Source organism: Molothrus aeneus, chromosome 2 (assembly GCF_037042795.1).
Source record: "Molothrus aeneus isolate 106 chromosome 2, BPBGC_Maene_1.0, whole genome shotgun sequence".
Classification (NCBI taxonomy): domain Eukaryota; kingdom Metazoa; phylum Chordata; class Aves; order Passeriformes; family Icteridae; genus Molothrus; species Molothrus aeneus.
The window spans coordinates 19,892,034-19,964,122 of record NC_089647.1 but is presented as its reverse complement, the minus strand read 5'-3'; the positions used below and the strand labels follow the sequence as shown (position 1 = coordinate 19,964,122).

At 43.4% G+C, this 72,089-nt stretch overlaps 2 protein-coding genes across 2 annotated transcripts in view; both read right to left on the bottom strand.

Moving 5' to 3' along the window:
• The window catches only part of PLCXD2 (phosphatidylinositol specific phospholipase C X domain containing 2), a 24,665-nt gene extending 24,599 nt beyond the window's left edge, over positions 1-66 (bottom strand). The window contains exon 1 of the mRNA XM_066572037.1: positions 1-66. This exon is cut by the window's left edge and continues 37 nt beyond it. Within this exon, the coding sequence (XP_066428134.1) occupies positions 1-45 (45 nt within the window). The 5' untranslated portion in view covers positions 46-66.
• Positions 67-20,544: 20,478 nt separating this feature from the next.
• CD96 (CD96 molecule) lies at positions 20,545-50,768 on the bottom strand. Its single transcript, XM_066568866.1, is given in 11 exon segments — positions 20,545-21,228; positions 22,252-22,375; positions 28,308-28,379; positions 29,265-29,309; positions 31,101-31,154; positions 32,327-32,503; positions 32,883-32,973; positions 34,854-34,909; positions 47,380-47,805; positions 50,698-50,738; positions 50,740-50,768. Coding segments are annotated over 11 exon segments (1,209 nt in total). The 5' UTR covers positions 50,754-50,768; the 3' UTR covers positions 20,545-21,119.
• Positions 50,769-72,089: the final 21,321 nt, after the last annotated feature.

Sequence of the window (72,089 nt, the reverse complement as noted above, 5' to 3'; positions counted from 1 at the left end):
CGCGGGCGGTAGCGAGCCCATCCAGTCGGCGTTGCCGTCGGCCATAGCCCCCACGGCACCACCCCGCCGGCGCTCCCTCATGGCTGGCGGGCGGGGCAGCCGAGCCGGCACAAGGCCGGCACCCGCCGCCCTTATGTAATCGGGGTGACGTCAAGGGGCACGGCGGCTCACCATTGGCCGCCACCCCGCGCCCCGCCCCCAGCCCCGCGCCCCGGTGTGGTAGGTGGGCGGGGATTGCGGCGCTCGGGGAATCTCGGCGGGACGAGTCGGCTGTGGGGCAGTGCAGGGCTTTGTGCCCACTGCCCACCGCCCTGTTCCAGCAGGGACAGCTTGGGGCACACAGCACAGAATGGCGTCCTGATGGGTCTGGTATGCCTCCAGTATGCCACCCTGTGCGTGCAATCTACTCTAGTGCCCGGTTAGTGCACAGGAAGAAAGTTCTTTCTCCTGTTCAGGTGGAATTTCCTGGGACTCAGTTTCTGCCCATGGCCTCTGGTCCTGTTGCTGGGCACCACCGAGCAGAACCTGGCTCCATTCTGTTGACTCCCTTCCTTTAGATACTGATAGACATTGACGAGGTCCCCTCTCAGGCTGCTCCAGACCAAACAGGCCCAGTTCCCTCAGCCGTTCCACATCAGAGAAACACCCGTCCCCTAAAATTCATCCATTCCCTCTACCATAGCACCTGAGAAGCTACCCCTGACACAGAGGGCCAGCACCTTGGTTTTGTGATGCTGGCTGGTCAGTTAAGTGTGTTATCTGGAGAGATTTACACACTGTCTGGCAAGAGCCAACATGGCAGCAGAAGGTTTAAGGAGCAAGATAGCACAATCCCCCACTACCTGCTCTTCCACAATTCCCTTTCCTTGACAGTCTCACACTTGACCTTTCACTGCATTTAGTTATTGGGGAAAGAATTTTCTCCAAAATAATTTCTGGATTTGCTGTGATACACAAAATTGATCTTCTAAAATACACTTTTCCTCCCTTGCATTCTTATGTGACTTTGAAGGATAATGCTTTGTGAGCAAGTTTTCTTAACCACTCCTTAAAAATATGTACAAACATACTATTTCCCTACTCTTCCCATAGGATATAGAGATGACCAGGTATACAGCACTGAGACCTACTCCATCACGTTAGTAAAAAAAAAAAGAAAAACCCCACAAATGTAATTCTGAAATATAATTTTTCACTGTCAAATTACTAAAGGCTGAATACAAAACATGAACGATATGTATTTTGTAAGTCCTCTGTTTTGTCTGTAAGGAAGTATTTTTTAATTAGGCAGGTATTTTTCATTTGGTATATTACAGTTTGCACATTATTCACAGAATACTTTAATTGATATACAGTCAAACTGCTGGTTGAACTGTATATTTAAAATATACATAAACTTAATATATTTGTAAATACACATTAACTGTATATTTTCATAGAATACAACCAGAATTCTATTTCCTTCCATGAGTCAGCATTTTTCTTCTCAAGGAAGCCAACAAAGACATTTTGCTTTTAGATCTTTGATACTGAAGAGGCTTAAACCAAGTGTAATTTTTATTATAAATTTTCACAAGACACTCCTGACCCTCACACTCGAGGAAGAACATGGAGGGTAGCATCTCATGGCATGCATTTCATTGTCCTGCAGCCCTGCTCCCCCTTCCATTAAGACCACACTTGCCCTGATGTAGGAGACAGCAGTGTGTATGAGACCATGAACATTTTCTCTTATAAATAAATTTTTATCTTCAACTAAGAGAGTGGTTACATTATGTTACGTTACATAGGAGCTCCAAACAGTCCCTACCCCTGCAAGTTTATCTCCTTTAAAAATCTGTTCTGCTGTACATTATTCCCTCTGTCCTGCTCCTACCTTTGCAGCTTGTGGCTGTCCAGGAAAAGAGCACTTGTGAACACCTTGCATGCAGCTGGCAACCACAGCTGTGCCAAGTGTAGCTTTCCAGGATGAGAAAGCCTTGCAGTTCAGGGGTAATGACTTCTCGGAGGTTGGTATGTTCCCAGGGACATCTCTGTGCCTTTGGGCAGGGAAACTGTAAACACTGAAGTCTAGAACCAAAACTGTTAAGGCTGACTACTGACACAGTACTGCTGGGTGTCCTTGCCAGGCCCCATCCTGCATTTCTAACAATTTCTAATCTCTCAAAGGCCATAAATATGGGGTGTGTTTGACAGGCAACAGAGTCTGAAGAGGAACAGGAGGGTGTGCTGTGACATGGGAGAAGGAATCTAATCACATCTTCCATGAGAGCAGTCCTCTGCCATCAGATCAGCTAGAAAAGAGGGGTCTACAGCTGAAGCAGGAAGAATCTCAAACCTTCTCTCTTCACAGCCTCCCCAAAACCTCTGAGCATTTGCCTACACTCTTTCATGGTACTGGAGAATGTGACAGCATCAGGTACTTCCGTGCTATCACAGCACAGTGACTTTCTCCCTTGTGCACAGGTAGTTTCAACAACCCCGGGCTATGATGTGCAGGATGAGCACACCCTGGCTCTTGTGGTTAAGATGGTGCCTAGATCTCCAACCTGCAAAGGACATTTAGACTGCGTGGGACACCACCAACTTGCAACCAAGTGGTGAGGCAAGGAGGACATGCATCCATTCAGTATTGTGGGGTGAGACTTCAGCTGTGAGCATCAGATGTGATGCACAGACACTTGCCAGCAGTAACCACTAGCAAGACTTTCTTGTGGTCCAAAAAACCCTTCCTTTTCTAAGAAAGAAGAGTATTAAATTACCTGTTGCCTCCACAAAACCTCTTTCCATCTACACAAAACTTTGTAATTTTCTTCTGTAATCAGTACCAAACCTTGCAATCATGATCATTAATTGAGATAGCCAGAGGGAACAAATGGCATTAATAATACAATTTTATTTTCCAGGGACTAAACTCACAAATTATGTAGGGTCTTGTCACTTGAGACTAATCAAATGCTCCACTTCAAGCAAGAGTTTAAGTGGCAAAACAAACATGTTAAGCTGCAAAAATGAATGCCTAAGCAGACAACGAAAACACCACATTATTGACATTTTTTCATTCTGTATCAAGACGAGTAGGTTATTGTATTTTTCTGTGTTGCTGGAGCATTCCCATATGAATTACATTCAGCAGTGAAGATAGCCTAAAATTTTACTATCAATTTTCCCCCACAGATTTTATAGTCACATTTGTGCCTTATGTGGATTTACTGAGAACTCAGCTATTCCCTTTTGCCTGGGTGCAGAGCACAAGTCAATGTCACAGGCAGCCCAGACAATCTAGCAGCTCAAATCCCTCCTGTTTCAAATGCATAGTAAAAAGATTAGCTGTGCAGATCAGGCTGATGCTATTTAAGCACCAAGAGGCATATGGTTTTCACTGTTAGCTAATTCCAAGCACACAAATGTGATTTATTTCAATTTTAATATGTCAGCTGCCATATACAGAATATAAATCCAGAACAATGAACTTTTAAAAGAGCTTTAAAGGAACTGAAAATAAACTGATAATATCAGGTGCTACAGGGAGCTTAGCCTCTTTCTCCTTACCACATTGAATACCCTGATAACACATCCCATTCTTAAACAGGCCACATTTACACTGTTAGAAAGCTTTCTGTTAATGTTTTAAAAATCATCCTTTTCAGCCCAGTCTACAGTGCCCTGTAAATTCCAAATCCTTACAATGCAATTTATCAGCAGGCAAGAGATTAGTAAGTTATGGGAACAGCTTCTGTGTCTTCCATGTATTTGATAGGTCACTTTGCTGCTGATGAGAAGAAAACTGCAGGATTCATTTGCAGAGAGAGAAGCTAATTGCTAAACGTTTCATGTAAGTATACTCAGACTCTTCCAAGCTGTTCATTACCATTTTTACCCTGACTGCAACAGAATCGTTTAACATCTCAAACCATCAGACACACTCAATCACAAAGCTTGCAGACATCACTGCATTGAAAACGCCACTTCTTTCAAGTGCACCACAAGCAGTGGTGTTCCTTTTCCATTTTGCATCAAGTCAGAAAACCACTGTTACTATCACAGTTTTTGCACTTCCTAAGTCCATTGCAAATACTTAGATTTCTATCATACAAAATATACCCTGTGTAATATTGATTTCGCCTCTCTTTTCTGCCCACCACTCATAGCCTCAGTGTCAGTTCTATCAATATATTGCCTGCTTCTCTATCTCCCTTTGTTCGCTGTGAGCCAAGCCCTGGCATCTGCAAGCCATATGTTTGACAATAGCGAGCTATTCAATTCTTCGTTTACACCACATGAGGGTGTTTCAGGCTATGCAGCATGCCAGAATCAATCTGGAAGTCATCCCGTTTGGAAAGGAGCCAAGGGGGAAACAGATACATTACTTTTCCACTGGGCAAACTGGTACAGGAGACTTTGAAAGGAAAAAGATGAAGCATCATAAACTACAAACCTGATGGAAGAGTGTTATAAATGATCAATCGAAAGCCAAATTATCAAAAATGCAAAAAGATTTATTTATCTTTTTCTGCAACCTAAATATGGTCCTCAAAATCACCACAGCCAAAGAGACAGTGTCGAGCCTGGGATCGGTGCTGGGTGAGCACAGATCTGACCTCTAAAGCATCAGATCCCCCTCTGTTCACAAGAGCCGCTTCTAGCAAGGATGTTTTATACAGTTTATTATGCCCAAGGTGAAGGAGTCCCAGTTTCTTTTGTAACTCTGCATATTCATAGTTGGTTCTTTCACTGTGCAGAGCTGGACAATCACCTTTTCCTGGTTGATAGCCAGCGTTGATCAAATCCCAGGAAGTTGCGTATTCACATGTATCTTTCTGGCAACTTCATCTATCTTGATCGATATTATCAACAGGGCAATGATCGCTCTTGCTCTTAGGCATCTTCCATGGCTCAGGATGGCAGCCGATCCCCCGATCATCGATCATCGCGCTGGATGCGTCTATTCATAAGCTAAATGCCAATCGTTATCCTGCTGCCTTCAGGAATTTCAGAGTTTGAATAGACGTCTGCCTCTCAGGCTGCTTGTGGTCAGAGACTTGTTTGGATTTCACAATCTTTATAAAGTACATTCTTTTATAGCATGAATTATTTCTAACATATATTACAATCCCTCCCCTTTAATATCAACACATTAATTCATGCTCCCTCTACATCCCAAATTACTATTATCTATTTATTTCCTACATCTACCCTTCACCTTTAAGGGTCGCCTACAAAGAGAAGGCTTTATTAAATTCTCATGTCATGCTCTCCTTGCAGGATTACCTGATAACCATTCTAATTGTTCCCATTTGTTTTGACCTGTTTCTCAAATTTTGCCAAGACCTTGTCAGCATTGCTTGCACACTTCCATTCTCCCAGGCTCATGATCTTGCACACGTTGTTTCTGGGAGCCAACTCTGGGTCCACACACACTACAGCTATCTGCATATCCTGTACCACAGAGTGTATCAGTCTAATAAAACAAGGTATTAGACACGGGAGGAATATGACTCCTGCTACTGAACACAGCATGAAAAACATTATTTTGTTCCACCAGGCCCCATCAAATAATCTGTCCCACCAAGATGACTGCAAGATCAAATTCCATTTCTGAACTGGGACATGGGCCACTTTCTTAATTTCGGCTGCCAGTCCTCTTATGGTTTCCCCATCATCATCAATTTCAATACAACATTCTGATTCATTGAATTTTCCACACACTCCCCTTTCTTTGGCCAGCAAATATTCTAAAGCTATTCGATTCTGGTACACAAAAACCCATACCTGAGTGTGCTGCTGACTCAACAAGTCCAGGGCCTCTGAGGTGAGATTCGACACAATTTCCACCACTGCCTGCAGCCTGATCAACCGGTTCATTAGATAGATTGGAGTCCTGTATCCATAGCTTCCGCCCATGTGGCTGGCCCATAATAATCAATTATCCTTGCTGCTGGCCACTCCTCCTCCCCCCAAGTTTGCCTGCCACTCATGACAGGTATCATTTTCTTCAAGCTTCTTTGCTCCCTCCTCAGGGTCTCATACAGAGGAGACCCTAGTAGGTTGCTTTTTGTTCAAGGGAGAGTGAAGAGTACTGGCCCGATCATGCCCAAAGTGCCTGATTCTTTCCACCTTGGAGGTAACTCACTGTATGCTTTCTTTCCACAAATCCAATAAATTCCATCTGGGGCTTTCCATCTGATATCAGTTTTCCCTGGGTCTCCCCAGTATTCTCTTAGTCCTGCCAAGGATTGGTAAGGGTTAGTTCTGGGACTCTTGACCCAGCAAAGTCTATTTGACCATTCCAATCACAATTTGTTTCGTTCTTCTGACTCCAGTATCCTGTAGGAGGTTCTGGTTGCCAGACTTTGCTCTTGCTGTTTGAATTTACCGACGAAGTGGTTATACACAGCACATATCCCACCATTTCAGTATATTCTTTCCCTTCTCGACTGATGCAGATCATCCCAATCACTCATTGATCTAACACCCATCCCTCAGGTCTCTGTGCCAATCTTGAGACCCTTGGGTTGTCCCATTTCAAAAGCTGTTCGGGAGCCAAACCCTCACCCTTCCAAGGCCACTTCTCTGTCGATTTCAGCCCCCCGCAAATTCAACAGTTTGACAATCCCTATTCCGTGGCAATTTCCTGAACTAAATCAATGAGTAAGTTATGGTCTGGGGAAGGTAGTTCTCCATCAACATATTGTCTCTGAAGCTGTTCATACTGCTTGCCCAAAGTTTTCAATCTTTCCTGTTCCACCCTTTTCTTTCTCAGTTCTGACTCCCTCCTTTTCAGCTCCTAAGTAATCTCTTTAATTTTTCCCTCAGGATCTATTCCATCTTTGTTCCTTGCAAAACAGACAGCCCTATCATATTGCAGGCACACTCTATCATCATTTGCCTGTGCTAAGTCCAATATGATCGGCTCTCTGTTCAGGGTGAATTTACTATCAAATTTTATATTTCTTCACACCCAGTACATTTTCCTGTTCATCACGCACATTCACAGCTTCAAATTGTCATAACACAATGGATTCATCTGGTGATACGCTACAAAAATTGATTCTGTTTTTCCCCCAATCCACATTGTTCAGTTACTGCAAACAGCAATTGACATTGGTTCTACATTTCTTTTCGGTACTTGGTGTTGGTGCTTGCCTGACTGCCTGTTCTGCTTCCCAGCCTTCAGATCTAAACACAAAATCTCTTTGCCTGATCTGCGCAATTTGATCCGAGTGCCGTTTATCAAACAGTACCTTCCAGACCCCCAGATTTCTAGACGGGCTGATGAGACCCCTGACCCAGGAGTAGACCGAGGTGTGGAAAATCCTAAGTGGTGTGGGGAATGGGAGGATATGGGCCAAATCCTGAAGGAATTCTCTGACCCTATAGTCTGGGACTTTCCCCATGAACAAATTCAGAACCCAGCAGAGGTGGGGAAATACCTGAAAGAGAAGTACCAGGATGACCCTAAGGACAAAAAGATCATTGCAGTGAGCTGGGCCTTGGCCTATGCTTATCACACACTGCTAGATACTGTCAGGCAGCAGACAGAGGCATGGGGGCAGGGAGATAGATCAGCAGCTATCCCAGTCACTCAGGCTGCAGCCAACATCTCAGGCTCGAAGCCAGCAGCCAAATTAGATACTGAGCCTAAGCCAGCAGCTAAACCAGCAGACAATAAGCCTCAACCAATGGCTGTTGCTACTAGCACTAGAAGAGGGAAATGCATGGACAAGACTAATTGACCAGTGGAGGATGATGATGATGATGATGCAGGAGAAGGACCCTCAGCACCTCTTGACATAAGATCAAGAGTCAAAGCAGCAGGTGCAAGATCAGAAGCCAATACTGAGTCCTTTTCCCTGAAGGACCTTCATGGCCTAAGGAAGGATTACACCCGACGACCTGATGAATCCATAATTAGTTGGTTAGTCTGTCCTTGGGATGCTGAAGGCAAGGCTACAATTCTGGATGGCACTGAAGCAAGGCATTTGGGATCCCTGTCACATGATCCTGTCATCGACCGAGGAATGATGAGGGGGGCTAATCCACAGTGTTGCACAAAGATACCTGTGTGCAGATGATCTTTATATGCAGCAAACACACTGGAAGACCATAGAACAAGGGATCCAACACCTGAGAGAAATGGCAGTGGCAGAGATTATCTTCTCAGTGACATAACAACTAGGAACACAGACTTGGTACCATTGTGTACCAGACTTGGTACATCTGTGATGTGGTGAAAACTTGTGCGACTTGGGCCACATGAATATGCTTCTGCCTTAGCCATAATGAAGCGGGATGAGAGGGATGAGACTGTGCTTGATATTGCAAAGAAGCTCTGAGCATATGCAGATGCTGTGCATGGCCCAACACATGCCAGAATTGCAGCAGTGAAAACATGTCTGCAGAAATTAGAGGATAAGATAGAGGAGAATCACAAGAAGCTCAGAGAGGAGATTAAAGAAGACCTTCTCCAAATCTCAGCAGTACAGATCAGAGGCGCTGATCTGTGGCTTGGTATGCTAAGATCCCCTTGTTCCTTTGCTCAATTGGGACCATCTGAATGCACTTACTACACTCATCCATGCAGCTCTGATTTCCGTCATGGATGGGGGTCTCAATGTGCAGACTCTGTGTCCCGCACATGGCTAGGCTCAGGCCAATCAAGATTCCCACCAGGCGTACTTCTCTGCCTTTGCCTCCACCCCCTGGAATGCCACCAGCGGAGAGGAAGACCATCTTCGCGGCAGCAGGAGTATTCTTCAGGGAATACATTCTCAGACCTTGCCACATACCTCCTCTTAAAGGTGCCCCACCTTGAGATCTTGACAGTATCTGAGCTGCATGGTACTTTGATTGACTTCTGACACTCCACATCCAGTATTTCTGCCTTAGATTTGAGTTTTCCATGCACCCTGTTTGGGAAAATGTGGAACTACTCTTTTGAATCTAATTCGATGATTCCTAAAATTGTGGCTAGGGCTAGAATGCAGTCAGTCAGCTCAAGCTCCTCTTCCAGACACTGGGTGCACAATCCCTTTGGCCTCTGCCCCCTTCTACAATATCTAACAAAAACCCCTTGTCAATATTCACACTTGAAGTGTACAAACGGATAGCATACACAATCTGACAGTATACAACCTATCCGTTCACCATCAGTCATCTATGAGGACGTTGGAGCTTGATCTTCAGGTCGCCTGGAGAAGAGGCAGTCCTCCACTCGGGAGCCTCCTCCTAATGCTCGACCTTCTTCACTCTAGACATGTGTGTCCAACCTTTTTCCGCTGTCCGTATGGCCGTGTCTGTTGTCAGAAGGACATGAAAGGGGCCTTCCCATTGAGGGGAGAGGGGTACGTCTTTCCATACTTTCACAAGTACTCTGTCACCTGGTTGAATTTTGTGGATAGCAAATCCCAGAGGGGGCACTCTGAGATTCCCTGTTTTCTCAGTTCCTGTAAGTTTCTGTTTATTGCTACTAAATATGGTTGAATTTGGCTGTCCTTTAATCTGGGGTGTCCCACTGGCATCTTGTGCTTATATGGCATTCCATATAGCATTTTGAAGGGTGAGAGCCCCGTCTCTGAATGAGACATTGTCCTGATATTAAGCAAGGCAAGAGGGAGGCATTTCAACCAGGACATCCGAGTTTCTAAAATTAATTTAGACAACTGCACCTTCAAAGTCTGATTCATCCTTTCAACTTGTCCCAAGCTCTGGGGATGCCACGGGGTGTGGTATTCCCATCGAATGCCCAGTGCCTCTGCCATCTACTTAATAATCTTTGAAGTAAAATGAGCCCCTTTATCTGAGTCTATGTAATTCACCACCCCGTATCGGGGCACAATTTCTTCCAGCAATTTCCTGTACACTGTCTGAGCCATTGCCGTTGGACTGGGGTAAGCTTCCACCCAATGGGTCAATTTGTCCACTATTACAAGCACAAATTTGAACCTTCCCACCTTGGGTAATTCAGTAAAATCAACTTGAATTCTCTCAAAAGGTCGGTACGCAAAGGGGCAACTCCCCAGGATTGCCTGTCTTCCCTTAGTTCTGTTAATTTTCTGGCAGATCAGGCATCCCTCTACCTCTTGTTTGGCCAATTCATAAATTCCTCTGCACCCGAAAAATTTCAAAAACTGTTCAGCCAGGGCCTGAGCCCCCCAATGTGTTCGCTGGTGCAGTCTCCTCAAAATTCTCCTGGGAAAACCTTTAACGACTAGTTGTCTCCCATTCAGTAGTTTCCACTTACCTTCCTCCACTTTTCCCCCAATCTTCTCATAACTTTCAATCTCCTTTGGGGAGGGTTGAGGAGGGTCGTCGGGGACCTCAATCCCTTTGATCTCTGGCGTACTGTACTTACCGTCATCTGTGACACGGTTTTGGCCTCCTGGTCTGCCAAGTTGTTTCCCCGGGTCCGGAACTACATCCCTGCCTGATGTCCCTTCACATGGACAACTGAAATTTCCTCCAGCTCCCTTATCGCTTACAGAATTTGCCGGATCAATTCCCCGTGCATCAGTCCCCATCCCCATGTGTTGATCAGCCCCCTTTCTTCCAAATTTTCCCAAAGGTGTGAACCATCCCAAAGGCATACCTAGAGTCTGTAAAATTGTTCCCTTCTTTCCCTGCAGTCCTTTCAAGGCTGTCAGAACTGCGTACAATTTGCAAGCCTGTGCTGACCAACCTGCGTTCAGGGGGCCTGCTTCTATCACTTTCCCTGTTCGCCCATGCACGACTGCATATCCTGATTTCCTTTTCCCTTCAATCACTCTGCTCGAGCCATCTACAAACCATTTTTCCCCTTCGTCTAATTCCTCTTCTTCCAAATCTGCTCTTATCTTTGTCTGCAATTCGACCGCTTCCACACAATCGTGGATGAGTTTGTCCAAAGCTTCCCCAAATAAGAACTGAGCCAGGTTTTGCACGGTTGTTGTCCACAATTCCAAGTCCTGTGAGTGAATCAAAATGGCTTCATACTTCAGCAATCTAGCATCTGTAAGCCATTTATCTGCCTTCTGTTGTAGTATATCCCGCACATTGTGTGGTGCAAATACTACCAAAAGTGCTCCAAAAGTTACTTTCTTAGCTTCCTCCACCAACAATGCTACAGCTACGATCGCTTGCAAGTACATGGGCCAGCCCCTGCTTACAGGGTCCAAAAGCCTAGAGAAGTAACCGACCAGTTTCCTGACCCCTGCCCAGTCCTGTGTCAGCACACCATGTGCTGTGTGATTGCTCACATCCACAAACAACTGGAATGGCCGTCTCACATCGGGGAGTCTCAGCACTGGTTCTGCTGTGAGTGCTTCCCTGACTCCCCTAAATTCTTCATCCTTTTCTGTCCATTTGATTCTGTCTGTGGTGAGTTTTTCATACAAAAACTTCACCTTCTCACTGTATCCTTCGATCCACTGCTGGCAATATCCCAACAACCCCAGCAATTGCCTTACTTCTCTTTTTGTCCTTGGGGGTGGTAGGGCAATAATCCCTGCCACCCTTTCAGGATCCAACTTCTTTTTCCCTTTGGTTAACCAATGTCCCAAATATCTGACCTTGGGCTTTGTGAACTGCAGCTTTGACACAGACACCTTCAATCCTTTTTCCCCTAAAAAAGTTCAAAAGTTCAATGGTACTTGTCCTCACATCCTCCTCCCTCGGACCTGCAATCAACAAATCATCTACGTATTGTAGCAATTTTGTTCCCTCTGTTGGTACAAAATGACTCAGCACTTGTTTGAGTGCTTGCCCAAAAAGGTTTGGAGAATCAATGAAGCCCTGAGGCAGCAATGTCCATCTGAGCTGCTGCTTTCTGTTTGTTTCTGGGTCTTCCCACTGGGACACAAAGTAATCTCTGCTGTCCTTCACTAAAGGACAGGTCCAGAAAGCATCTTTCAAATCGATCACACTGTACCACGTGTCCTCAGGAGAGATGTTAATCGACAGGGTGTAAGGATTTGAGACCGTGGGGAGCAGTGTCTTTATCCTTTGATTCATAGCCCTTAGATCCTGCACTAGCCTGTAGCTACCATCTGTCTTTCTCCCTGCCAAAATCGGGGTGTTGTGCCGGGACGTGCACGGCTCCAGCGTTCCTTTCTTTAGCAATTCATCAATCACTGGTTTCAGTCCTGTCCTCCCTTCCATGGGGATGGGGTACTGTTTGACCCGAATGGGGTCTTCTGGCCTTTCAATTTCAATGTGGATTGGCTCTGTGTCCAATCTCCCGGCCTCCACCTGGGCATACCAAACCCTTGGATTAATTTTTTCCTCATCCTGGGTGGTGAGTTTATACAATCTCACCTTGAGCTAGGAATCTTGCACTGCTAAACCAATTTCCAATGCCACCATCAAATCCTGTCCCAGCAAATTAAAGTCTGCATCTTTTATCAATAACATATTTCCTATACACTTTTTAGTTTTTGTCTCTATTTCGACATTCTTTATGATCGGAACCTTAAAAGGTTCCCCTTTTGCTCCAATTACCATCATTGCATCATTGCTCAGAGAGCAACCTCTCTGTTGCACCGTGGTCTGCTCAGCTCCAGAATCCACTAAAAACCAAATTTCCTGCCTGTGGGGTCCCACTCTCAATTTTATCAAGGGCTCCCTCAGTGTTCCAGACCTCAAACTGAAAAGCCCCTGACACCCCTAATCTACCTGAAACATAGTCTGATCCTTGACCTTGTTGGGACAATTCCTCTGGATGTGCCCCTTTTGCTTGCAGTAGTAGCACTCAAAGTCCTTTTTCTGGTTGTTTGAGCCCTTTCCTTGGGAAGGGTTTTGTTTCTTCGCTGGTGCCATTTTCGCCGAGTCTCTGATCTGTTCCTGTTTCTGTCCCTCCCTCACTGCAGCCACTAGCACTTTGCCTGAATCTTTTGCTTTTCTTCGTCTCTTCTCATGTAGATTTTCTGGGCTTCTCGGAGCAATTCCTGCAGTTTCCTGTTCTGCCATCCATCTATCATTTCCAATTTCTTCCTTATGTCTTCCCATGATTTCGCCACAAATGGGATCTTCAGCAAGACTGCCCCAATCGGAGATTCAGGGTCTGTCCCGGAATACATTCTCAGGCTCTTTCGGAGCCTTTCCAGCCATTCCGTGGGGGTTTCATCTTTTCCCTGACATTTCCTGAGTACTTTGCTCATATTTTGTCCCTTTGGTACTGCTTCCCTGATACCTTGTATTATCATATTTCTCAAGTTTATCATTTTCTGCCTCCTTTCCTCCATCTGGGCATTCCAAGATGGCTTTTGGTCCTGCCACTTCTGATCTCCTCGCTCCCCCTGGAGATTCCTGTGCTCCAAATCCTTGATCACAGCTTGTCTGATCATTTCCCTCTCCTCATTGTTGAACAGTGACCTCAGGATCGCATTGAGATCCTCTTACAGGTAGGTGCTGGTTCCTAGAAATTCATCTAGCCTTTCTGCCACCCCCAAAGGATTGTCCATCAGCTTCCCCATCTCTTTCTTGAAAAGCCCTCACGTCCCCAGTGTTGATCGGCACATGTACAAAGCCGATAACTCCTGGAGCTGTCGGTACTTCCCGTAAAGGGAAGAGACAAGGCTTTTCCTCCTCATCATCACTCCAGTGGTTGCCCTCCTCATTCTCCGCCTCATTCAATGGGCCGGAGGAGAGTTTGCTTTCTTTGGGGGAAATACCTGTTTCTCCTCGGTCTTGGGAAGGGTTGGTGGCTGTGGCTGCTCACATGGGAGCGAAGGCACCATTGCCTGCTCTCGTGGGAGAGAAGGCGCTGTGGCCAGCTCCAGTGGGAGTGGTGGCACCGAAGCCTGTCTCTGCGGGATCGATTCCTCTGGAGGCAGTGTGGGCACCTGAAATACCTGGTCTGGCGCAGGCTAGGGCGGAGGGACAAGGTGTGGCGGTGGAAGGTTTTCCAGCAGTTCCCATGCCTTGCCCCAGTTTGCGGAGCGTCTGAGGGCTCTGATCAGGTACAACCCTGAACAAGCATATTTCCACATCTCAGCATAGTCAATTTCCTCAAAATCCTGTGGGCGGTGATCAACTACATGGTTGTACAGGGATTCGAATGTCCATATCTCGAAAGTCCCAAACACTGGCCAAACCATGTATTTCGCAATCTCCTTTCCCCCCCACTTTTCCATACAAAAATGTATCATCTTTTCCTTGGACTTTCCCACCCTCCTGGGGCTGTTGTCCCAGTGTTCTAACATCCATCCCAACGGGCTTCCCCTCCGGATTTCAGGCAGAACCCTCTTGGGATCTTGTGGAGGTTTTTCCTGGGGCTTTTTCTAGCAATTACTCTTTCTCAATCCCATTTTCCCAAAAACCCTGTTTGCTAATTTTCTCACCTTGAGTCCTTCGGCTGGGATTCTTGACGTGAGTCCCAAGTATTTCTCTGATCTCGATTTCCTAAGTCTGTGAAACACTACCAGTCTACTCAGCCACGCAGAGAACCGTTCCACAAGTCTTTTGACTGTTATCGAGCTCTCTTACCTGATTCTCCAGATCAGAAGGCGGACCGGCTCACGAAATATTTTGGGAACGTTCTTTCCCCTCCTGACCCAACCATGATTGATCCTCTGAACTCCCTAGTCCCTGAAGTCCCAAGTCCCATGTGTGACAAGAGAAAGCGCTTGCTTCCCCCTTGACCGACCACTTCCCTTGCAGGAGAGCGGAACTGCGATTGTGGGGTCCACACTCGCTTTGTGATAGAATCACGTCTCACACACGCTCGATCACACCCCACTAAACCACACAGTACTCATGGTTCCTTTCCCATGTGGATTCTTTGTACATGTTGATTTTCCAAGTGAAAAAAAAGTACCGTGGCCTTGGAGATCCCTCTTTGGATCGTTCCGAGTTTCCAAGAGGTCTGGGGCCCGTTTTATCCCTCTTTGGCTGTGGTTCTGGCTTCGGTTCGGTGTTTGATTGGTTTTGTGAACTCTCAATCCTGTCAGGCCACTGAAGTCAGCCAGAGACGGGTCCCCGAACCCCAAATTCAAATCACATCAGGGTCACTAGAATTGTTATAAATGATCAATCGAAAGCCAAATTCGAAAATGCAAAAAGATTTATCTTTTTCTATGACCAAAATATGGTCCTCAAAACCACCACAGCCAAAGACCTCTAAAGCATCAGATCCCCCTCTATTCACAAGAGCTGCTTCTAGTGGGGATGTTTTATACAGTTTATTATGCCCGAGGCGAAGGAGTCCCAGTTTCTTTTGTAACTCTGCATATTCATAGTTGGTTCTTTCACTGTGCAGAGCTGGACAATCACTGTTTCCTGGTTGATAGCCAGCGTTGATCAAATCCCAGGAAGTTGCGTATTCACATGTATCTTTCTGGCAACTTTAGATCTCTCTTAGGCATCTTCCAATGACTCGGGATAGCAGTGATCATCTGATCATGGCGCTGGATGCGTTTATTCATAAGGTAAATGCCAATCGTTATCTGGCCGCCTTAAGGAATTTCAGAGTTTGAATAGACATCCACCTCTCAGGCTGCTTGTGGTCAGAGACTCGTTTGGATTTCACAATCTTTATAAAGTACATTCTTTTATAGCATGAATTATTTCTAACATATATTACAAAGAGGAATTTTAAAGACATAATCAGATGTTCCCTGAAATCAAATACTCTTTACTGTGGACTTCCCTGAGCTTTGTCTTGTCCTTAAAGAATAATTTCAAATATAATATTATTTTATATTATTTCTATTAAAATCTCCTTAGACAGGATTAAGTAATCATTATCCCCCTACATAGCTTTTCAGGAGCTTTCCATTGGTTATTGCTCAAAAGTTAATTGCAGAGTCAGGAAGAATTGCTTCCTAACATAATAAATAAAACCAAATTTCTCCTTTGTATCCTGCTTCTTCTGGAGTCAAAGCATACACAGATCTTTCTAATGTTTGCCACTTCTGACACATGGTGGCTCTAAATCCAGCAAAGACTATGCAAAGTAACCAATACTCTGTGCTGATTAGGAGGGCTAATTTCTGTGCACAGCTTTGTCAAGCAAACACAAACACTGAAACAAAGCTGAAGCAATTCTCAAGGCTTTCAACACAGCTGCAGGGAGAAAAACATTCCTGAAAAGAGAAAACTCCATACATCTGTTTTAAGATGGGCAAAACAGCCCATCCCAGGAAATTCTAAGTGACAAAGCCTATTATCAGCCACTGTTATCTAATGAGTCTGGCACTGGGATGGCCAGGGAGCCCATGCTCTCCCACAGCCTGCTCCCAGGCACTGCCACACTTCTGCCTGCATTCCAATTACTGGAGCACACCGTGCAAATTATAGGGGTGCTTCTTAAATAAACAAGCCAAGCTTAATTAATTTGCAGGACCAAAAAGTGCCTTGTAAGTGAAGCCGCTGGTAATTCAGGGCAATTAAGGCTTGGGATGGCTGTCAGGTGTTCCAGGAGCAGGGCATCCTCTAAGCTCAGAGCTGTCCTCTCTGTGGTCAGAGAGGTGGAAGCCAGGCTGAAGACACCTGTCTGCTACATGCACCCTATGGGCTTGGGGCTGGCAGCCTTTCCTGGGCCTCTGTCAGCAGGACCCAGCACCACCTGGATGCAACAGGCAGGAATGCTGGGAAGGGTCACTCACTCCACCGAAATGGCCAGGCCTTGGCACTGCTTTCACAAGGCACATTAGCAACTGCAAACAAATACTGAGAACAAATCCCTTCCTTTTGTGACTTTTCCCCCTCACCCTGCAGTATTCACCATCTCCTCAGGAGCAGATGAAAACCACTTGTGCATAAAACCAGCTAGCTGCTTAGCTTTCCAGTGTGCTGCTTTTATGGTTGTATAATGCAGGTATTATAGACCATATACAGTAGGACAAGCTAATTTCACAGTATAACATTACATGTTATTATGTGACCTCAGATTCTGACTTGAGTCTGCTTTACAGGTTTTATTATTCATGGATTTGCATTTAGCAATGTGGCTTTGGCTGGGGTAGAGTTCATTCTCTTCATAGTATCTGGTACGAGGATTTATGAACTAGTGTTTTGGATTTATGATAGAAACAATGTTGATAATGTAGAGATATTTCCATTACTGCTGAGCTGTGCTTACACAATGTCAAAGCCTTTTCTGCCTCTCACCCGACCACTGAGTGGGCTGGGGCTGCTAAAGGAGTTGTAAGGTGACACAGTTGGGACAGGCAGCCCCAAGTGACCACAGTGATGTCCCACACTGTATGGTGCCATGTTGGGAATATAAAGCTGGGGAAGAAGAAGGAAGAGAGAGACATTCAGAGCAATGGCATTTTGCCTTCCCAATTCACCATTACACTTGATGGAGTCTAGCTTTCCCATAATTGACTGAACACATGCCGGCCCATAGGAAGCAGTGAATAATTCCTTGTTTCTCTTTGATGGTGTGCAGCTTTTGCTTTGCCTATTAAACTGTCTTTATTTTAGCCCAGGATTTTTCTCACTTTTATTCTTCCAGTTCTCTCTGCATCCTACTGGTAAAAGTGATCTCCCAGCTGGGGTTAAACCATGACAAACATTTAAGACTCTCTTAAAAAATCTTTACTATATCCACACAGCAAGCTTTGAACGTTTTCCACTTAGAGAAAAGTCTTTATCTAATACTCCCATAGCCACCTTCAAGCATCTGGTAACTAGATCTGGCCAAATAATTCCAGATTTGACAGAACCCAAGTCCAAGCCAATGATTCCAGTTTTCATAGTGGGGCAGCTGCTGCTAAAAATAATCACTGAATCGTAGAATGCTTTGGGTTTAAAGAAATCCTGAAGTTATCATCAAGTTCCAACCCCTCTGCCATAGGCATGGACATCTTCCAGGTTGCTCAATGCCCCATCCAGCCTGGCCTTAAGCACCTCTAGGGATGGGACAGCTGAAGTTCTGAAGTTACTACAGTTGAGTAGGGGTTTTTTTTGTTGTTTTTGTTTGTTTGTTTGTGTTTGTTTTGTTTGTTTGGAGTTTTTTTGTTGTAGTGGGTTTGGGTTTGTTTTTTTTTTTTTTCTTTAAGGCAGGGGTCAATTTTGAAGTAAATTACAATTCTTGAGTGTGAAAAATGCCAATCACTTGTTTTTAAAATGTTAAAAGTTTAATAGTAATAAAATGGTTATAAAAATAGTAATATAATTAGAGTAATAAAAATTTGAACAATTGAGATTAGGACAATATGAGACAATAAAAACAAAGAGTTACGGACAGTCTGGGTACCTCTTTCTGGGCAAAATAAGCCCGAAAAAGGACACACAAAAAGGGACACACGTTAACAGAGGATTAAACCTTAAAAGCAATAGCCCGTTGCATATTCATACATCTCATACATGATGCATAAATTCCATTCAAACAAAGCATTCAGCATTCTGTCTGGTCAGTGTCAACTTCTTCATCTTAATCATAACAGCATCTTCATGACTGAGCAAGGCAGGAAGAAGTTCACTTCTTCTGATAATGGAGCAATAAATTCTCTTTCTCAGAAAGATTTATGTGTCCTGTGGCTGCTGTCTGGTGCGAGCACCTCATTCCTTTCTTTAAAAAAATATTCCACATACATAGTTTCTATTTTAACTACAAAAGTTACATTTTAACTACAAAACTACGCTTACAATACTATTAAAATGGTGCACTACTAATCAATACAATGTAATACATAGTAAATATCTGTGTAGAGCCATATAATATGCACATCGAGTATTTTTCACATCGAGAAAATATGTTCCATTCTTATCGTGGTGAGGAGCAGATAGAGGGAAACAGAAACATAAACCGTCCTACACCAAATTTACCTGCAGAAAACCAGGAAGATGGGGCTGGCACGGGGGGAATTTCCTCCCTCAGGTCCCAATCTGTTCGCTGCCCCTTTCCCTGTTCCCTCTCTAAAGCCGGCAGAGGAGGGCAGGCACCCTCGTTGTGCCCGTCCCTCCGCTCCAGGGTGGGGAGGGACACCGCCGCATTGCTGCGCTGCTGCCGGTGGGGTGGGAATGGGAAGGGACGAGAGAGGAGAACGGGGAAAGGACGGGGCAGGAACGGGGAAGGGACGGGGCAGGATGAGGGGCGGGAGCGGCCCCGCTCGCCGCCGGGCGCGGTGCTGCGACGCCACCTACTGGTGAGTGGTGGGAGCGCGGCCGCTGTGCCCGTCCGGGTGTCCTGGCGCAGGGATGTGAGAGGAAAGCCCTCGTGAGAGGCTGTGAGTCCCCAGCCAGGGCAGCTCTCCCGGGCATCGTTATCCTGCGGAGCACCGCTTGCAGAGACTGCAGCAGCAGCCTTCGGGGATGTGCGGTCGGGGAGCGGGGCTCACTGCAGGAAGAGGTGACATCCATGAGCGCTGCTCACGGTCAGAGGGAACACCTCCAGCCAGAAGCAAACGTAGGGATCAGAATACCCGAGATAATAAAGTAGCCCCCTTCGGTCTATATGCTATGGACAGTCGTCTAATGACAAGGAGGAACGTCCTTGCTCTCCACACCCCTTGGAATATTGTTATACATCTGTTTGGTTTTTTTGATGTTGTTGTTTGTTGGTTTGTTTGTGGGTTTTTTCCAATTTGTTTTCAAGGCCAACAACCTGCCTTCTTTTGCAGTGATGGGTGACATGACAAAAGTTAAACTGCTGTCCTTTTACAACACAGACAAGAAATGCTCAAATTAACATCGACCTTTCCACGCATAGGTCAGTATAGTTTTGTAGGAAAAAAAGTGTTTTCTGTTCAGCACAGATGATGGATTAAGAATTGCTTGTACTACAACATAAATAATGCAACAAAATATTCTAAAAAAAGTCTGTTAGATCATTCTTTCCAGTAAGCCATTAATTTAATCTAAAGTCCCGGGAAATACAGTGCTCTGAACCCTGACACTCATTGACCAGTGTTTAGCAGTAAATAAAGCAAATCCCATTCCTAAATCAGAATATCAATTTTAAGCCTGACATAATTGAAATTTAGCTGATTTGCATTAATTACAGAAATACCTTTGCAGTAACAATACATTTCTAAACAAGCTTAGAGGGATGGTTTCTTGGCTGCCTGAAGGTACTGCAATTGCTGCCAAAAGCAGAGCTCCTCCTGGAGCTCTGGTGCCTTGCACTGGTGATCACACAGCTGCTGACCTGGCTGAGAGCTGTGCAGAGGGCCAAGCCAAGCCCACCCACTGCACCATCATTTGTTCATTAGTGTCAATATGAGGAAATCTGTAGCTTGGGCAGGACAGGGGGAAGACTGGATCATCTCTTTCACAGGCTTAAGCTACCTGGGAAGCTACCCCTGAGGTCTTGGAAAATGTGAGGATAGCATGTGATGGAAGCTCATTAAGACCAAAGAAAAATAAAAGTACTACATTTTTTTTTCCTTCACGTATACTGTAAATATAATTCCTGAAAAGCAGACTTAAAAGTAAGTATTATTTCAAAGGCATAGTACTTCCAAAAGGACTAGAATTTTCCATTAACTCTAGGCTTGCTTCAGTCCTTAAGACTCTGGACCAAAATTGACTTTCTTGTTACTTCACCAATGACAGCTGGGACTTCTTTGCATACACTTGCACTGGGGCTGGTGATCTTTCATCTCACCAACCACCCTCCATGATCCAGTGCTGCAATCCTGTGCCAAGTGATGCAGGGTATTTTCTGTCTGTGTATGGTGCTGATTCTTTCTTTTGGTTTCACAGTGATAGAAAATTACATGTTGGATTATATTAGTCCACAGTAAAAATAAATAATTGCAATAACAGCTCATGTAGGTCTCAAAGTCTTGTGTTCAGCCACTGTTTGCTGTGTAACTGTGATGTTCATACAGCAGAGTTGTCATCTCTATACATTGAATAGATGGACAAGCTTCAACACTCTTCAGTCAGGCTGGGAGACTCATGTGTTAATCTGCTACCATGGAAGAGATGGCAAATTCCTAGTTCATCACCCAATTCAAATTAAGCACGTGTAATCTCACAGTGACACTTACTATGAATGCAGTGCATACATAGAGATACACAGGATGAAAGAAGTGTCCCAAGAAGTGCTCAGCTTCCAAAATTAATGTCATGTAGGAGCTCTGAATTTTAATATGGGTCATTACCACCAAGCTCCTGTAACCACTGTTCCAAAGGCAGAGCCTTTTAACTGTGCCAGTCTTCTGTGTGCTACACAAGGGGTGCAGGTGGTGTTACAGGCTCTCTAGTTCATGGCAGGATGGGGGAGTCCCATCAGACTCTACCATGGAGGTGTACTTTATTGGAGGCGGTGGTGGCTTAAAAGATGGAGGTCTGTTCATACTGCAATAGAAGAGAGAAAATGCACTATCACATGAAAGTAGCATATAAGACAGTTGTAAAATGTTCACAGGAGGAGGTGGATTGGCACTAAGTCATTATAAGAGCACCTGACATTAGCTGTTAAATACTGTGACTTCCCTGAATCTGTTTTATAACCCCAGGGCACCTTCTTCTATTCATTTGGCTTTCTTAGCTCCCACCTCACATTTTTTATTTCATTCATGTTTTAAAAGAACCGAACATGGTCCTGATGAACTATTCAAAATCCTTGCATGGGCCTTTTGCTCTCGTAACTTTTTTTGATCAATTTATAAATAAAGGTCCCACCTCAAATTAGTTAAAAAAATAAATCCTGTTTTTATCTTTGATATACAGGATTTACAGTTGAGTTTTAAGAGGATTTTCTAGAATCATAGGTGATTAATTATAACTTTGATTTTTTGAGTATTTTAATAATGTTGGTAAGATTTAAAATAATTGTCTCTTAGATATTGCTTTCACCAGTAGATCTTAGAGTGTTTTAGTAGAGAATCAAACTTTGGTAATAATTACACACTCAATGCTTTTTTGACTGCAATTGAGTTTTGGGTAGCCTACTTTCACATACATCATTCAAAACTCAAATAGACCTGCCCTAGAAGTACAATTTCATTAAAACATGTCCTCAAGTAACCATAGAAAATAAGAGCGCAAAAGCAGCTGGCAGGGAGGCTATTAGAAATGGGGGGCTCTGGGGACAAAAATTGACTTTTATTTTTCCCTTACACCCTGAAGCTGCACTGCAGCTCTTTTCTTAAAGTTTATTTTAAAGATAACCCACAGAATAGATGAAAGGACTGAGAACACTCTACTTTACATACTGCTGTATGAGAAAAATGGCATTAATGATCCATGTACTTAAAGATCTTGTGTGCTATGAGTCGTCTCAAATGAAAAGGTATAAATCCAAACAGCTGGGTTAGAGTTGGTGCTGCCCTCTGTGCCACCCCTCCCACCCCTATGGCTCCATTCACTGGTACTCACATCTCTTTCTGGTACTGACACCATTTCCTGATGCCTAAAGTTACCAGAGTGCTGCAGAGGAGGAGCAGGACAGCTACCACTCTTGGCCAGGGGAAGCGACTGACTTTGGTGTTCCTCCTGTCACCTGTAAGGGACACATGGAGGTCATCTGAAGGTCCTCAGAGAGGAGGGAAATCAGTGCTTGGTGCCTGGGGCTTGCTGCTCCCTGCTCTGCATAGTGCTGCTGTCAGTGCAGCCACTCATCACCAGGCTGAGGTTCCCAAACTCTGAGCACTGCAGCTCTGATTTATGGACTTAGCCCACTTTTGTTCTGACTGGGTGTGTGAGCTGATTTCAGCCACCCATTGGCTCACTTGACAAGATTATTTAGGCACAGCCCAGAGAGCATTTCATCCAAAACCCATTGGCTTTCTCTGTTCCCCTGTGAGCTGCTCTGCAAGAAGCTGCATGTCACAGTGCAGACAGGCACATCTGCCTACCCCTGCCCTCCTTCCCAATGGTTTATTTTTCACACCACTGACACCAGACCCTGCCAAAACAACTGGCCAAGGGCTCAGCTGCCTTTTGAGGTGAGCTCTTCTCAGCAGCACAGCATCCAGGTCCCATTCCAGCTGCCTCTCCCCACTGCAGTGCTGGGATTCCCCTTCCCTTCCCACTTCTGCACAGCCACCCTTGGGGGTGCTGACAGAGGTGCCCTCAGGTCCTAGGTATGGAGAAGAAGAAGAGAAGGAGCACAGTCCTCCTCCAGCTGCCAGAGGGTGCAGCAGTGGCCTGGGTGCCAGAGAGATCCATGGGTGATACGACTCCGTGTCAACTCCCATTAAGCTAGCATCACTACCCTGTGCAAGGCTGGCCACACTGGTGTGTCACCCTGGGTCTTACCCACCATGGCAACCAGTGCTGTGGCCAGTCCACCATGCTGCATGAGCCATGAGCTTTCCTTGGGGCACAAGAGTGTTACTGGCCAAATTTTGCTGCTGGAAGAAAGCATGTACTGGAACTTTACTTGCAGATGGAATACCAAAAGCCTGCAACAACCTGTGATAGTAGGATACAGAATCTGTGACTCCTCTTTTCATCTCTTTTCCCTTATTTTGGAATTTCCTGGTCAAATGGATGTGGTCCTCCAGATTTCGTGCTTCTGCAGTGGCACGCTGAAAGAAGAGGATATGTGTAGGATAACGTCTTACCAGTACTGTTCAGCAGGCTGCTGGTAGGAAAGAAGTCTTTTCCTCTGGTAACTGAAATTGTCTGATCTGTGATGCTGTAGGACAGGTTACCTATAAAGATATAGGCACAGAACATTTTTAGTTACTTACTTGTTTTTTTGTTTTTTTTAATGAAGGTTGTTTTGAACCCTCTGTTATTCACCCAACTGAAAATTCCAAAGTCAGAAATTTCCAGGATCAGGGTGTAAAAATTCACTTGGCAAGATGTGTACATTTTTGGCCTATGACCTGGTGTTGGATGAAAAAATGTGCTTGTATCAAAAGAAATATTATAAGAAGGAAAGGGAAGGGGAGGGGGAAGAGGAAGGGAAGGAGAGAGGAAAAAAGAGAAAGGAAGGAAGGAAGGAAGGAAGGAAGGAAGGAAGGAAGGAAGGAAGGAAGGAAGGAAGGAAGGAAGGAAGGAAGGAAGGAAGGAAGGAAGGAAGGAAGGAAGGAAGGAAGGAAGGAAGGAAGGAAGGAAGGAAGGAAGGAAGGAAGGAAGGAAGGAAGGAAGGAAGGAAGGAAGGAAGGAAGGAAGGAAGAAAGAAAGAAAGAAAGAAAGAAAGAAAGAAAGAAAGAAAGAAAGAAAGAAAGAAAGAAAGAAAGAAAGAAAGAAAGAAAGAAAGAAAGAAAGAAAGAAAGAAAGAAAGAAAGAAAGAAAGAAAGAAAGAAAGAAAGAAAGAAAGAAAGAATTAGTTAAGATGTTCCAGCAAGCCAGCATTGAGGCAGCTTTGAGCAGCAGAGCTGTTTGGGAGAATGATAAGCTTTACCTCATTGATGGTAATGAGAAACCTAAAGAACCACAGATGATTTTTGTGTCTGACCCACAAAAATCATCTATCATCTGTTTATAGACAGTTTTTTCCCTTCCTACTGATGGTTAAGATCAGTGCCCCATAAGGGACACATTTCTGTTTTTTCTAGCCATCTCTACATTCACAGCTTCTGAAATAATAAATACTCATCTAGACAATGGCACAGCATTTCCAGAGCTCCCATGGCACTTCTGATGTAGGGATCCAGTGGTGAAATTATTCAAATTTGTATAAAAAGAAATAATGACTTTCAATTGTCTTACAAACCTGTACACGATTACTTCATTAGGCTCTCCTGTGGCTGTTTTGGACTCTGACTTTCTTTGATGCACACAACAAATGAAACAACAGAGGAACCTGACAGTCTCTGATATAACTGCTGATTTATAAATCCAAGACAAAAACCTAGCTTTAAATTATGTAAATGACTAGCAAGACAGAACCAAGAAAATCTCTTTATTGTGAGATGCTTGCTGGCTTTGACTGAAATTGAGAGTTCAAGTGTGTGTGTGTGTGTGTGTGTGTGTGTGTGTGTGTATGTGTGCATTAAAAAGATGTAGTTCTAGGGCACTCTAAAAACTCACCGAGATTTTTGGATATTAATTCACTCCTTTTCTACTTGCTTATTAGGTGTTTGATTTTATGTGAATAGGTATGACACATCTCACATTTGTAAAATGCATAGCATTTTACAAAGTTATATGCAAAAAAAAAAAGGATATACACTTAGAAATCCGATAGGACTGTGCTGTATACATCACATTGATGAGCACTATTTATTCTTATTTACATAATGGCTTATGTTAGAGCATCCCAGGACCACAATGATAATGGTAATCACTGTTGTAGGAGCCCAGTGGCCCCGGGAGGGCACAGGGATTCATGTGTATGCCTCAGCAGACTCATTGGTGCCTGTGTGTTCTGAAACTGCCCTCAATTACAGCTGCTGGACCAAGGACCCTTCAAGGCCATTATCTCTTAGCTGGTGCTCAGGCAGGCACAGGTGTAGGGAAGCAGTGGCAGGGATATGGGGGTGAGTGGAGCAACACTCAGTATCCCCTCAAATAGTAGAGTAATTCAGCATGCTTTTAGAAAAAATTGCAACCAGCAAGCTGTGCAGAATTGTGGAGCATTAGAAGCTGTCACAAGGTTGTGGTATAACTGCATGGTTGTGGGTGCTACTAAAAATGCATTCACAAAATGGAAAGCAGCTGCTACATTTGTGCCTCAGCCAAAAGACAACTCCCATGGAAATGCAAAAGCACATTGACAGGTCCTGCTTGTTCCAAAAGCACAAATGCAAACCAAGATGTTAAAAAAGGAAGTCACTTTGGGCTTTATACTGCTGAGCAGAGATTTTCTAAAGGGAAAGACTAGTGGAAAAATATTCACCCTAGGGGTTTTTTTATTGATTTATTGATCTTTAATGAGGCTGTCTTTCAATGTTCTATTAGCCAGCCTTTATTACTTCACATTATCTCATTATTTCACTGCTGCTCTGCGATTTTATTTGGCTTCTCTGGCAATGTATTTCATCTATAAACTACCTTCAGCACTCACTACATTTGCCTAGCAACCATCTCAATTGCAATATTATGAAAATAAATATGTCTAATGAAACCAGGATACTCAAATGTTTTTTCATTCCTCTTTTGCCACTGCAAATCCTTGACAGCTTGGAAACCCAAGTCTTTATCTTCTAACTCAGTGGAACTCAACAGGAAAATTGCTTCTGTGAAGTATTGAAAATCTGGTACACGTTACTCCACATGACTTTGGCCTCTGCGCAGACACAAGTTTTCCATGCTTAGTAATAATTTTTGCATGGCAATGTGGTGACTCTCAACTAGCAGCTGAAAATAAGCACCACAGAACTAATGCTCTGAGAGAAGGCATCACAAATTGAGCACCTGAGGACCTTCTGCTGTGGTTTTTACAAGATACTCCAGATTACTGCAGGTTTGCAACCCAACATTTACTAAGCTGGTGCCACATTTGCACTTTGGCTTCATAACTCCTTTGTTGCAGTCCTGTGAAACAAAGGAGATGTGTTGTCTACTCACGTGCTGTTGTCAAAGCCTTTCTGAATGCTGTGGCACTGGTATAGCCTTTTGCCTCTGTGGTAGAAGTTAGCGCTCCTGCTGAAAAGCACAAAGCCTTGTAAAAATTGCTGTAGGGAACCATATGATTTGTTTTTCATTTCCCCCCCTCTTTCTTCCCTGTTTTCTGACTAATGAGGTCAAACAGGTGTAGCCCACTACTTGAGATGCTGGCTTCCCTCAGACAGGCATTACACAAAGCTGTGTCAGGTTTGAAAGCTTATCACAAGCTAGAAGCTCAAGAGGAGTTTTACTGAGATAGGTAAATAAACTTAGACAAACCATTTGAAGCATTTTTATATTTCAGCTTATTTTCATGTGAACCTCAGGAGCTTGAGTGTACTGGCTGGTTTTGACCTGAAACCAGTAGAGCAATGAACAAACATACATAAATCAGAATTTGGACAGGATGTCACTGGCTCCAGTGAAATAGAACTGTTTTCCGAACTAGCAAAAGGAAGTTTTGAAAAAGTTATAGTACAAGAGTCACACCTGTAATGTCTGATGCCAAATACCAACTTATTTGACATTTTCCTTTAAGCATTTTTTAATTGCTAAGGTTTCTAGAGCTCAGCTAGGTATTTATCTGATATTCAAACACAGACAGATGGTGGCTAGCACGTTGACCTTCATTTTCGCAAGAGAACTATTTCACATTTACTAAAAACAATCCATATTTCTTAACAACTGTCTCATTTTGGAAAAATATCAAGCCATCTGAACAAACCTGCAAAGGTGAACTGCAGCTTTAACTGATCATTCAAAGCCTGAGCATCTCTGGCTCAGTGATGGAGCAGTTGTGGAAACTAAGCAAAACCAGGCTACAGTTTTAGCAGTCTTGGTTTTGCTCCCCCTCTTCCTCCTCTTGCCTATATATGTGCACTCTTCTCTCATATGCATTTTCAGCTGTCTCTTAGATTTTCACTTGCAAAATAACAGGAATGAATGAAACCAGTAGACTAAAACAGAAGGCTTGAGCTTGGTGTCCTGTCTTGACTGCAGCCCAGAGGATTTGCTCAAGAAGCTGATCACTGTCACCAGTGTGAGGACCAACAGTGAGCCAGACCTGAGAAGTGCTAACCCAGGGCTGTCATACTGTAACTGGCACATGTTGGGACCACTGGTTAAAAGGCAATTGCTTCCCAGGCTACTTGCAGAAGAAAAATGGCTCAGATCCTTCTTACATTGCAAGTTTGACCTTGCACCACCTCAACCAGGGAAAAGGTATAATTCAGCGAGGAGAACCCTCTCTCTTCACATTGTATATTTATAGCCTTTGTTACAAATTTTTTGTTGAGATGGAAGGGCTTCCAGTCCCCTTGAACAAGCAACTTTGGTGTTCTGCTGTCAGCCAGGCAAATGTCTCTGTTTTGGGGATGGGAAAGGCAGTTTGAGAAGCAGCAAATTTTCATTTCAGCTGCAATCTGTGTTCCTGCCTTGGCATATCTCAGTTAAGCCTCTGCAAGCCCCTGGGCTTTATGTTGAGGGATTCAGCTCCCAAAGAGCTCTTTTGGGGCAGGCCAAAGCCTTGTGTTTAGTATCTTCCTCCAGTGTTCTATTTAGGTATGATATTTAACTAAAAACAGTAGGTATTCTTCATAAACACTATAATAACACTAATTAACTTCTTTGTAAACACTAATAACACTCAATGTCTGTTCAGTTGCCAAAATTAATGAATGTATTCTAAAGAGAGCATTAAAAAAGATAAAATCAAGACAGTATTTTCTCATATATTTATTCCTGAACTCTGGTTACACTGACAGTGGTTAGTGTAACCAGTGGTTAGTGATTAGTGTGCAAAGCACTAGGAAAAGAACTTCAATGGATATTAAATGTCTTGCTTCCAAACAAGTAAGATAGTTATTGTGTTTATGTGTCTTTCTTCTACATTGTTGAAGCAATAGAGAAGACAGTTTGATTCAATTGATTACCTTGTGTTGTGGAAGCAGGAGTCAAATTTGCTGGACTTGTGAAATCTAGAGAGGCCACAGATGTCAGCTGTGCTCTAAAGACAGTTAACATGGTATCACATTTAGTCAATAGATTCTTCAGAAAATAATGTTAATAAATTACAAAACAACCTAGATCAAAGACCTTGCAGTAGCTATTGGGTAAATGCAGACTGAGCAGCAGAAATCCTGCCGTGGGAGTTAAGGCTAAATGCTCAAAGCACATTTCGCAACTCCAGTGGGGCACAACTCAAGTTCCTTGCACTTGCAAGGCAGCTGATGTTATCAATGCTGACCCTTTCCTGCTGGCTGGCTGCTGGCATTGCTTATTTGTGCTTCTGTACACAGAGTTTGTTTTGACTGCTGCGGAGTGGATTGTGCACTTAAATGTGGTGCTCCCCAGCTATGCCAGGGCCTTGCCAGAAGTCATTCATGACAACAGGCCACAGCCATATCAGCCCAGGAGATCACCTGCTCTTGTGAGTTTTCCTCTCAATTGCTGAAGGTAGTTCTATGTAATTATCCATAGCCATGCTCTGGTAAAACAGAGTTAGTTATATACCCTGCTGTTGGGTCAAGGAAAAGTGATGGCTTTAACTTTTCTATCACATGCACCTCTCTGTCCCAATAAGACAAATTTATTTACAGTTTTATAGGCAAATTATTCAATTTTATAAGAATATGTAAGAATTATATATAACATTCAGCATGCCATTTAACGTTCTGTCCTAACATGGCAGTTTTAGCAAGATTTCTTTCACATCTCTGCTTGGCTAACCTCACAGCTCACAACTTCCCAAGCAGCAGCACATTGGTACTGTCAGCACCAGAACATACTGACCTTTGCCTGTCACACCTCTGACTCTGTGTGCATGACATTTAGGCAGTGGTAAAGTAGAGATCCTACGTATATTGAATAAGTAATATTTTGCCCCTTACTTGAGGCTGTCATGATAGCTGATGTAAGTGTCGAATTACGGAAGTCTATAACAAATCAAAGCAAACATTCAACATAAGAAAGGTGTTTATTCTGCTTTAGGAAAGTGGGTAATTGAAAGGTTCAGGAGCAAGAAAGTGTATCACACCTAAATTCCAAATAATCTTTCCATGCACAACTCAGCCAAGTAGTCCAGAAAGAAACATTAAATACCTGAGGTAACTGTGCTGAGAAATCCTGGAGAAACAAAGGGGAAAAACTTTGGAGCCCCTGGCACCTCAACTTAAAAACCGGAAATGAATCACATGGGTTTATTCCATAAAAAGAGGTGCACTGTATTAGCACAGATGCTGAAACAACATTTATGACCTGGTGGTGGCACCTGCACAGTTTCATCCATGAGACACTTCAGAGGCAACTCTGAGAGGAAATTTCAGGGACACTCTGCACTGAAAAGTGCTCACTGAGTCCTCAGAGAAGAGGAGGGGGAATTATTCCTTCTAATTACAAACTGTTAACCACACAGGCAAGCTCAGCAGAGACACCATCTTGCCCAAGCAGCATATATGTCCTAGATGTCTGTTTTCTTTCCTATTTTTTCCCAGCAGGAGAGGTGAAGTACTTCCTTAGTAGGCCAGGAGGATGGATAATGTCCCCCCAAAAATGTCCATGAAGGAAGCGATCTATTAAAGTTCACACACTTCATTAGAAAAATATATCTGGGAAGGCAGTCAGAAAATACCTTTGTCTGGTCAGGCATGTGTGGAGGGCATTGGGTGGGACTGCAGACTGGATCTTAGCATAGGCAGGTGACCATCCACTCTCCAGCTGCTTTTTTGTGCTAATACTTGTACCTCCTGTGACTGCTACTCTTTCATTTGCATTTCAGCTGACCCTTGCCTGCACTAACAGGGATTTCACAGTAGCTGGCTGACATAAAGGACTCCTTACCAAAAATGCAACAGGCCTAAAAACCAGAGCAGTGAAGGTCTTTGAGATGTGCCTGGTTCCCAGAGGGTTCTGCAGAGTGTACAAGGCGAAAAAGGGTGGTGGCCAGATGCAAGCTGCCAGGCTTCCTTTGAGATTTCACCTTGCAGAGGCCAGCAGAGGAAAAAGTCTCCCTCTCTCAGGGTCCCCCAGTATGTGGGATGGTTTTCTGGTACCCAGTGGGGTATTGGCTGAGCCCCCAGGGCCTACCACAAGCAACACTTGCCAAAGTTTTTCACAAAACCCATACTTTTTTTCTTGCCATCTACTTACAGCATTTCTCTGACAAACTCATGTAACCCCCCACTACATGCTGCCTCCCATGCAGAGCAGAGCAAAGCAAACTGCTCCAGGAGAGATGTTTCCAAAGGGCTTCAGCTGAGGTGTGGACTGAACATTTATCTGTCTGCAATAAACTGATAATAAGACAAACTTGCAGGGGAAGAGCAAGGATTTACGAAATTTACACAAATTAAGAAACATTATGTCAGTTCTTTAACATGGCAAAAATGTTGAGGAACTTGGCTCTGTGCTTAAGCAGAAGGTAGAGCCATTAGGAGGGCTGTTATTTTTACTTATTGGTTCAGTACTCAAAGAGCTGTATTCGAAGGCCAGCTGAAGCATCAGAAATAACATTAAGTGCCTCTCAAGGCTGGAGTTTAATTATGCTTGGTCTTAATTATAAGAGATTACATCACCAGAATATTGGTTAGTAGTATTTTCTCTGAAGTCAAAGCTGCAGAAAGGGGTTCCTTACTACCCATTTAGAGTAGTAAATGCTACAACAGCTTTAGGACTTTAAACAGACCTCAAACACAACCCAAGTTATTTTATTCTCTAATTTATCCTACCATCTGAAACCATGGTAGTAAAAACTTCAGCTGAGGCTTCATTAGACTTATTGTCTGTGACGGGACAAAAAAGAGAAAGATTAAAGCAGCTCTTAAAAGTAGTTATAAAGGCTAAAAATTTAGTTTGGGCTTGTTTCATATTGTGCACCTTCGCAGAAGGGATAGCTGAGAATTAAAGTAATTCTTTCCTTTCTATCACATCTTAGTACTTTAACATTTTTATACAGAGTGGATCTATCTTAGCATTAGCATAGCCTCCTGGCAAGAACACAGCTTTAACTGACAGCTCTTCGATAGGAATACATTTCTAGAAAACTGCAAATTGGGGGAAATGAGTAATTTTTGAGAAAAATTTATGATTTATCTCCCTCTTCTCTGAAGCTGTGTTTACAGAGGAGTAAGCTGTGGCTTTTGCTACAGTCTTACCTTGTGGAAAAACATATCAATAGGAATATACACAGCCACAAGAGAACCCAGCTGAGCTGAAATAGTTGCCATGATAGGTGATGTGCCCCTAGATGCTGCTAAGGAGTCAGCAGCTCAGCTGTATTGTCTGTGTAGCAGGGAGCACACATAATTTAAAAAAAAAAAAAAAAGGTATAAATATGCATTTGCATGTAAGAGGAGACATGCACAAGAGAGTGCTAAAGGAAATCTGTCTGCCCTTTTCACCAGTCACCCTGCATCCTCAGAGGTGCTGAAAACTGTACCACCAAGGATCCTGCTTTTACCAAAAAAACAGGACAGTATTTCTCCCCACTTCCCTAATCATGTAGCTAATTCTTACAGTAGAGATTATAAGGGAGTTTCTCCACTATCCACAGAGGCGCAGCCTTTTGCATGTTTTACTGAAGGTGTATAACATAACCCTGAGTCTGAGGATTTGATCTCCCAGGGAGCCATGAGTGGTCCATGAGAAACACATAATTATAATAGTTCACTAGTGCCATGTGGCTATATTAGAGTATTTTTGGGTATGGAAAGTACAGCAAGATTCTGCCTAAACAAACAAGTGTCTTCTGTTTGTGGAGAAGTTTCTTAGCTCATTCAGAGGCTTGAGCAAATATTTGAGCCAAAAAACCTGCCAGAGAGTTCAAACTGCATGATAAACTTGTACAATAAAACTTTTATATTGTTGGCATTTCTTCAGTATTTTAAGTAACAAGCGAGTACATGTGTTTGGTGTTCTTAACATTTTAGTTGTGTCCTACTGAAGAAAAACATACCGAAGGAAATAAATATTTCTTTTGATGAAATAATCTTCATTTCATTTCCCAGGAAGGGAAACAGACACACACATGAGAATGTCTTATGTGTCTTATGGGTCCCTTGGAACATCAGTGTTGATCTCAACTCATAGAAACCTTCACTGTCTTGCAAGTCTTCTTGTACCACAGAAATTTCTTGGGGAGAGAAAAAAAAAAAGAAAGTACCCTCTTGTTACACCAAACTCTAAGTCAGAGCTGTGCAAAATGTTGGTACTGGAAAGCAGGATCATATAGCCGCAGGTTTCTTTGCTGAGACACTGTCAAAGATTTGGCAAGAATGGTGTGGTCATGCCAAACCACAGTTCCCATCCAGGCAGGGGACTCTGGTCACAGCCTTTTGTTAGATGTTTCCTTTGAGGGGGGAAACAGCTTTGAGAGCTGTTTCCTTTGTGCTCTCCCCCTCAGACACATAGACACCTACAGGTTCCCTGGGGCAGAAGTGGATAGGAGTCATAGCTTTCCCTGGGAACCACTCCTGTAGCTGTGCTGTTTCTCTGTGGACAGGTTGCTTTACTTCCAGGCTGCTCTGTCAGGTTCACTCTGTCCATGTACCACAGGAGGCTTGGCTTGGGAAATGCCTTCCTCACGACACAGCTCACATTAGGCTGTGGGGCAGCACAAGGCAGTTGTTAGGTTAAATACACACACACACACACACACACACACACACACACACACACACACACACACACACACGCATGTATGTATGTTAAGTGAGCCTCTGACATTTCCCTCCTGGCTGCCAGCTTCCAAATGCCTGTATGGACAATGCTCTGGAAGGAAGCACTTGCTTTCCCTTTATTGTGTTTCTTGCCCACTTCCCTTATTTTTCTGATTGCACTGTTGAATGAGAGCCCAGGGACAGCCCTGTTGCCCTGAGTGTCAGGACTCCAACCCCCTCCAGTCCTGTGCTGTGGCTGGAGAGATATAGAGTGACCCCCACCCTCCTGCTCCCAGTGACAAACACTCACATGGAAAAACACTGGAACTAATAATGGGTGCAGTGTGTGTGATGAGAATAAGACACTTTCTGATTGCCATGAAAATCCTCTCTTCATTTGGCAGATAAAGAAGGAGACAATTCCCATGAAAAAGACTGCCTAGCCCGATATGTTGAATATAAAAAAATGGATACCTTTGTAGCAGACAGAATATGCATGACATTTCCAGAAATCACAAGGAATTGGATACTTTAGATGCAGTAGTCCTGGTTCTATGCCAATTGTTCCAAAGATCTGTGTTTGTGCTCTGGTTAATTTCTCAGCAAACAATAGATGGGCAGGACTTCAAAGTCAAGGCTAGATGAAGGCTTGGGCACTAGCAGGGTGAGAGGTCTCATCCTCATGCTGCCTGGAGATTCTGGAGTATATTTATTTAGCAGGTTATTACACTGTTAAGTACTAAACACTGTTATAAGAGTGCCCTTGTTTTCAACAGAAGAAAAGAGCATGTGTTACTCATGCAGCACAAACCTCTCTTGCTCCCTCATTCAAAGCAAGTGGTTCCCACATTAAGTTGGAAACAAGCTTGATGTAGTGAAGCCGGCAGAAGTCAATCATTCAGTACAAAGACTGAAACTATCCAGCTGAAACTCTTTCCCTCCCATGGTAAACAGCACCTGAGCTTGTAGTGTAATGGCTTTCTCCTATTTTCCTCTTCATTATTCCCTTATTTTTCAGGCACTTTTAGGTCATAATATTTTTTCAATTCTTCCTATGAATAAATAGAATTTTGATATCCTCACTAGATATAAGCCCTGCAAAAAAAGGCATAAAAGAGAAGCAAAGAAGTCAGTGTTTGTTTGGAGGTGAAGAACAGACAGAGGCTCTTGGGGGAGTTTCTATTGCCCAGTCTTGTGATAGCAGGCACCCCTTGCTTTGTTCAACAGGACAGTGCAGACAAAAGCCTACAATGTCCAACACCACACCCAGAAATATGTTACCAGGAAAATTATACCAGTTTTCAGAACCAACTGATACATGAATTGTGTGAAGTGGGTGGTTATGGTTAGTACAAGGTTCTGCTTGCCCATGAGCTCTGTTTCCAAGGAAAACCTTCTTGATTTGAGATACTTGCCAATCAAAAGGTTTAACTTGGAGGGATGGAACAGGAAGCAAAGCACCATAGCTAATAGCCAGAGAGGCTTACTAGTCAGTCATATGAGCCATAAATATGTTTTATCCCAAGCATGGCCAGTGCAATTCAGTAGGCTTTTAGGTTTTGCCATTACCAAAACTGAAACAGAGGCCCACACCATAGAGAAGTCCTTAGAAGTCCCCGGTTTGTGCTCACTGCTGTGGGGGTGGCAATAGCTCAGAGGAAAGGGCGTGAGCACCTCGTGTTAACTCAATGCCTTGCCTGCTGCCCTGTGAGCTCAGTCAGTTTGGTGGATGCCTCCTATGCCTGATTCAGCTCAGCTTGCCTGGCCTTGCTCGGGTGGCATGGTGGCAGTCACAGGCATCACTCTTTGTCCAAAATTGCTCACCTTCTGTGAGGTGCTGGCTGAGCTCTCCTCCAAGCTAATGAAGATCTCAGGGTAAGCTGGAAAGCAAACATAAATGTATTAGTGAAATGGACACTGCAGATCACATTAACAGCTTCTCATAACACTTAACAGCATTGTATCATAAGAAGAGTGGGAATTTGTGGAAGAATGGCTATGTGACAGGGGCCATGTTCTGGACCAGGAATCAGGAGGATGTAGCTAATCTGGGTCCCTGCACCTGCAAAACACTGTGCCCTTGAGCATAGCTGTGGTACAATAACAAGTAGTGAGAGAGACATGAGAAAAGAAAGATGTAACCCCTAGGGTATGAGGAAGAGCTGATATTGTAGTATAGCCAATAGATTGCTTAGCTTGCAGAATATGTATGAGCTTATTACTTGTTGTGCATAAAAGTCTGATGCTCTCTTCAATAAATGAAGCTTGCTAAACACTCATATTGAGCATCCAAGTTTCCCTCACCACAACAAATGGCCCCCGAACGGGGACCCTACAGAGGGCTTGAACCTGCGAGCCACGGTTCGGTGCAGTATTCCGTGTCAGTCCCGACACAGCACAGGAGGCAAAAGAGCGGGCTCTGCGTCCCCGAGCGACCTTAGAGAAGGGTCTCGGCAGGCGAAAGAGCGGGCTTTGTATCCCCGAGCGACCTTAGAGAAGGGTCTCGGCCGACTAAGCGCCGCCGATGTCTTGCAAGGGCTGCAACAGCGCTGATGACTAAATTAGAAGGTAATGGAGGGACAAGCAGGGTATGGCCTTTTTAAATGCTTTTCACAAAAGCGGGGATTACAGGGTATCAACCTGGGAAAAGAACTCCCGGGATTGCTTGCATATGGAGTTGCAAAAAGTGTTTGCAGATCCCAATCAGGTCTTTGAGGAGTTAGAGTGGTGTAGGTTTGGGGATAAGTTGTGGGAAGCTGTGTTAGATGAGTGTAAAACTCCAAAAAAGTTGTCTAAAACTTGGTGGACAGTTGCTAATGCACTAAAACAGTACCAGGCAGAGCAGAAGGCTGCTCAGGCAGTCTCTGCCCGATTGGGAATGCCTGTTCCTAGTGAGAATAGTGGGGCCTCAGCATCTACGTCCTCTTATCCTCTGTCCCCAGCAACTACCACGGTGTATCAGCCGGGGGGGACGGCCTCTGCAGCAACCGCCCGAGCCGCTCCTTCTGCACCTCCACTGGCAGCGAGGTATTGGCCCCCCACCTCCAGCTGGAGAGGACGGCAGGGAAAGAAAAAGGAAATGCTTGACCCCGAGGTGGTGCAAATTGCTAATGAAAGGCGTAAGGCATGGCGAGAGATTACAGGAGAGGCAATAGTTGCAGGCGACCGAGCGGCTGCTGATGCCTTGCTTGAGGTGGCTTGTCCGGTGGTTTACGCACCAAATCCTGCTGGAGGCTTGCAAGCAACTGTCACTACCTTAGATTGGAAATGGCTGGCACAGCTCCGTGCCACTGTAAGTGAATGTGGTATCCACAGAGAACCAACTCGTCAGATGCTCAATTATTTGTGGGGAGGGAACATACTGTTGTCATCGGATATTAAAAACCTCATGAGGCTAGTGCTTACCCAGCATCAACAGTTGTTGTTTAATGCTCACTGGCAGGCTGCGTGCCAAGAGTCTGTGGCTACCCTGAGACAGCCAGGAGATCCGCTATATGGAGTTACTTTAGAGGAACTTATGGGGATAGGGGCATACCTAAGGACGGAGGCGCAAGCACTAATCGGGCCTGAGAAGCTGAGGGAGGCTATGAGATTATCCCGGATGGCGCTCGATAGGGTGAAATTCCCAGGGGGTATTCCCTCATACATGGGAATTAAACAAGGAAGAGAAGAGCCATTTTGGTTGTTTATTGACAGAGTGGTGAATGCTATTCAGACAGCAGGGGTCCCCGAATATATGCACGGAGCACTACTAAAGCAATGTGCCCTACAAAATTGCAATCCCACCACTAGGGGTATACTTGTCACACTCCCTGGTACCGGGACTGTTGAGGAGGCTTTAGAATGAATGGCTCAGGTGCCGGTGGGGCTGCAGGCTATGTTAGTGGAAGCAGTAAGAGATTTGGGAAGTAGTTTCAGGGAGCAGGCGCAGGCAACGCAGTCAGGTGTTGGCTGCCCTTGCCCCCTTGCAAGCGTCGGTAAATCGGCTTCAAAGAAAAGGACCATCACGATTCCGATGCTTCTGCTGCAGAACTGCTGGCCATATGCGATGGGATTGTACAATGGGAGCTGTGTGGTGCCAGTGCTGCAAGTCTGATGCACACAATGAGTCAGCCTGCCGGCATGTCTCAGGAAATGGGAAGCCCAGCGGGAGGGGTCGCCCCGCTCCGACACAAGTGGCGGCCCAGAGCCCAAGCGCCTTCCCAGCACAAGCACCTCCTCCTTCTGCCCCGCAACCAGTGGAAGCCTCAGTTTGGACCTGGCAACCTCAATAGACTGCAACTTAATAGACTGAAAACTGCAGCGTATCCCAATGGGGATTAAGGGCCCAGCTACAGCCAGCGGACAAACTGTGGGAGCTTTGTTGATTGGACATCTGCCAGCATGTTGGGATTTACTATTCTTGTTGGACTAATTGATGCTGATTCTACAGGTGAAATACAAATAATGGCACAAACACTATTCCCACCATTGTTTATTCCGGCCGGATCGCGAATTGCTCAATTAATCCCCTTGCCTCAATTAACTGGAGGGACTGTACCACTTGGCAAGCAGCAACGTGGTGAAGGTAGTTTTGGTTCCACAGGAACAATGGCATTGTTAACAGTGGACTTAAAGCATTGTCCTAAAAAACATTTTGACGTCCAGTATCAGGGTCAAACCATCACCCTGGTTGCGCTCCTAGACACTGGTGCAGATGTCAGCATCATAGGGACGCAGAAATGGCCACCCCAGTGGCCCACCCATGCGGAAAATGCCACAGTCGCAGGAGTAGGAGGACTCAACGCTTGCACGGAAATCCCCTCTGCTGAAAATTATTATAAAGGGAAAGACTGTCACCTGTACAGTTTCTGTAATACTGCTCCCTGAGGGTGTCCACGTCTTGCTGGGCCGCAATATGTTGGCACAGTTGGGAATGGTCCTTACCACAGATCTCCCTTTATAGGGATGGCCATTGCATGGACTTTCCCTATCCCATTCCAATGGAAAACAGAGGACCCGGTGTGGGTTGAGCAATGGCCTTTAAAAGGGGAAAGTCTCATTCAGGCACACAAGCTGGTACATGAGCAGTTTGAGTAAGGACATCTCCGGTTATCTGTTAGTCCTTGGAATACTCCTATTTTTGTGATCAAAAAGAAATCTGGCAAATATCGGCTCCTGCATGATCTATGTGCCGTGAATGATCAGATGCATAGTATGGGAGCCCTGCAGCCCGGACTGCCTAATCCTGCAATGCTTCCTGAAGGACGGTCCCTCCTCATTATTGATCTAAAAGACTGTTTCTTCACCATCACCTTGCATGAGGCAGATAAGCAGCGCTTTGTTTTTACCCTGCCTGCGTTGAATCGAGAAGGGCCTGCCCAGAGATATGAGTGGACGGTACACCCACAGGGCATGCGTTGCTCGCCCACTCTTTGTCAACTGTATGTTGATGCAGCCTTGCAGCCAATTCGAAAGGCGTGGCCCGAAGTTATAATTTACCATTATATGGATGACATTCTTTTTGCTCAATCATCACTGTTCTCTCCAGAGCAAAAACAACAATTGGCTCAACAGCTCCAATAGCAAGGCCTAGTGATTGCTACAGAAAAGGTGCAGGAAACGAGCCCTTGGAAATACCTAGGGTGGAAAATCACACACCAACATATTCAGCCTCAAAAACTCACTATTATGATTGATCTTCAAACACTTCCATGATACTAAACATGAGCCGCCGCCATCATCGAAGTAAAAGAATGGCCCATGCATTTACTGCTGACTGCAAAGATGATGTAAAATTTTGGTCCCCAGGGGCCATAATTGCGGCATCTTTTCTGGCTCCAGGGGTGGCAGCAGCAGGCACCCATGCCACCCTAAATAAGTTGGGATGCTGGCTTGAGAAGCCAACCAATGCCACTTCTATGGCGCTTTCTAGTCTTTTGCTTGATGTTGATTCTATTCACCATGCAACACTTCAAAATAGAGCTGCAATTGATTTTCTTTTGCTTGCACAAGGCCATGGTTGTGAAGAATTTGAAGGCATGTGTTGCATGAACCTTTCTGACCATTCGCAGTCCATCCACTCCCAGTTCTCTGAGTTGCGGAGGTTAACTGGCAACCTACAGGTAGAATTGGGCTTTGGTATTGATGGATGGCTCAAATCTTTAGGCCTGGGATCATGGCTACGCTCTATTGTTAAGGCTGGCATTATAGTAAGCATTATAGCTTTGTTAGTAGTATTAGTTTTGCCTTGCATATGCTTACAAAATATGGTGCAAAGGATGATATCTGCTGCATTTAATCAAACATTGCTTGTGCAAAAAGAAAACAGGGGAATTGTGGAAGAACGGCTATGTGACAGGGGCCATGTTCTGGACCAAGAATTGGGAGGATGCAGCTAATCTGGGTCCCTGCACCTGCAAAACACTGTGCCCTTGAGCATAGCTGTGGTACAATAACAAGTAGTGAGAGAGACATGAGAAAAGAAAGATGTAACCCCTAAGGTATGAGGAAGAGCTGATATTGTAGTATAGCCAATAGATTGCTTAGCTTGCAGAATATGTATGAGCTTATTACTTGTTGTGCATAAAAGTCTGATGCTCTCTTCAATAAACGAAGCTTGCTAAACACTCATATTGAGCGTCCAAGTTTCCCTCACCGCGACAACAAAATCTATCTGCCAATAGTCTCCTGGTTCTATTCCTATCCAAATTCTTCCTAGCTGTGCCTGTTGCCTAGCACTGGGTTGTTTTTCAAGCAGATATCACATTTTGACATTACTGATTTTGCCATTGTTAACATCCGTACTGAAATTAAACTCTGCTTTAGCAATTTTACCAATGCCTCTGCACCCCAATGACATTTGTTAAGTTTAATTTGTAGAACTTCTCTCATTATCAAGGGGGGTACCACTATCTGTCCTTGTGCAGTCACATACCATCCCTCTGAATTCTTTTGTGCATTTAGCAAACGTGCCAGTCTCTCATCTTCTACTGAATATTTTGGTTTTGGAGGCAAATTGAATTGGGATACATTAAGCTTTAAAGGTATCAATGCCATTATTATTTGCACCTCTCAAGCAACCTGTCGGGATGCCCAGTCTGCCTTTCGATTTCCCTCACAGATTTTGGAGTTTCCTGATTGGTGTGCTTTACAGTGTATAATTGCCACTTGTTCAGGTTTTTTTACTGCTTTTATCAATTGCAGGACTGCAACGTGATGTTCAATGTGGGTACCTTGAGAAGACAATAGTCCTCTTTCTTTCCACAGTGCTCCGTTTACATGCACCACTCCAAAAGCATATTTTGAGTCAGTCCATATATTTACCTTTTTCCCTTCACTTAATTCTAGCGCCCTGGTTAAAGCAACCAGTTCTGCCTTCTGGGCAGATGTATTTGGTGGTAATGCTTTTGCCTCCACTACTGTACTGACTGTGGTTACCGCATATCCAGCATATCTGGTTCCGTTTTCCATGAAGCTGCTCCCATCTGTAAATAGCTCCCACTCTGGCTGCTCTAGTGGGACGTCTTTCAGGTCTTCTCTTGCTGAATAGGTGTACTCTATTACCTCTACACAGTCATGCTGTAATGGGCCTTCTTCAATTGTGGTACCTAGGAACAAAGCTGGATTCAAAAGGTTAGCTGTTTTTAATGTGACATCATCCTGCTCAGTCAGGACTACCTGGAATTTTATCATCCTGCTTGGAGATAGCCAATGGCCTCCCTTCTGTTCTAAGACAGTGGTTACCATGTATGGTACATAGACATCTATGTGCCTTCCCATAGTAAGCTTCCTGGCTTCTTGTATCAGCATCACAGTGGCTGCAACTGTCCGCAGACATGAAGGCTACCCGGCACTTATGTTGTCAAGTTTTTTGGAAAAGTAGCCCACCGGCCTTTTCCAGCTTCCCAGACGTTGGGTCAGGACTCCTCGTGCTAGGCGCAGCCTTTCATGTACAAACAGCTGAAAATCTTTAGACAGATCAGGTAACCCTAATGCTGGAGCAGTTGTCAGTGCTCCCTTTAATTTTAGGAAGGCTTCTTTCTGTGGCTTGCACCAGATGAATGGCTGCATCTTCTGAGCTTCATACAGGGGCTTCGCAATCAGTCCATAGTCCATGATCCACAGGCGACACCATCCTGCCATCCCGAGGAAGACTCGCAGCTCATGTAAATTCTGGGGCTCTGGAATAGCACAAATAGCTTGGATATGGTTAGTACCTAGTTTTCGTTGCCCTTGTGAAATTTCACATCCCAGGTAGATCACAGTCTGTTGGGCAATTTGTGCCTTTCCTCTGGATACTTTATAACTCCCATTCCCAGTGAATTTAAAATCTCAATGGTTACCTTTATACAGGTTGCTTTTTCTTCTGTAGCTATTAGTATATCATCAACATACTGCAACAACAGGTATTGGTGTCTTGGTACTTGCCCATTTTCGGTCCAAATCTCCAGCTCCTTTGCCAGTTGGTTGGCGAGTTCTTGTAACCTTGTGGAAGTCGTGTCCAGGTGAGCTGTGTCTTCCTTCTGTTCCCTGCGTTTTCCCACTCAAAGGCAAACAGTTTCCTACTTTCTTTGACAAGGGGTATGCAGAAAAAGGCATCTTTTAAATCAATTACAGTAAACCATTTATATATCTCTTTTACGGATGTCAGCAATGTGTAGGGATTTGTTACCACTGGAAAAATGTCCTTTGTTCTTTTATTTATTGCTCTCAAATCCTGCACTAATCGGTATTCACCATTTGGTTTCTTTACTGGAAATATTGGTGTATTAAATTCTGATTCACATTCTTCTAAAATTCGGTATTTCAAGAATTTCTCAATAACCTTTACTATTCCTTGCCGTGCTTCTGGTTTTATGGGATACTGTTTGACTTGTATAGCCCTCGCCCCTTCTTTTAACACCACATGCACTATTGTGCCAATTCAGATTTCCCTGGTATATCCGTTTCCCAGACAGAGGGAATCACTGCATCTTCTACCTCCCTAGGGATAGAGGGAACAGGTTTTTCTTTGATCATTAATATCTGTCCCGTCTTTGATTCAGGTATTTTCATTATAAGGTCTCCATTTTCAAAGGTTATTACTGCATCAAGTTTCGCTAGCAAATCTCTCCCTAAAAGTGGAATTGGACACTCAGGTACATATAGGAACTTGTGTGTTAAAACCTTGTTCCCAAAACACAAATCTAGGGGTTGCAAGAATGGCCATTTTTCCTCTTTCCCTGTAGCGCCGACTATTGTTGTTTCCTTGTCCCCAATTTGTACAGAGTAAGTACCTCCTGTATCTATTAGAAATTTGACCTCCTTATGCCCTAACTGTATATTTATGACAGGTTCTTGGACCTGTTTTACAGGTTCCACGTCCAGTCAGCTGTTATATTCGCGTAACACCATCGCCTTGGCAACATTTTCCTGCTGGAACTGATTGCCCTGGTGAAACCGGTTGTTGTTTGGGCATTCCCTTTTCCAATGTCCCTCCTGTTTGCAATACACACATTGATTTAGGCTTAACCCTTGCATAACTGGTCTTCTACCACGGCTACCCCTGCCACGTCCCCTGAAATTTGGGTTCCCTTTTCCTTGTATTACTGCCAAAAGATTTTGCTGCTGCCTTTTACTAGCTTCTCTTTCGCGATTATTATATACCTTCCAGGCTACCTCAAGTAGTTTATCCAAATTCCTTAATTCCTCCCCTTCTCATTTTTGCAATTTCCTCCTGATATCGTCCTGTGACTGGCCCAAGAATATGAGAGCAAGCTGAACCTTTGCTTGTTCTGTGTCTATTTGGAGATCTGTATATTTCCTTGCTAGCTCCTTAAGCCTCTCCAAAAACGCTGTGGGAGATTCTTTCTTTTCCTGTCGGACCTTCTTTAATTTAGACCAATTCACAGTTTTGGGCACAGCATTCTGAACTCCTATTTGGATCCACTCCTGGTATTTCCGTAGTCTCCTCATATCCCAAGATAAATTAGGGTCCCATTTTGGATCCTCAATTGGGAAATTTTCATCTAAATTTCCTGTTACGAGCCCATTTCTGATATCCTCCCTTGCCCTTTCTTTGGCTGCCTTAAGTACCATCTCTTTCTCAGTAGAATCCATCAAAGTATCTAAAATTACTTGTATGTCATCCCAGTCAGGATTCTGAGTTTTTATAACCATTTTTACTACTCGTGCCACCTTATCAAGATTTTCTCTATAAGTTCCGGCTGATTGTTTCCAAATCACTAAATCTGCAGGAGAAAAAGGCACTTTTACAAACACTGGGCCTTCCACTCCTACACCTTGTCACAAGGGGGCAATCACAGTTCGCTTTTGTCTGCCCATGACCGGGGCAAGCTTTGACCGACTTCGAGTTCTGTGGGATACAGGTGTTGCTGATTCATTACTATTGCTATCTTTTTCACTTGCATCCCTCCCCCTCCTTTCTATCATAGTTAGGTTTTGCTCATCTTCCAAGGAAGAGGGATCAGGTGACGGTGGGAGAGGAGGATAAAGAGAGAAGGGTGTATTAGACGAGACAGGTTCAGGATTAGGTGAGGTAGGGGCAGACGGTGGGATAGGGACAGGTGAAGTAGGTGAGATAGGGCTAGGTCCTCTTGGTCTTATTGGAGCTACCTGTAAATCAATATCTGTATAATTTTCCCTACTCAGACCTTCTTTCAACGCTAAGTGTTCTAGACAACGTTTCTCACAAACCCCACACTTACCACTTGCAGATGCTCTAACCACCATTAATCCACATTCATCCTGCCATTCTGGCTTTCCCCATAAATAGAAAAGCAAATCAACATACGGCACCTCATCCCATTTTCCTTCTTGTTTACAAAACGACATTAACTGCGAAATAGTGTTATATTGCAGAGTCTTGTATTTTGGCCATTTTTTGCCATTCTCCAAGACGTATTCTGGCCACCATGTATTACAATAATCAATCAACTTAGCTTTACATAATTCTCCCCCAAAATTACCCTGTTTCCAATGTGCTAATAAGAACCCCAAAGGAGAAGTTTGCGGAATAGAGGCATTGCTGCCCAAAATTCCTTTAAGTTTCTCCATCCAAATACACCACAAATGCCATACCTGTAATGCTTACGGAACGGTGCCTAGGCGATACCACCAGGAATTCCTAAGCCCAACCAAGCGTAGCTTTTGCTGCATCTTATTGGCAGGCAACCAAACCAAAGTAAAAGCACCTTACCTCTCTCCCGAGGACATTGTGAGCAGCAGAGGCGGGTCGCAGCCGATGAGCCCCCCGAGAATCCCTCGGTGCCAGCTTGGAGCATGATCAAGTTGTGAACTCACTCAGCAGCACTCACAGGGTCCCATCTGGGTCGCCAAAATGTTAGCGTTCAGAAACACATAATCATAAGAGCAATTATATGTAGGTGCTTTTTATTGAAGAGCTCTGGGTGTCAAGAAGAGCTCTGGGTGTCAGTAGGTGCTTTTTATTGAAGAGCTCTGGGGCATTCAACCTAAATCGGACTCCAATATGCATTCGGGATGAACATATTTTTATATTCTATTGTTATATAACTTTCATGTTAATTATTAAACTTACATTGTTCTATTGTATACATAGATTTCAGCCAAGCATGGCTCCTCGTGGCCCACTTTTAAATTTCTAACATAGTTTCTCATGATTCTTCTTATGATTATACAATAATTATATTTAATTACTAAAAAATCATCACATCTAACAATTTTATAATTTATCATACTGCTTACGCAGGTGCAATCATCTGGCAAAACACAAAGCCTAACATTTTCAGAGTCTATCTTTAACATTTTCCAGGGCCCCACTATCAATCCCAGAGTTCAGTCTGGAAAAAGCTTCTGCCTACTCTCACAGTCACATGTCCCAGCTATTTGCTTCCCCCTCCTATCTCTGACTCCCATCTCCATTAATAGCCTGTTGGCTAAAGTCCTCTGTGTCTGTCTGTCGTATAAAGGCCTGCTGCTCTGCAAGCTTTTTACAAGTTGAGTGCATCTGGATTCACTTCTCTTTGATGGAAATGAAAACTGTACTTCATCTACACTGTCACCTTTATCCATCCCATTCGCTCATAGGCTAGATTAAGGTTTTTTGCCTTCTTTTGAGTCAGAGTGGTTTATTGCAAAAGATCTGCTAACCTTAAAACACAAACCTGCAAAAGGTGGCAAACTCAATTTTTTAGTTCTTTCTAGCAAGCAATCATCAGTAGTACAGCTTGCTACATCTTGTAGTTACTGAAAAAAGCCACGGTGATGCTGATATGAACAAGGGCTGCCCAAACTGTAGACAGCAATAACAGTATTGAACCTGTCTGTATCAGCCAAGGGCAGGAGAAGAAAAGCGATGCCTGATTAGCTCAATTGCTGTACTAGAATGACAGAAACTTTGCATGAAGAACAGAAGAAGCATGGGAGGGTTTCACAGGGCTACCAGCACGGTTTGTACCTCCCTGCACTCCCTTTGATCCCTCTGTCCTGTGGAGCACAAGGAAATTCCAAAAGGGTAGCCTACCACAACACACCCCCATACAGCAGGCAGAGTGGCAGCTTCAGCTTTGGCACAATTATTCAGCATGTACTGTTTAAACATACCCATCCTCTGTGAGCTGGGCAGAGGTACTGGCTCTTTGCCTCTGCGTGTTCATCAGGGCAGGCAGGTGCCACAGGGTTGCTCCAGATATGTCTCCAGGATAACAGCACCAAAATTCTTGGAGTCACTGCCATGCAGGTACCATCAGTGTTAAATGTCCCTGAGTATGAGTGTTACACAGGACCTCCTCTTGCTACAGGAGTAACACGGTCCAGCGTGGGGACTACCAGTCTGGCCTTGTGATGTAGGTAAAAGGAGAGTGGGAGAACACCAAAATGCCCCTAAAATGACCTGCACCCACCCTGATCCTAACTCTTGAATGTCTGCTGTGTCTACAGCCTTGGGCCCATGCAGAGTGAGGGCACTGGCCTTGCAGATCTGAACTGAAGCAGTGCCAGATTTGCTGTTTACTTTAATCCTTCTTGAGTTGTTAGCAGAAACCTGTGTCAGAAAGAGGATTCTGAGGTCATCAAATCCAGTTCCCCATGTGCACAACAACAGACTTGCTCAACACTCATGCCAGGTTCCATTTTCACAGCAGTTTGGGCTTTTGCCCTCACTGCTGACACTAAATAGCTGTTCCCAAAGTTGCTACACTGACAGTTGCCACTGTTTTTTAATTTGTTGTCAAATCCATTCTCATCTGATTTAAATAAATTTGTTACTTTACCAGGATAATTTAAATATCCTTCTTGGAGTTCAGGCTCTCTCCAGAGGCTTACTTACCGAGAGCAGTCATACTGCTTCCCAGCTTCCTTTTGCCTGACAGAAGCAGCCAAATCCCCATTCCTGTGATTCTCCTATGCAATTCCCCACTTTGCTCCAGTGTCTTTTTGGTGGTGGTGATGCCTTAAGTTTTAACTTTTATATTTTTCAGATTCTGTGCTGCTTTAGTGTGTAGTTCTGAACTTCATATTAAGGCTTGGTAAACTCTCTTCACAGAGTAGGTAGACAAAACAATTCCTTTTCTAGCTTGGGACCAAGGACAATCAATATTAGTTTCAGGCCCAAGAGCATAAACAATGCGGGCCGAAGAGAGAAAAACAAGAAGGATGGGACTTCATAACCTAAAACTATAATTGGACAATTAACTTGAATATGCAAATGGACCAAAACTTACAAAAATGTGAGGCCTTGTGACTGGTCGTCCATTTTGTGACCATTTTGGGTTCATCTTGGCTGTAGCCCTGTTTGGGTATTATACTGCCCAAGGAGTATCTTGGCACCTTGTTGAGGCCTTTTAATAAATACCTACTTTATTCTTTAACTCTGTCTATCCTCTGTTCTAGGTCAGCCTTCACAAGGTGTCAGTAGGGGCACTCATCCTTCCATGGAGCGAATAGTCAGCATGTTCTGCCGATGCCAGCCCTCAGCCTCAATCAGACAAGGGTGTTTTCTCTTTCTGATGCCCAGTGATGCACACCCACAGCAGCAGCAGCACATGATTTGAAGATCCAACATCCTTAGTCCCACCATATACTGAGCTGCTCATCCAGTCTCCTCCACAATGTTTCTCCAAAATGAAAATGCAGAAACTGCCCACCTGACCACCTTTTTTTACTTTACTATCAAACTTTTTATTCTACCAAACAATTAAGGTTTCCTAATAATGAGTTGGATAAAAGAACTAAAGAGTGCCTGGTAAATAGGAAACTGTAAAAGCAACATTCAGTGGCACTACTGTGAATCCCAAACAAGTCACCATCACCAACCAAGAAGTGTTCATCTATCCTGATATTCTCCCCCACCTCATTAGGAAACAGCAAAATCTCATTTGCAATCACTTACCTTCTGCCTTGACGGTAAGTTAAATTTTTGCGGCCTTTGTCCCATATGGGTAAGTAGCAAAAGTGCATTTGTACTGCCCAGTAAGGGACACGGTAATATTTTCCAGGTGCAGCACCCACCAATTGCATTCAGACATGGCATTTGGATTGGTGGAACACAAAGACCCTGTGTTGTCCCCACTGCAGCACATCCTTGTGCTGAAGGACACTGAAAAGTTGTAAGGAGCCTCAGAAAACTTGAAGTAATGGGTGCCATAGGTGGGGTGATATACAGGTATTTTGGTAGAGGGGCTGCTGTCAGTCTTGGACCACTGTGTCTGTATGATGTGGGTACTGTGCAATTTTGGGAACACGCATACCAGGGTGATGTCAGTACCTGGCAGAGCATGGACCACTTCTGTCTGGGTAATAACAACTGCAGTCTGACCTTAAAAAAAAAAAACAGGATCAATTTCAGCGCAAGTAATGTTTAAACAAAGCTTTTCCTAATCCATCTTTGATTTGGTGCTTTAGCCATAGACAACTATGAAGACCCTACAACTTCCAGCAAATCTCCACCAGTACAGACTGCAGAGAGAAAACTGGGAGATCAAATGCATGTGTGTCTGGAAGAAGCCAGGGAGATCCTGTCACACTTCTTGGAGAGAAATGAGAGCTCTGAGGGTCTCTGTGAAAATGAAAATCTTTCAAGTAATATAAATAAAGCAGAAGCTGGACAGTTATTCCTCAGTTCTTTTTACAAGAACAAATGAGTTATCCCCACTGGCTAATTCCCTGCACCATCCCCCTGCCCACTGCCTTTGTGGCTTCAGCAGAGAAAGCAATTCTCTGTGTTATTAAACAGCTCCTGCATGTCCTAAACCAGTGTCTGTCTCAGTGTCAAAGTGAGCTGCTCTGGTGTGTGTGTTTTCTTCCTCTGTTAATTTCATAAAGCAGGTGGCAGTCCTTAGTGCGCCATATAAAGGAATAATGGATTGATGAAATGAAGGGGCATTCAGCAGGAGCTGTACCATTTGGTTTAGCTGCTGTTGTAGTAGAATTGATTTATATCCCTTTCTCCCTCCTATGAGTAAGAGTCTGGCAGTCCCCAAACCCCTGAATGCAGGGCACTGACAAACTCAAGGAGATGAAGAATTTATGGAGGGCATTGTTCCAGTGAGAAAAGTAATCAATCACTTCCATAGAGCCGTACACAAAAAGTCCCCTGTACACCCGTTCTTTTCCAAAAGAATGTGCAGGTCCACAAAAAAAGAAAAAAAAAGAGTTGTTGCCCCCCATTTACATTCCATTTTATCATCCTCCCTGTGTTAACATCCCTGTATATTTGCTTTGGGAATTTGCCCTGCAGTCCTGCCAGCTGCAAGTGCCCACTGCTCACCTTCTTTCCTTGAAAAAGCTGGGTACTAATTCCCTTGCTTTGACATTTGCTCTGCTGTGTGGTACATGGCTCTGGGGCACCTGAACGAGGGGGTGGGCCCTGCCAGGGCTCAGGCATTCTCAATGGGGCTACAGTGTGCCCCACACTCCTCCAGCTCAGCCAGGAAGGAGCCAGGCAGGGACTGTGCACCCTCAGCTCTGGCTTGATGTAGAGAAAGCACAAGGGCAGAGTGATACATCCTCACAGAGCTGGCTCTGATTTATTACCTGTACACTGAAGGGTGACATGGACACTTGGAGACTAGATGTGTGGAGAACAGAGCTACTCAATGGCCATGGCCAACATTAATCTCTGCTGTTTCATTGCTGCACATGTTCTGCTCATCTTTTATTCTAAATGATGTGATGATGTTAGAGGTTAAATAAAAATAAGCCTGAATGACAAGTCTCACAGCCTTGTGCTGTGAGAAAAATTACTAAAACTATTTTTGTCAGTGCAAGGAGCTTATTATAGGAAATGCTCTCTGATTTCACCACAAGTTTTGCAACGGTAAAAGTTAAGGGAGAAGCAAGCAGGAATCTTGCAATCAGACTATCAAGCAAAAGACACGCAGCATTTTGTCTCTCATATTCATGCTGATGCTGCTTTAGGTCTAAGGATCATATAAAGAATGCCTATGAAGAACCACTTGAGTAATTTATATTAAGTTGAAAAAATTATATATGTAGAAACAACATTTTAATTTGCGTTATATCTTAGTAGCCTAGTGCAGTGGATTATTTTAACTGAAAACATTTTGTGCAAAAGTGTTCTTAACTTTTTGCTAGCATCTCAATATAAGCAATCTCATTTTATGTCAACTTTATTTTTCAAAATCAAATAGTGTCCAGTAGTGCATACCTGTGCTCCAGTTGAAATTTCTTAGAGTAACTCCCAGACATTTAGGTGTCTGATCTCCACAAAGGGCATAGAGGCCTCCACTTTCACCTTTGAATGACTTCAGTGAGGATTTCATCTGAGAGGAAAAAACCCCTCCAATTCCTATTTTTCTGTAAATGCTATTTCTTTCTTACATGTGTATGTTTTGAGGCTTCTATTCCTTTCTTTGCATTTTAGATTTTCTATTTTCTATGAACACATGTATGAATTATTTTTATTTTGAGAACCAGTTTGCCTCAGTGCAAAAAAGATCAGCCTATGCCAGATTGTGAGACGCATCCTTCACTGCCATTCAAATACATCCAGTTTTTCCCTTCTTAACTTGAAAATTGTGTATCCTACAAAATTGTTTTTCCTAGCTGGTAATAAGTATTCCTGCATTTATCATGGTCAGAATTTTGAGAGGGTGGGGGTTTGTGAACATCATACTTTTTCTTGGTTTTCCTCAGATTGCTTTTGGTTTAAATTCCCTCTGACAAAGGTACAGCCCCCCTTAGTCAGCTTTTCTGAGTGTTTTACTTGAATGACAAACTTGTTTCTCTAGATGTCAGCACATGGGGCTAGGTGGAGAAGAGGACGGGAAGAATCTGTTTAAGGGGTTTCACCTGTACAATTTACTCTTACCTTGAAGCGTTTCAATTCTTCCTCTCTCTGCATACACAGGTATGTAAGACAGAGACAGAGAGGTATTTTTTATTGTCCCATTGAAAGCAGCTTTCCTTTTGGCCCATTTGAGAGGAGCACACAATCCTCTACTTCAAGTGAGCTCATCCCAGTGATTATTCCAGCAGGTTAGGCATATTGAATTAAGTAATCTGCTCAGCACAAGGCATTTACTCCTTACTAGCTGCACATTATAACTAGGGTTATTAGAAAGTTGTCAGGAAATAGAAAATCATTGCCAGTAGCTACAGCTCAGCCTAGTGAGACCCACTAATCCCAGCCTGCCCCTCACCACCCGCCATCATAAACTGAGTCAAGGTGTCCCCCTGACACTCTTACCTGTGACACTGGGCACTGAGAGCAAACAAAAGAGAGAAAAGCCACCTTGCTTTCATCTTCACTTGATGAAGTTCTGGTGAATTTGTAGCTGTCTTGGTGCTCCCTCAGAAAAGGAAGTTGAAATGGCCTGCCCCATGCAGACAGGCAGATGTGCAGCACAGTCACTCAGCATGACTTCAAAGAAATGCTTCATTAAACCAAAAGCCTCAGTTTCCTGCTAGAGTGATAAAATAAGAACATTTTATGAAACTTTTAAAACAAAAGCATTACCTACATTTTAGCCCATGTTGAAAACAATTTTTTTTCTTTTGTCTTTTCAGATTAACTCAGAGTAAGCAGTTTAATGATTTACACACTCTCAAAAATATGCCAGGTACCTAAGTTTGAATATATAATTTTTGGGGATATGGTTTAGGGGTGATTATGGTGGTGCCAGGTTAGCTGTTGGAATTGGTCTTGAAGGTCTCTTCCAACACTGATGATTCTGTATGCTCTGTGTACTATAAGGTAGATAGCATACTAAAAAGCTATTTTTCTTTCTTCCTTCATTTACTTCATGTGCTAGTCTCACATATACTATTTCTATACTCTCTACACTCAGTATCTTTTAAAAACACAGCAAAACATCATAAACAATCTCCAGAAACAAATACAGATATATAATAATAAGGGTTTCTACATTCACTTTTCCCCCTCCTTTTTCTTCCTAAGAAGAACACCAATTATTTTCTGCAGTTTGATGAATTGCAATATCACATGTGACAATGTCCCTTGGTATGGTTAACATCCTTCAGCTGTCAGTTTTGTTAATGGAAGCACCCTCGGGTGGAGGGGCATGATTCCTGGCAGTCCTGTCACCTGTCTTTATTGCAAGTCACCTGTACATCCTTCTGAGCTGTCCTGGAAGCACACTGCATTTCCATGAGTTAGGCACAGACCTGTCAGAAAAGCATCTCATTGCAGGCAAGTCATGCAAATTTGCTGATGTTGGCAGCTTTACAGAAAGAAACAGGTTTGAGTTCTTGCTTATCACAGTTCTTTCCCCCGAGCCAAAGAGCAGTGCAGGACACCTCACGTACACAGCATGGATATGTGTTATGTGCTGGCTCTTCATAGTGTGGATGTTTGGCAGTATAGACGGGCAGGATGCTTGTTGCCCCTGATAGCTCCATCCTCTGGGGCCCAAGGACAACCTACCATTTGTACTATGTGACAGAGCCTATTACAGCCCATTCCTTGGGGAAGAGAAAGCAAGTGTCACAGTCCCTTAAACAGGCACCTCTCTCTACCAGCAGTGCCCTCCCTCAGGAGGGAGTCCTTGATTGAGCTGAGTCCTGACATGTCTTTTCCTGACTGCCAACTTTTGCTAACCTCCAGAATGCAAGGTACATAGGAAAAGGTGAAAAAGAAGGACTCTGATTATTTTCCTATTTGATGACCTGCCAGGTATTAACAACATCTATACCACATCCCTAATTCGTGCATATGCAAACTTTTGATTCACATTTAAATAGGCTCCATCTGGAGCTGATAGTTCTGACTGGGCTATGTCAGGGCTCCACATCTTCTGGAGAATAAATGCTGCTGCACAGTCTTTTTGTTTGCATTGATCTTCTACCTGATGAAATGTACTAAGAGCACTTGTAGGAAATGCACTGGATGCCCAGGTTACTGCTAAAGGAATTTTCCCGGGGATGAAATCTCTGCTTGTCATTCAGAAATCTGACAGAGAAAGATCTGTCCCAGATAATCAAGAAGTCCTGAAGCTGAGGATGAACAGAATATTCAAGCCATGGTAATTGACAGCCACAGAAGGGAGTAAAAGTACAAAAGGGATATGTTCTGGTTTCCAGTTCGGAGTAAAGACCACAAAGAACACAGAGATTACCTGCAGATACTACAGTGCAAGAAAATCTGACTTCAGTCTAAAATTTGGATTTTCATTTATGATTGCAATTACCTTAGCTTTTCCTGCTGATCAGGTCATGTAAGCTTTGTACCATGAGAGAATGTATTTTGTCTTGAATGAGATTTTTTATTGATCTGAAACACACATCCCAAATTGAAAAGACAGCTCAAGTGCTGTGTGGCATATTCAAGACACAAAGAAATCCCTGAGCAGCTTGTTTGAGTTTCTAGATCACAGTATCTTGCCCTTAGAATTTGTTCCCCCCCCGAAATAATATCCTAAAAATATACTGCTGCCATGTTTCATTGTGTTGGCTGAATGCAGCCACTCAGCTCTGTTGCTGTGCTTGGTGATTAAAGACAGACAAGAAAGAAACCTCCCAGCATGATGGAATTTTGTTCCATTCAGAGCTGTGTTTTGCCCCCATTCCTACCTTAAGCCCAGGTCCTGAAATAGTCATCTTGCTGCTGACATTCATGTGCGTGAACAGCATAGCCCTGCCTCTGCAAATGATGGCAAAACCCATCCTGAGACACTCCACTTACGTGCTGGCAGGGAGACATCTCTTCCCTGGAGCCAGACTTGAGGTCCGTCTCATAGCAAATTATTATGGGAGTTTCTTCGCCCTCTACCCCTTTCCTGGAAAGTTACTTACAGGCAGCTTTGCAAAGGCCACAGTTGGATGTTACACGCCAGGTTATGGATGGTGAGGATGCGAGGAGTTACTGAAACATATCCAGGGATAGTGGACCTCGTTGGCAGCTGGAAGGAGGATGTACCTGTATTTGGCTTTTCCTTGGTGGAGAAGCTACAGGGATGATTGTCTGAGATCTGGGATGTGTAGGTTTTTCCTGCCATTCCAGAGACACCCAGAAATCACTACAAGGCTGGGAGGTTTCAGAGGAAAAGAAGCTGTGCCCAAGCAAGTGACATCCCTTGTCAGTGGATGTGTGAATCACAGTGTTTTCTTTTAGTCTGGACAAGCATTTGACCTGGTTGATAGTACCCTGTGTCCCAGGTGGTGTCAGGAACATATGGGCTCTGAATATCATCAAGGATGGGTCCTTGGCAGTGTTCTGCAGAGAGGGGCTGTGCCCACTGCCCCGAAACATCTCATGCAGCATTATTTTTTTTTCCATTCAGGTGGGAGTAGAGGATGGCAGTGGGAGATCCTTTAATAATTTTCTGCAGATCTTCTCACCACTGGAGGAAGTATTTTAAACACTGCAAATGACTCTTGCCATGGCAATCACCCTATTATGCGTCATGCTCACAAAACCCTCCACTGCAATACATTTCTTCTGCCTCAATTACAGTAAGCTGTACCTAAGGAGCAAGCACAGCTACAGTCAGTCCCACAGAAAAAGAAATCTTGAACTTCAGAGACAAATTAACTTATTCATAAAGGGACTTTCTAGAAATGCTAGTGCATGACCCGTTCCTGCCAGAGGTATCAATGATTACCCTTGCAGACTGGTGTCCTCTAAACATTGCTTAAAGAAAGCACAGGTCCCTGGTGAAAAAGAGAGGAAGACTTTGAAGCAGGAATTTCATTAAAGACTAAACTAACCTTACAGGTTCACTTGGCACTTGGTACAGAAACTCCCACTTCATCACTGTGTTTTTGTTTTGACCCTCTTTGAAACCTGCACTAATGACTCCACAGCCAGCAGGCCCCTTTGACCACAGCACCTCATGGGGGGTTGGATGAGTGGGTGGCATGGGCTGGGGGGGGCAGCTTTGCAGGGGACAGGGCACTGAATTGGCCCTGGGACACCCACTAGGCTTTTTCAGTGACCCCCTGCTTCCTCTGTCACCCCTTCCAACTCCTAGCTCTGGCGCCTCTCTCCTGCTTGCAGCACTGCCTCTTCTGCATGTGGGGGACAAGAGGGAAGAGGGTCTCTTCCTCTGCTTCTTCCTTGTACTCCTCCTTCCTCACAGCTGCATGTGTACACCTACATCCTGTGTATGACACAATCCAGCCCCAGTTCCAGCCAGGGTCTGGAGGCAGCATGGTGAGGCATACACACTTCCCTCTCACCAGCAGTTTCTCCATCTGAAAGATGTTTAATGCTCTGAGTGAATTTTTGTTCTCTATTACACTGACAGGTCAGAGTATGGGAGAAAACCAAGAACAGCTCAGGCCTAGGCGCCTTCCTGCTACAACTTTCTAGTTACTTTTTCTAATTAGAAGGCCTAACTTACAGGTCATGTTTCAGAGAAAGAGATCATATGTTTGGGGGATAATGAGGAGGATGAGCTCCCTCACCTTCTCTGCCATTCTAGCCACAGGCTCCTGTGGTCCTCTGCTCCCATTTAATGCAATTTCTGACCAATGATGTTCTGTTGGGGTAAGCTGTCGAGCATTTTGTTGTGCAAAGTGTAAGTTACTGAAAAAGCAGAGTATAAAAAGCACAACCAATGAGCAAAACAAAACAAATAACAGGCACATTGACCCAACAATTATCCACTAATGAAATACCACTGTGTGAAATCCAGCTGGATATTTCCATCAAAATTAAGGACTCTACACAGCCATTACTTCTAAAATGAAAAGGAAGGCGCATATGAGACCAGCCCTGCTTTCTTTGGTACATTCTCTTTTCTAGATACAGCACAAGCTGTGATTCCTCACTGTTTACAACAACATCAGCTAAGGGCTTTTTTTTTTGTACATATCATCTTCCAGGTTTTGTAAGAAAATGTTTCAAAGTAGATTAAGAACTGTGTAACAAAATATAATGGCACCCATAGCTTTGAAAAAGGGATTTGTTTGGAAAGGATAACCTGCTGCCAGTGCTGGGAAACACCTGCTCATGTGAGACTACATGGTTAAGATTCCACCGAAGCCTCCCAGAAGGGCCATGTCATCCCCTGGTCACTTTGGCAGCAGCTTGAGAAAATTGGAGCAGCTTTTGTGAATCACTCCAGCAAGAGGAGTCTGCTTGTGAAAGAATTTTTCTCAGACACAGCTTGTGAGGCTTTATTTTGAGTGGTGCATGACAGAGGGAGGTAATAAGACAAGCAACAGACCACCTGGTCAGAACTGAAAAGTTTATGTTCACTTCTGAAATGATGTAAACCTAGATGGTCTGTACAGCTCATTTTACCACACAGACTATTTCCAATGTTTTGTGTTCCTCAGCTAATTTAAAGTCACCCATACTATTGTATGAAAATACCTTCTTGAAGGCACACAGCCACCTGGCGAGGGCACAACATGGCACACAGGTTAGAATTCACCACTGAGGAAACACATCAAAGAGAAAAGATTAAAGGTGTTAACAAATAGAAAGATTAAAGGTGTGAAAGTTAACTTCAGATGCAGTAGCAGCAACAATTTGAGGGCAGCAGAGCTATCTATATTAGAAAAGAAATAAAATAATATACAACAATAAAAGGCCAAGTTTACAATGACACTGAGAACCATAACTTGGATATTATTTTTTTGACAGAATATTTTGGAAGCATCAGGTGTTAATGAATTTGTTTGCATACCATATCTTTGTAGCCCGTAAGTACCTTTCACAGTATCAGCATGTCAGAAGCAACCACAGGAAAATGAGGTATTACTCCCATCATATCCATCATCTATTAAATTGTCCACTAAACCATAATTTCCTGTCTTTTTAGAAAAGTTGGTGAGGTACAAATCAAAAAAGCAAAGCAGAAGCTGTTTCTCATGTTGAGCCTGGCTCTGCAGAGAAGAAAGTATATTTCAGTGGAACCTGTGTTAGGACTCTTGTGGTGCTTTAGCCCAGAGGCTTGCATAGCAGGACACCTCACTTTGTCCTGGGAAGAACAGGGTCATCTCCAGGAGGCTCTGCAGAGCTGAGTGCTCCTTATATGAGCACAGTGTGGGATGAAGTGTGGTAATCACATATTCTCTGAACAGAAAGAGACATAGTTCTCCCAGGATTTTCCTGGGAAACTGTGAGAAGCTGTGGGAAATTTAGAGAGAATAATTCAATTATTATCTCTCTTTCTGTAACCGTTTTTTGTAGATGTGGTTCTCCAGAGTATGCTATTCATAGTTCACCAACAGTGTGAGATTTTCACTTTGAGACCAATCAGGTCTCAGCTTAGCGAGTCAGACTATAAAAGTCACACCTTCTTCCTAATAAAGGTTCTATTTTGCCTTCTGATGACTGGAGCCATTCATTCTATCCCTGACTCAACAGCTCAATGAGGCATTCCTGAATTAGGGCATCTCAATAGAGTTAGCAGCCTGCAGTCAGGTAGGATAAACACAGCATAGCAGCAACTAGAAGGCAAAAAGGAGAGTAGGAAAATTCTTGGGTATTTCTGCATAATAATATTTTCTACACCATAAGCAGAGTAACATGTAGCTACTGCAGATGTGAATCCTTTTGGTTCACTCTGTGCTCAAAGGCATAATGTGAACGTGCCCCGAGGAGCCCAAGGAGTTTTTAGAGCGGCAACATGCACTGAGTCCCTCCAGAGCACTCGTGGCCAAGTAGCTGAAGAAAAGAATGGAGAATTAAGATAGGTTTTAACATAAATTCCTTCTTTCAACATTCAATATGACTTACTAAAGTTTCAACTACCACTAAAATTAAGAAAGACTTCTACTTTTAGGTTGATTTGTAAGGGTCACTGTCCATGTAAAATACCTGTTCAGTTTCTAGTTGAATCTACCTCCCAAAACAATACTAGCCACTGCTGCTGCTTCTTTCAGTGAAATTTCATATCTCAGATAATGAGGATTTAAAAAGTCACTGCTCACACATTTTTTGCATAAAACAGGGAAAGGACAGCCAAGTAATGAAAACCATCCCTGAGTGCCATCCCTGAACTGGAGTTTCAGTTGTGAACAAAGAGTAGGTTAGTAGTCATCACCTCTAGCCCTCCTCCCAGTCTGACCCCTTGTCCCCAATACTATTTCCCTCCTAGTCACTGATGTGTTACCTAACCATTCTCAAGAGCCTGCTTGTGACCCACTGACACACAGGCACCACTCAAATGAACACTGCTCTTCCTCTGCCTGAAATGAGGTTATGCTTTAACTTCTCCACAGCTGATTGAGCTTAGCAATGCTGCTAATGGCAATGAAATAATTTGAGACCTCTAGCAGAGCAGTTAACTTCTATTTTGCATGATTGCCTGAATTTTCAAAATGAAAATATAGTGGCTCAGTGGGTTTAACTGCCCAAGTTGATGGGTAGCTCCTGGGTGCTTCCAGACTGTGTCCCAAAAAGACACAGTAGACAAGGAAAGCCACTCATGTTACCCAAGCCTTCTTTCCCAAAAGGCTGAAGCCACCTTCTGCCCCTTGGAAAATCAATCATTTCAGTAAATGAATTTCAGTCTGTTACTGTAATTGGACTAAAAGAAAGGGCAGCATCTCGCAAGTCAGTAAACTGGAGAATTGCACTGTGACAGAGCACAAATCAAATAGTCTATTTGACATTTTAATCATAAATAAGAAAAAAACTCACTCATTACAGAACTGAATGAAGTTGACTTCTGTGAATCAGACTCTTCAGTGAACTCTTTCCTCCCCTGTCCTCTGCTCAGCTGCATGGCAGCTGCAGCATCAAACATCATGTAAACTATGGCAGCTGTGGCCATTACTGGTCATCCCTTCTCCCTATAAAATTGCAATTACTCACATAGTAAAGTAAAGAGCATGTCAAGGAGGAATGAAAAAAGCCCACCACAGAACAGCATGAAAAGCACAAGTTTAGAAGCCACAGATCTGTTTGCAGGAGGCTGTATCAAAATTGCTTCAGGCTCCTTTCAGTGATTTACCTGCATACACCAGAGACACATTTGGCTTGCAGTGCTTCTGCCATGTCTTGGCTGTGGTCTTTCAAGATGCAAGAGCAAGTACTGAGCCTGAAGATTAGTACAGCTGAGCAGCTGCTCTGAGTACAGGTACAATTTTAGAGGTCTGATTTAATATCTGGTTCAAACAGAAATGCTCATGGCTAAACTGGAAATAAAACTAATCTATCCTTATTAGATTGGGGCTGTAATCTCATAACACCCTCAGATATTGGACTTCCCTGACAAACTTCCTGCTTTGTACTGGCTCTCATTCCCAAGAAGCTGAAGAGAGTGAAGTGAATAATGAAAGAAATGTAAGTTCAAAGAAAATTCATGCATGGTTCAGTGGCTTGTACAATAGAAGCCTTTAACAACCTATATACAAAACAAAAAGGGAAAGAAGCAGTCCATTCGCCCAGAAGGCAAGTTTTATTATACCAGTGTGGATGCTGCCCAGATCTGAAAACACTGGGAGCAACAAGTGTATGCCTAGGGATCCTAGGGAGAATTGCTTAACTTTTCCTGAACAGAAAAAGTACATGCTCAGTTTTATGCCATTGGTGCACTGGTTGGCCACAGGAAAGAGCTAGGATTTTTTTTCAGGGAAGTAATCAGCTGTTTCAAAAAGGACAAAATTTTGAACAGAGCAAGTATATTACCTATCTTATTATTAGAATTATTACCTAAAAAAAATATTGGCCAAAAATAGCTTAGGTGCAGTTAGTCTGACTTTGGCAACACATGAAGAATTAGATCTCTTGACAGGCTCTCCAGCATGTTTTTCTGCAATGTTCCATTTTTAGTTACCATTTTCAGCAGTATTTCTTGGTGGCTGACTTTTCCTTCTCTCACCAGAATCATTTTTTGCCAGCCCCTGACTTGCTCTGTGTAGAACAGCTCCAGTAGCCAGTCTGTTCCTCTGGAGAGGAGGTTCCCAGACTTGGGAGTTACCTCTGCACGACCTAACCCACCACCCCCCAAAAGGTAGGGATAACCTTCTCTTTTGTCTTATTTAATCCCCCGTACCAATTCTCAGACAAAAACTTCACTATCCATCATCTGTACAAAACAACACAAGTTCTTTGCCAACAGCAATGATTTTTCCATAGGACCTGAAGTGCACCTAAAAGCTTGACATTTACCGCTTTGCATTTTCAAGGAAGCAAGATTTAGCAACCCACATTTAAACTCCACAGAGAAGCCTGTATGTTTTTTCCTGGTTCCCCATGCTGTGTACTTTCTCTTTGGGAAACTGCCGAAGTCTGTCTCAGGAGGTTGTTATTTTGCTCCAAGAGACCAAAATCAATCAATCAATCAATCCATGACTTGGTGGAGGCAGAAGAGAAGACTCTCTAGGCAGATTATAAACACAATCCCCTCAATTAACTTCTCTGGGATGGGCTAGAGGCAGTTAGATCCTCGTTAATTAACATGGATGGTCAGTGTGCATATTTTTTATGACAACTTGTATTAATTTCAAGTCCAAAGCAGAAACCCAGAGAGAGGTTAAGAAGCAGGGCCACTGCCCTGCCTGCTAGGCCATGGAACAAGCTTCGTGGAGAACATTTGGCCCCTGCCATGTGTAAACAGCCACCTCCCCTGGTCAGCAATGCCAGGGCTTTTCCCAATCTCCTTGGTTTCCAGGCATTTGGGACTCTGTGCCCTGCATATCTCTCCTGAGTGCATTAAAGAGATGGCATTACCTCTGAATTATGCAGCTGGTGTTGGGGGTGCTTCTTAAAGCCACTGCTTTGCAGGCCAAGGCTGTGCTCCTGCTGTGGTTTGGGGAGAAGGGCTGGTTAGGGCACCTCTGGCCTTGTCTTTCACAGTCCCCCCCACAGCTCTCATGTATGTGAGAGAGCTCCCCTGGCATCCACCATCCCCACCCTCTGCATGGAGCATCAGCTGAGGGAATCGTGTTGTGCCTGGGTAGTTTAATCCATAACTACATAGCTCTCAGGGAATTTTAAGCACCCAGTTTTCTGGGCCTGAAGAAGCTTGCCAGAACACAGGATTTTTTTTTCTACTGGAAAGCAAGAGCAAAACTTGCCCTGAAATTGCTCTGACACCTTACTCCTGATGCAGTTTTGCTGCCATTAGGATAATCATTCTCAAAATGCCCTTCCATAATAGCCCGTTGCACTTTTAACAATAGAACTTCACCTGCCTTGTTCCAGAATTCTTCAGGATTTAGCCTTAAAATTCTGTCAGTTACAGTTAATCTTACTACAGAAACTTGTCAAGAGGATGGAAGCTACATATGGAAGTCACACTTTTTGGGTCTCAGATCCTGCACATAAAGGATCAGCAGTTTCCCCTGCTGATTCATGCCATGCCTAAGAGGTAGCTTCCTCATTTGATCCTCATGGGATCAGGCTCTCTGTATGAAAAATTAAGGCATTCATGGCTCTGTCAGAAGGGCTTAGAAAACAGAGCACTTAATACTGAGTGTAGATTGGATTTCCCTTCAAGAGTTCAAAAGGAAGAAGCTGAACTGTGGCCTAGAAAGACTGAAATTGGTTAAAAAATGTCCGGTTCTATGACACAGCACTATATCCATGCTCTTTGCTCAGCTATAATTTATTAAAATTCCTTACTACCTGAACAACATTTAAGGGCAGCTAAATGAGCAGCAGCACTGGAGGCAGTACTCTGGACTGTCCTGTTGGGCAATTAAAACTGTGCCAAGCAAGTGTCTGGTTTAACCTTTTTGTCAGGCCGCTGTAGCCTGTTGAAACAATATAAGATCTTGGCAGTACTGCTGACCTCCAGAAAAAGAGCCCCAAGTAGTTCCCCTGTGAGCGGCTGGTAGATAGACCTTCTCCAGTGGCCGATTGTCATGGTTTGACACTGGCACAATGCCAGTGCCCCCATGAGAATACTCTCTCCCTGGTTTCTGCTGTGAGATGCGACCAGGAATAAACAAAGCAGGCTCCCACTTCTGAAAAAAAAAATTATTAACTAAACTATGAGGGAAAGGAAAAAAAAGTAACACACAAGGAAAATGAAAACTGCACAAATACATCTCCTCCTCTTCCCCACCAAATTCCCAATACAATACATCCCCCAAATCATCAACTCTTGGTCCGGCACCACCCTTCAGAATACTCAATCCTCAGTTCATCAAGAGGAGAAGGAGTCCTTCTTGTGCCAATGGTGACCTCTTCCTTTCATGTCCAGTGCTCTCACCACTGAACACGGACCAGAGCTGCTTCTAGGGTTGACTTTTAAGGATGCTTTGTCCCACTCCAAAAAGGCAGAGTCTCAACTTTGGGACATCTGTCCCCCCCATATTTTTCACCCCCTGGGGCCGAGGGGTACCCACACCGAACCCTCTTGGTCCTGAGGCATTTCCTCCCCCTAGAATGCAGTCCCTGTATCACAAGGAAACATGGCTCTGTCCATGGCTACACACAAAGAGTCCAGCATAAGCTACTCCATCATCTCTTCCACCTGCGTTCTTCTCTATTTCTCTCGTGGCCCATTTCCTCTTATCTCATCTCTATCTCTCTTCTCATTCAGCTCCAGGAGGATTAGCATTTGCAAGGTTTCCATCATCCAAGAAAAGGGTTAAAAATCTGAGACTGTCTATCTAGAACTCCCACGGCTGCCCAGCCAGGCACTTTCTTGCCACACCCCCCTTCTCCTTCTCGGCCAGCCACTATTAAATTTCAAGGTGGCACAAGCACAGGCACCAGCTCTCTCTCTGTCTCTCCTGGGGACGGGAGGGGGACGGGGGGGTGGCTGCCCGATGCCTCTCAGTGCTCCTCCACCCTTCCATCCTGCAGGGGCCTTCACCTCCCTTCTGGCCAGGGACCCAGCCTACCTCACCGGGCTGGGTGGCTTCCCCTGCCCCGCCCAGCCCGCAGCCAGGCAGGGGAGATCTGAACCTTTCACTGACCGGAACCCAAGAGAGCCTCCCAGGACAGAGCCCTGCTTTTAACCCCGTGTTCTCAGAGGCATATTCAATGTCCCAATGGCCACATTAGGTGCCAATATTAAAATCTGAGCACCCATTGGCCTGACCACAGCATCCCAGAAAACATATTTCCTGTCAAACCACCACACTGATGTACTTGGCACAGCCTGAAGAGTGACTAGGAACAGCCCAGTGAGGGAAGGGAAGGGCTGGCAAGCAGTTGAAGACACCCAGATGCTCTCAGCAAGGAAGATGATGTGTCAGCAAGACCCACCAGTGACATGTGTGACTGGCTAGGAGCAGTGACAGCTTGAGGCCAAAACTGATTCTTGCATTCATCCATCTGGATAAATACTTGCTGCTGTTAAGTGCGCTCACCAATGGGAATAAATGATTAAAACATTTCTAATTTGCAGTGCCTTCAAATGCATTCAAGTCAGGCTCCCTTCTCCAGGGGATAAATGGCACTTATAAATCCTCAATATTTTTTCTAACTTCTGGTATCATTGCAGGGGAAAAATCAGAATATTAGCAGCCTGTTAGGTGTATGTTGCCATTTGATGAAAATTCAGATGTATCTCTGCAGCCCCAGACCAAGCTCATCTTCCAGTGAATATGTGATTGGTATGGGTTGACAATGCAAAAAGGCAATAAGCACTTTTTATATAATCACAGGCTGGTTTGGGTTGAAAGAAACCTCCAAAAATCATCTACTCAAACCCCCTGCCATGGACAAGGGCATTTTTTACTAGGCCAGGTTGTTCAAAGCCCTGTCCAACCAGACTTACTTCCCAGGAATGGGGCATTCTGCTACTCTTCAATCTGTCCTACTAGGAAAAAAATCTGGAAAAAGTATTTTATTCTAATTTATCTACTTTTAAAATTAATTATTTAATTAATTTATTATTTTTTCTTCTCCTTTTTTCTTCTCCTTTTTTCAGTGTGAAATGGTAATTCATGTTATTAATAATTTTGGTTGTTGGCCTTGTTTTAGCACCTTTTTGTTCTGCTCAATACCCCAGCTTGATAGGATCCAGCATAGGATATGTATGACCAGGGTTCTTACCTTATACTGCTGACTGCTCCCTGTGGTGATGCTTTCTTTCTTACACCTCCTTCTTCTGGTCTTTACAAAGTGTATGGTAGCACCAGCCAGATCAGAAAAGCAGGAAGCCTAATTGCTGGAGCTGTGCAACTGAAACGATGGAATTTCCTAAGTCTGCAACTGAGATAAGAAGCTGCCTAATAAACAAACAAACAGGATGTCTGTAGTCCGTCAGAGTAATCAAAGCCTGGATAAGACATTTGATGTACTTTAAGACAAGGCTGTGCAGACTTGGAGAAGTCCAATTACAGCATCTCAACTTATATGGAATAAATTGAAGATAGGGCTGATGGTGAACAGACCTGGAATGAAAGCTGAGCGCTTGGCAGAAGTCAGCGATTGACAAGGAAAAAGAATTCTCTGTGTGTTCTCTGTAAGAAGAGATTCCCTGCAAACTTACTCAATTTATGTAAAAGGAAAGCCCAGCTCCAGTCTTTAGACAGGCATTTCTCCAGTCCACCTGGACCCCACCAGGTGCAGTGTTGTGTTTCCTGCTTTTCAGCCAGTGAATCAAGAAAGCTGGGGATGACAAATACAATACTGAATCAGACCTGTGCTAAAAGACAGCTGAGTAAATTAGGAATCCTGGCTGGGGAACTGGACGGGGCAGAAGGGGCAAGGACAGCCTGCTGAGCACTCATTATGACCAGCCTATGATTTCATGCAGGAAGCCTGGCAGAGCTCATCAAATCACCTCTGTGCTGATGGTGATTGAGGGGAGGCAGCTCCTGGGGAGAAAGCAGCAGCTGAAGCTACATAGCAGCACTTGCAAAGTCCAGCATAGCTTCCTGACAAGCAAGGTTTGAAGCATTCATAATTAGAGAGGCTGCACAGTCATAAAGCTTTTATCCATTTTAATTTCTTTTGGTGATTTAAAAAAGATGTAGACAGGCTACCCAATCTTTTTTTCTTAGTATAGAAAACTATCTGGGAAAATGGAATTTAAAACAATAATTTCCAGGAATATACCTTTAATCATAAGTGCTCTGGTGGCACAGAAAAAGGGTACAGATCTTGAGCTGCTCCGGCTGAAGCCAAAGTGCCTCCTCCCCACAGGCTCTGACGTACTTATCTGAGGCACCAGATGCATCCAGCTCCTGCATGCCCAAGGTGAAGATGGGGGAAACAACATTGACACAGTCATTGTGCCCTAAAAAGGGATGTGACCAGATACCATCCCAGACCTCAACATCCCCAAAGGTGTTCCCCAGCTTTATCAGGCTTGTGACTTTCCTCCCCTCTCAGCTAAAGATACAGATATATGCTACCCGTAACATTATGCAACCATGCTCAGAGCTTTAGCTACTCAAAGAAATAGACTCTTTTGAGGTGCCCCTGAGGCCAGACTCAGCTGAACCCCATGGCTCTGCCTGGCCCCAGCCAAGGCAGCCATCCTACAGGTCTCTCTCCCAGCCCTTATATTTGTAATCAGTGCCTCAATGAGATGCTAATGAGTAAGACAAGCAATTCTGAAGGTTAAACATTTTTGCAGCTGGCAATGCTGTTCCTCTACAATTAAAGGCAAATGTCTCAAAGGTACTTAAATCCTTGTTTGCTGCCGAGACAACTACACTTCTTGGAATGACAGGCTTAAATTTTTCAAGAGAACTCACATTGCTGTGCCTCTGTCATTTACGGGCTTTTCAGAGACATAGTAATTGTTATGCTTCGGGCAAAACCGTGTAAAACAAAAACAAAACCCCAGCTTATTAGGGATAAATCATGTAAAACAAAAACAACAAAAAAAAGCCTAACTTATTCATAAATCAGAAATATTTTCCTTCAAGGAGGGTAGGGTCATTAATAGCAGCAACAATGTAATATGAACTAATGACATGTTTAGTAAATGTTTTCCTGCAAAGAGACACAAAGCAGTGCCACAACCCAAGCCACTAACATTCAAGGCTTTACCTTTAAAACAGAGGCTTGGTTTACAGCTATTTTGCCTGGTGGTAATTTCTCCCACCACCTCAGCAGGGCCGTCAGCTGGACACTCTTGGATTTTTGTTCACACTTAGTGCCATTCTTCAAGCTCAGCTCTCCATGACTCTGGACTGTGACTGGCTGTTGCTTCTTACTTTCATTTCTCCAATTAAGTTGTTTGGGCTCTCCTTGGGCCCATACTTCTTTGAAACATGAAGTTTCTCACTGCTGGTTACCTCATAACAACCTTCTACCATTTTCAAAACTCTCCATCTTCCATTCTTTGTTTTTGCTATTGAGATCTGGGGAGTAATCTCCAGAAATTAGATTTTTTATTATTTTACAAAGATGTATTTGCTCTGTTCATCTAATGTAGGACTTTTTAGTATGGGAAACTTGTCTACAGATTCAGTCTTTGCAGAGGACTTAGACAAAGAACAGTTTAGCTGAACTTTGGCGCAGCAGTGTTTGTGCCCGTTTAGGGAGAGCAGGTTCTCCTGAATGACATGTACTCACCTGGGGTATTTTATTCCTATTTGTTCTGTTTCCAAGCACTGTTCTCATCCCAAAATCTACAGAAGATAAATCTAGCAAATGCTGCATCCCCTCAGTGCTTTGTAGAGGATTATCTTTAGAATCTCAACTCATCAAGGATTAGGAACTTTGTCAGGTAACCCCATCCATATCCTCTGCTCTATCCAGAGTACATCCAAACACATTGTGCTTGTTCTCTACACATAAAAAAATTATTATTATTATTATTATTATTATTATTATTATTATTATTATTACTACTACTACTACTACTACTACTACTACTAATAATAATAATAATAATAATCTCCCAGACTGCCTTTAATGCTGGGGCATTTCCCTGGTCCATCGAGCAGTACTGTGCACAGTTAGTTATATGGGAGCAGCAGTGTGGACAGAGCAGAATCAGGGACAGCTGGAACTCCCATGGACGTCAGGGGAGACATAGCTCCTGAAACAGTCTGTTGGCACCATGAGTTGGGGACATGGAGTAAAAGAAACCCAAACTCACACATAAATAACCTCTGGAAATGTGCCAGCAATTTCTTTGCACATAAAAATCAAAATAAGTCTTACGGAATAACCTTCCCTATCCCTTCCTCAACACTGGCCTGACTGCTGAGTGCAGTCTGTCTCAAAGCTAAAGTTTGCTGGTGCCTGTGGTTTTCCAACCACAAGGTTAGCTCATTCAGTCTTTGTCTGGGGCTTTGTCCAGAGAAAGTATCTGTGACCTGCAGCAGAAGTTGGCTTTCCCCTTTGCTGTTTATCTGGTTATTGGGAGGCTCCCTCTGAGCCCACTAGTGAATTGTTTTCCTCCTGCCTGGCATTTAGCAGTCATGTCTGCTGCTTCAATAAAGACAGTGCATTTTCAAACAGGCTTAACATTCAAATTGACTCAAATTATCTCAAGGTAGTTTACCCATAAACTGCCAAGGTAAGAGCATCAGGCTGTCCAAGTATCACTGAAGGTAAAGGGATGAAGCTATTTTGAATACACAGGAGCAAGCTGCTTGTAGGTCATGCCTTCAATTGCTTTTAGTCCAACAGTTCACCTTAAAGCAGGCACAGAACAGAATATCACCCTCACTGCCTCCTAAAGTACTTTGCAATGAATTAGGTTTTAATATCAGAATATTACAGTTTCCAGTACCAAAAGATAATGGGTGAAACACAGGGTTTCCAAGAGACAGTGGTGTATTTTGTCTTTACATTTGCTCTGAGCTTTGCCTTGGTGACACAATACACTGATTGCCATTACCATAAATTCAATTGTTCAAGCATTTTCTCTCAATTTTCCATCCTCTGGCAATAAAGCTACATTTAGAAAGGGCTGTCTTTAGCAATTGCTTGCCATCCTTTTATTGATGGATTCTCAGAGCATCTCATTGCACTATTTTTCTATTATCCATTTAATGGTTTTTTATTTACTCCAACACAGATGGACCAAGGAATGTTTTACCTCAATAGCTGCCACTTCCACTTTCCACTTGGGTGTAAGGTGGGGAGTGGAGGAAGAACAGTGGGGATTTTGTCCATGATTTAATTTTTAAATTAACTCTACTTTTATAGACTACATCCTTATTGCCCTGAAGAGTTTTCTTATTTCTTGTCCCTCAAATATAGGAATCATGAAATTTAAACTACATTTAGAATTCTGCTAAAATAAGTGTTGGCTGTTTAAACACCTGCTTTGTATCACAAAGAACTCAAACCAAAAATATTTATTTTGAAAATGATTTTGACCAGATTTAATTTACTAAACTTACCCTAAGACATTGATGTTACTGGTAAAATTAGGTGAATTACCATTGTTTACTGTTTGTTCCCATGTCTCTCGTTGCATCTGGTTGCCCAAATAGGATGTATCTGAATTAGGGGAGGCCCTACTGTTTCTTAGAAATACAGTGGTCCATAGATATAAGTGAGATCTGCAAGGAAAAGGACTATCTTTCACAAAACCAGATGACAAAACAATTAAAAAAAACCCACAAGAACCAGGCACACAGCTTAGCACCTGAGATTTCTAGTTTGGAGTATAAAAAGCTATGAACAGTTTTAATTATGATATACAAAACATGTAAGAATAAAATGACAGTGGACAAACCACTGTTTCATTATTCTTAGCTTATTTTATTCATCCAAATTGCTCTGTTGTTCAATAAACACAATCTCGTCTAACAAAGCAGTATCTACTCCCTCTATGGCTTCAGCAAAATCCCATAACCTGAAGGAATAATTTTTCTTTTGTTAAGCCATTTAACATCCATCTCCCGGCATATCAACAGGCTTGGCCCTTTCATGGCTCAGAATCCTTCTTACCATTGCTTCGCTGCTCTTGCACAGAGATGACATTGCAACATCTTGAGAAAATGCCTCTCTTTTTCATCATGTTTATAGTGGGGTGTATATTTCTTCAGGAGGCTCACCCAACGTATTTGCTACATGAACTTCTGCACAATGAACAGTATCATAGGAGTTATTCAATGCACTTTCAGGCTAAACCTGTCTTATTAAGTGCATTTTCGAGAGGCTATTTTCTGTCGTCATGAGGGGGTGTGAGCAGGAATTAGCTCCCAGGCTCCCTCAGCTGAGATATTCATTCAGGTCTGTGGGAAGCCAGGCACATGGGAGCTGTGCCATCAGCTTCTGCGGGACTTAATGCAGACTGATGTTGGGATGAGAGAACTCAATTCTGGCCACAGAAGGGCAAATTGGCCAATGCAGACAAAGTATTGTCTTCTCAGTTATTGAGTAGAAATGGGTATAAATTAAATCTGGCCTACTGAAGTGGTGAGTTGAAATATCTAACACCAAAAACCAGAAATTACATTTAAAAACATTTCAAAAAAAGCAATTAAATCTCACCTTAGGGTTAAACAATCACAAGTTCAATAATGTTTTAATATTGGATTAAAGTATTTTATTATCACTGTTCTGAAACTGAGAAAATCATCATCTTGTCATGAATTTACAGATAGTTTAATTCATGCAACAAAAGAAAAAACACCCGGAAAGCATGATCTCTTTGTTTGAACTCAGTCATTTATTCTGCTCAATATCATTCTGGGTTGAAATTAAGTATTTTCCTCTTCTCCACCTAAATGAAATACAATCCAACATATTATGCAGTTCTAATCTATTTTGGCCAGCTACATTTTTATGCTGATAATGGAAAATTAATTTAACTATATATGCCCAGGAATATCATCACATTTTGCATGGAAGATAAAATCTCACGAGGGACTTGATTTGTGAATGTAGCTTCCAGGAAGATGTTCACTTCCAATTGCATTTTCCCCCAATAGATTCTTAATTTGCCTTGTTCTATATGGTTTCCAGTTATCATTTTGTATGGCAATAAAAATCAGTGAAGCAGCAAAAGCTTATAGGCCCGTGCCTAGGTTTGATTTGTATAATGAATGGCACAATATCCTTGGTCTGTGTAACTGAAATTCATTCATCTTCCACTGTTTGTAATGCAGTCATCATGTGCTTTATGTATTTATTGGTAAACAATCATTTTATTTGCATTTCTTGGGGAAAAGAAACATGCTATCTTCATTTTCTTGTTCCATGCATGTTTTAGATGTGTGAAATTTGTAGATCTATGTAAATCCTTTTTATTCCCACCACCTTCTGCTTTAAAGCCCAAAAGGTCCTTATAAAGCACCATTAATCTAAAAAAAAAAGGCTGTGGCAGAAAAGTCAGGATTTTAATACTTGAATTAATACTCATCTATAAGTGAAAAATCTGAGTAATAAGGAAATTCAACAGCTGACATAAATATGTTTCAGACGTCCTGCTTTCTCCCACAGCAGGAAAGCTACAGCTCCAACCATTTTCCTGAAGTTAAACTTTCCCCCTATCAGGGAAAAACCATTGAAATATCATTTTTCTGAGACATTTCCTGTAAGAATTTTTTTAAAAATAATATTTGTTTAAATAAAAATTTGAGGCCTCACTTGAGAAACCTCCACTGCCTCTTGCACAAATGAAATCAGATGTTTTAATCTTACTGTCAGGAAAAATTGCTTGTGCTTCCCCCACTGCCTCTTTTTTTTTGGAAATGATATGTTCTATATTTATATCTCTGAAGGCATCATTTTACCATTCTGCTTTCCTCTATTGTCCCATTTTGCTCATGGTGCAATTAAACAAAATCATATTTTCCATAAAAGATGTATTAATTCTGTCAGGGGTCATTAGACTGACAGCTTTGAAGTGTGAAATATTTGAAGGAAGAAATATTCATTTACCCTACAAGAAACCCAGAGAAAAGCAATAACATGCCTTTATCCTAACCCTGAATGAACTGCTTCTGAAGACTGTTCAGAGTACACACAGTCTTGAGGGCCTGCTCCAGTTCATGACACCTCTTTGGGAGTGCTTGAATGGATCAATAGAATTTCCTGTACAACGAGAATTCAATAACATGTCCCTTTCTATGAGGGATGTGCCCATCTCCAAAAAACTTATTTTATAACAGCCAAATTTAAGTCACTGAAAGGTCATCACTTTAATTTTGGTCTGGATTGTACTGGGTACTTTCAAAGTCCTGTTTATTTAAAATGTGGCATTTTACTGCACCAGATCCTTGATTTAGCACATGAAGGTTTCAGTAGGTTTTACTCTGTGGTAAGAAAGACAATTTATTGCATTTTAGTCCTTGGTTTCAACTGGAACTCTTTCAGAGATGTCTCAGGCCAGCATTTAGACTTGGCAATCTCCTGCACTATGTCCTAACATTGGAATCTGCATCCACATTTTTCAATGTACTCTGCTTCTTAATAAATGACACTAATGAGAACTGATACCTTTGGTGCCTAAAGCCAGTGCTGAAACATGCTGCAGGGGCAGCATAAAGAAAGTCTTGTTGATTGCTGTGTAATCCACACTGCTTGGGGGAAAGGGACGTGGTGGTGAAGGGAGAGGAGACTCCCCTTTTCATAGCATCTAAACTTGCTATCAAAAAGCATTGTCTGAAGCACTGTACACCAACATTTTCCTTTACAGCAGACTGCAGCACTAGAGGGAGCATCTCTCCTACTACTCCTTGGGGACAAAACACACGAGAACATCCCCCTGAAAGAAACAAACAAGCAAAACCCAAAACCTAAATCTAGACACAGCCTGGTATCTCTTGACATCTTCTGACCAAACCTCCTCTCCTTCTAGCAATCTAGAGGATTGATTTATGGTGTTCAAATGCCATTCTTGACACACACAGAGCCATTGGTATTGGCACACAGTGCTATTTCAAATGGACCCTACTACTTTTGCTCTTTTAAATGCTGGTGGCTGTTGGATTTATGATCCCCTATGAGGCAATTTCAGCTGCTACACTCACAAGTGTATAGGTACTGTGCTCTTTGCTTATTTACCTTTGATTTCTTGCCATTGAGCAAAAGATTTAGGAGGTTCATGAGGATCTGATTGATACAGCAGAGTACCACACCACTGTTTTTGAATACCAGATCTCTCTCATGGGTTTCCTATTGTTTTTTTGGTGGTGTTTGACTTCAGAAAGCTGGTCCCATGGTCTCCCTCCATGCCAGCAGTGATGCTCTGAGGATAGAAAAAGCTCCCGGACATTTGAGAACTGCATGCCAAGATGAAAAGTCCAGAGACACGAGACCATCATGGATAAGCTGCTTTTAAAAGCAGCCCTAGCAAGGAGCCACCCCACACTCCTTGGTCACAGTGCTCGTGACAGAGGGAACTTGCAGGGATGCAAGATGAAGTCATCAAAAATACGCTAGAGAACAATTTTTTCAGGGGCAGAGCTCTGTTCTGGTGGTTCCTCTCACAGTGACAAGATGACATGAGCACCAGTCAGCAGCTATAGGTTTGCTCCACCATGACATAGAGTTATGTTCAGTTGGATTTGGTCCAAGAGGTATCAGGACTGACGCTGGGCCAGACCATTTTTTTGCTAGCTAGTGAAGTCTGGAAAAAAATGGCTCCCCTGTTCATGCATCTCACTCACAAATGGCTGGTAAAAAAGGAACTAATTTTGCTTCATGTAAAGAAAACTATATTTAGGATGGTTTTAAATATTAAAAGAAGCTTGAGCTTGAACTAGTATATGGTATTTGTTATTAGTATAATATTAGTATATTAGTTTTTCATATATTGAAAAGTAACATTCTGTTGTACAAATATTTCTCTTCCTCAGATTAAACTAAAACCTGGATTTCTTAATTACTTTGGT